This window comes from Capricornis sumatraensis, chromosome 2, assembly GCF_032405125.1.
Source record: "Capricornis sumatraensis isolate serow.1 chromosome 2, serow.2, whole genome shotgun sequence".
NCBI lineage: Eukaryota > Metazoa > Chordata > Mammalia > Artiodactyla > Bovidae > Capricornis > Capricornis sumatraensis.
In genome coordinates, this window is record NC_091070.1 from 133,052,815 (window position 1) to 133,123,194 (window position 70,380).

A 70,380-nucleotide genomic window follows, 5' to 3' on the forward strand; every position below is an offset into this window, starting at 1 on the left:
TCCTGCACATACCTGACCCCAAAGATAAGAAGGTCAGAGGACCAGGCTGCCCCCAGCTCTGCCCTCCTCCAGCCTTGTGATCTCTGAAGTTACTGCATCTCTCTCTGGGTCAGCATCCAGGCTGGTAGACTAACTATCACATGATCTTTCTCATGGGGTCCATATGAGAACAAAATATCATAGCCTATCAAGTGACATCAAGACACGAGTCTGCTCTGTGGGCTGGTCACACCCACTGCAGGCTATTCTGGAGGTGGCACGGAGGGGCCCCAGTGCACATCTGGAAGGCTAAGGGAGGGCTGGGCTCTCTTAGCCATCTCATCTCCTTGGTCGAACACTTCCCCAGCCACCGTCAAGCTGGATGAGGCCTGTATGACTTCCTTTTTATGAACATCTTGAGATGACAGAGGTGCCCACATCGGTCTGGCACAGAGGAAACATGAAGTTCTTAGCCCCTGAGGATAGAGCAGAACCGGATGCCTCTGTCTTCAGTCCTGGACAGCCAGCAGAAGCCTCAAAACTGCCTTACTTTTTATTTTTCTAAATTAAAAAAAAAATTTTATTGAAGTATAGTTGATTTGGGGCTTCCCTGGTGGCAGTAAAGAATCGGCATGCAATTCAGGAGCTGCAGGTTCGATCCCTGGGTTGGGAAGATCGCCTGGAAGAGGGCATGGCAACCCACTCCAGTTTTCTTTCCTGGAGAATTCCGTGGACAGAGAAGCCTGGTGGGCTACAGTCCATGGGGTCACAAAGAGCTGGACACAACTGAGCAACTAAGTGAACACACACACACACATATATTTTTTTCAGATTCTTTTTCATTATAGGTTATTACAAGATACTGAATATAATTCCTTGTACTATGCAATAGGACTTTGTTATTTAGCTGTTTAAGTATACTAGTGTGTATCTGTTAGTTCCAAACTCCGAATTTTTTTCTCCCCCCTGTCCTTTCCCTTTTGGTAACTGTAGTGTTTCCTATGTCTGTGAGTTTGTTTCTGTCTCAAACCTCCTTACTTTCCTTTCAAGGCTGCCAAAGTGAAGTGGGGCAGGGAGCGGGAGCTAGGGGCAGAGAACCTTCTAACAGTAAGCCTCAGGCTCTTCAACCGTCCCCCCAAACAACATGAGTGGCCTCCTGAAGCCTTTCAGAGGGGCATATGTATTCTACCTGCTCTTAGAGCAGGGAAAAATTTCTTCTCCAGGTTTGCTGTGTTAGTTTGCTGCTGCTGCTGCTAAGTCGCTTCAGTCGTGTCCGACTCTGTGCAACCCCAGAGATGGCAGCCCACCAGGCTCCCCGTGTCCCTAGGATTCTCCAGGCAAGAACATTGGAGTGGGTTGCCGTTTCCTTCTCCAAGTTAGGCCTCCTGTAACAAAGCCGGACTGTGTGGCTGCAACAATAGACGTTTGTTTCCTTACGGTGATGGAGGCTCAAGTCCAAGATCAAGCTGCCAGCAGGTTTGGTTTCTCCCGAGGTCTCTCCTTGGCTTGCAGGGGCCACCTTCTCACTGTCCTCACAGTCACCCCTCTGTTATCTATGTCCTGATCTCCTTTTCTATTAGGACACCAGCCAGATTGGATTGGGGCCTATTCTAACGACCCTGCTTTAACTTCATTACCTCTTTAAAGGTTCTAAATCCACATACAGTCACATTCTAAAGTACCGAGTGGGGCTTCCACAGTGGCTCAGTGGTTAAGAACCCACCCGCGAATGCAGGAGACACGGGTTCCGTCCCCCATCTGGGAAGGTCCCAAATGCTGTGAAGCAATGCAGCTTCTCCTGAGCCTGTGCTCTCGAGCCTGGGAGCTGGAACTACCGAAGCCTGCATGCCCTAGAGCCTGTGCTCCATGACAAGAGAAGCCGCCCCAGTGAGAAGCCCGAGTACCGCGAGAGACTAGCCCCTGCTCACCACAACTAGAGAAAGTCCACATGCAACAATGAAGACCCAGCACAGCCAAAAATAAATAAATAAGACTTTTTTAAAAAGCACTGGGTGGTTACCACTTCAACATATAAATTTCAGGGGAACACTGTTGAACCTCTTGACAGTTAGTTGCCAACCCCCAAACAGGCAAAAATCTGCCTCCAATGGTTTCATTAATTTTCCTCCAGGGTACAGGGGCTGAGATGTGTTTAAAAGAACGATGGTGTTTGTCTGCGTGTGTTTTCACAGATGCCATGGTCATGGACGAGAAGGTCAAGGAAAGCTTTGTGCTGGACACAGCTTCCGCCATCTGCAACTACAACACCCACTATAAAGACCACCCCAAGTACTGGTGCCGAGGCTATTTCCGGGACTACTGCGACATCATCGCCTTCACACCCAACAGCACCGACCGCGTGGCCCTGAGGGACACAGGAAACCAACTCATTGTCACTGTGTCCTGCCTGACCAAGGAGGACACGGGCTGGTACTGGTGTGGCATCCAGCGTGACTTTGCCAGAGATGACATGGACTTTACAGAGCTGGTTGTGGCCGATGACAGAGGAGCCGTCGCCGACAGTTTCTGGTCCGGGCAAGGTAAGGAACCTGTCGTGGGTCTAGCTGGGGGTGACCCACGGAGGTGGGTGGGAGCTGGTGAGGTAAATACTCATTAAGCACCAACTCGGTTCTCTGGGTTAACCTGGTCCCTCTCTCCCTCCAGAGTTGGGTGGCTGCTGATGGTGCTGACGATTAACTGGGACTCTGTGGGAAGAGGAGGGTGCCTGGGCCCCAGGGGTGCTCTTAAGGACCTCTCTCCCCTCACAGCCATCTGATTTGGGTGGCTCACCGGTGTGAGAACTTTGCCTTGCGAATGAGAATCTTTGAATATTCACTTCTTGAGAGGTGACTGAGGCTGTAAAAAGTGGACTAGGCACCTGGCCGGGCTTCCCAGGTGACACTAGTGGTAAAGAACCCGCCTGCCAGTGCAGGAGACATAACAGCCGCAGGCTCGATCCCTGGGTCTGGAAGATCTCCTGGAGAAGGTAATGGCAACCCACTCCAGTATTCTTGCCTGGAGGATCCCATGGACAGAGGAGCCTGGTGGGCTACAGTCCATAGCGTCACAAAGAGTTGGACATGACTGAAGCGACTTAGCAACCACACAGGCACCCGGGCAAGCAACCTCAAAAATTGTGCACTTAAATAATTTTATGATATACAGAGATAAATATGGTCCAAGAGGTCAATGTTTTCTTTTAAGGGGTACACTTTGCTCCTGGAGGCAGCTGAAAGGGCGTGGGTGGAGCAACCTGGAGGGGCAAGTCTGTCTAAGCCAGTATGTTGCTCCTTTGGGCCAGGCAGAAGGGACAGGGGCTCCATTTGCTCCCCAAAGTCCTTCCGTCCAAGGTTGAAAACCTCCCTTTACACCAGAAAACCTCTCTCAGGCACATTGCTCTACCTTTTTTTCCTTCTTTTCTTCCCCCGCTCCTGTGGCTTCTCCTTATTTCCATTTCTAGAAGTGATGTCTTGGGCTCCCTGGTGGCTCAGTGGATAAGAATCTGCCTGCCAATGCAGGAGACACAGGTTCGATCCCTGGTCTGGGAAGATCCCACAAACCGTGGACCTGGCACCGCAGCTACTTAAGCCCATGAGCCCTGAAGCCAGTGCTCTGCAACAAGAGAAGCCACTGCAATGAGAGGCCCACGCACCTCAAATAAGAGCAACCCCCACTCGCCGCAATTGGAGAAAAGTCCTCACAGCAACGAAGACCCAGCCCAGCCAAAAATAAATAAATAAATACAAATTAGAAGGGAAATCTTTTTCCAGCTTCATCAGAGGACAATGCCAGTAGAAAAACATAGCAAAGGGCATAAGGGAGGCTCGGGGAAGCCTCCTCCTGATACTGGAGAGCCTTGCTCACATTTGACCAGCTGGTAATTTCTTCGGCACACATCTTACTGAAAGTGTGACATCCTTCGCATCCACCGTGTTTCTACTTTGAGTGGTTCTGCTTTTACTTAAGTGTTGCAGTCTGTCCTGAGTTTTAGGCTCAGGATGAGAGAAGTCCCACCTAAATGAGCTCCTCAGTTTAAATGAAACACAGACACACCCCATCCCCTGATCTTCTCATATGGGGCAAGGCGGGTGACTGTGGTGGCCCTTTTCTTGCTGGGTTTTGACAGGTGTCAGAAACACAACGTGGCAATTATGTTGCCTACTGATCAGTTCCTTAAGGACAGGACTGGCACTCTGGTGCCTCTGACAGTCCCCTCTCACAGCTGTCAGCCTCTCTAACCAAGGGCCATATTTAGTCAACGTGCAAATCTGGAAAAGGTGCCCTTCCTCCCAGTGCATGGAACTCAATGGCAGGGTATATGGTTTGGCAAACAATGTATGGGCTGGATTTCAGCCCTTCCTTGTTCCATCCGCTTTCTGCCTTGTGTGGGCTTTCCTGATAGCTCAGTTGGTAAAGAATCTGCCCGCAATGCAAGAGACTCCGATTCGATTACTGGGTCAGAAAGATCCTCTGGAGGAGGGATAGGCTACCCACTCCAGTATTCTTGGGCTTCCCTGGTGGCTCAGCTGTAAAAGAATCCACCTGCAATGTGGGAGACTTGGGTTCGATCCCTGGGTTGGGAAGATCTGGAGAAGGGAACAGCTATCCGCTCTAGTATTCTGGCCTGGAGAATTCCATGGACTGTATAGTCCATGGGGTTGCAAAGAGCCGGACACGACTGAGTGACTTTCACTCACTCTGCCCTGTGCAGGTGAACATAACCCAGTATTCCCCCAGGGCACTCACTTCCTGGAGACTGAGAGAAGGGTAGGCAGAGGTGCAGAGGTGCAGAAGGTAAAGGAAGGGCCTGAGGTTGGGCCTTATTTGACTCTCAACAAATCCTTTCTGACACAGACCTATCGGGCAACAAGAACAGAAGCTGCAGGGCTTCCAAGGTTGTCCACAAGGCAGATCACTCCAGGTGAGCAACTTTAGGGGACAAGTGGACTTTGGGTGAGCAGTAACAATGCAACACGGCTGTGGGTTTGCACCCTTTACTTTCCAGCTGCGTATTGTTTCTCCTCTTTTGAACTATCCATCTTCAGTGTGACTGTTTGCTTTCTTTTGAAAGAATACAGTTTAGGACTCTTGATTGCAAGCAGCAAAAATGCCCTCTGGCTACTTTGATTAAAACGGAGATTTCATCATAAGGAGAAAGCAGTGTCAGAGGGAATGCAGGGGCAAAGATGTGGCCGCGCTCAGAAATGGGGAGCATCATCAGGATCTATCTCTGTCTTCAATCTGCTTCTCTTTTGCGTGTTTGCTTCTTCTCTCTCCCTACTGCCCTCTTCTATTCCTTTTTTTTTTTTTTTTTCTGCCCTGGGAGAAGATAGTCCACTTGTAGCTGCTGAGTTTCTTTCCCCCTGTTCCCCCAGCCTAAGACCGCATCCTCACATTCCCATGTTAGTCTCCGAGGAGGGGGCTGGGCCTGGCTTGGTGTCAGACAGCCACCCCAGGTCCAATCATGTATGATCATGTGTGATCTGGAGGAGATGGATGCTCTAAAAGAATCCGGTTTCCAGGGGCTGCTGGAACTTGGTGGGAGCAGGGGCTGGGAGAGGGGATGGGTCCCAGGAAAGGGGATCCTGAGCAGAGAACCTAAACGTGGTTTCTTCCAAGAGATATGGATACTGTCTGTGATTCCTTCCAGGATGTTCATTCTCATCATTTGCATACTGATCATGGGCTTAGCGCTCATCTCCATATTCAGTCGTTTGTCCCGTAGGAGGAGAAACCAAAGGAACAGAACGGGTAGGTCCAAGTTTGGGGCAGGGGTGGTGGAAATTGAGGAAAATGAACGGGGTCAAGGAACAGTTCTCAAATGGGTGAATGTGACCCTCCTCCTATTGCCTGGGCCCCCAGATTCCCATGCAGCCTGCCCACGGGCTGAGGGCAATTCTGTTTCATGGTCACAAAGGCACCCTGAGAGGTGGCAGAGAGCACTGTGGAGGCATGTGCAGATCAGGGAGGAGGGGGACTGAGATACTGGGGAACTTCTGGGGCACCCGGGCAAGCAGGCGCAGAGAGGTCTCCTTGAAAAGAAGGGCTGGGAGTGGTTGGCAGTGGAAAAGGACAAGCCCAAGAGGAGTGGCCCTTAGGCTTTGTGCCTCCTTCTTCCCTTGGGCGATTGCAGGTAAAGGCCTAACGAGAAACCAGAAAACCAGCCAAGCTTCTGCGAGCCCCACGCCGCTGGTAAGTTCCCTCCTTGACTCTTCTATCTTGGGTTCCATACCCACTGCTCCCTGAGCTGCAGGGCTCCCTGTTCCTCAACATAGGAACTGTGTTCAGAACAGGGTGTGTAGATACGCCCATCTTTCCCGTGGGGCCGCTTCAGAGAAGCCAGAATCCCCAAGGCCACCAGGTGGGGAATCGGCTAACCTCTCAAGTGGACCCAGGGTGGAGACAGCATCAGACCCAAGCGCCACTAGTTGGCTAATAGGTTTTTGTTTGTTTTTATGCTCAGAAGCCACAGAAATACCTTGGGCAATGGAGAAACTGTGGGCATAACTATAAAACAGACTCCAACCTCCTCTGGGCATGGAAATGTAGGAAACACCATTTTAGAGAATGAGAGAACACAAGCAAACCAGAAGCATCTGTTAACAAAACACAAGGGTCTACAGCCAGACAAATCCGAAACCCAAAGCTTGGTGCTAATTTGGCTGTGGGGCCAGAGCAGGAGCTCTAAGAATTCAAAGCAGTGGCTCCCATGGCATTCCTGGCTTTTTGCCACCTAAGAGCTGTGGAGGTGTGGGATATAGACAAAGCAACATCTTGCTTGGTTTTGCCAAAGATCACACCTTTTGGGGGGCTTCCCAGGGGTCTTAGTAAAGAATCCGCCTGCAATGCAGGAGACCTGGGTTTTAATCCCTGGGTTGGGAAGATCCCCTGGAGAAGGAAATGGCTACCCACTCCAGTATTCTTCCTGGAGAATCCCATGGGTGGAGGAGCCTGATGGGGCTACAGTCCAGTTCAGTTCAGTTGCTCTGTCGTGTCTGACTCTTTGTGACCCCGTGGACCGCAGCACACCAGGCCTCCCTGTCCATCACCAACTCCCAGAATTTACTCAAACTCATGTCCATTGAGTCGGTGATGCCATCCAACCATCTCATCCTCTGTCATCTGCTTCTCCTCCCACCTTCAATCTTTCCCAGCATCAAGATCTTTTCCAATGAGTCAGTTATTCACATCAGGTGGCCAATGTATTGGAGTTGGGCTACAGTCCATGGGGTCAAAAAGAGTTGGGCATAATCGAGTGACTAAACACACACACACTCCCTTTGGGACACAATTGGAGTCTAGGTTTTTGCAAAAACCATTTTCACCTCTTTAAGGCATGACCTAGGGCAACTTATTACTTGTCTGTTTACTTCTGTATAAGTTGAGGACCCCATACTCCCCAGGAGTTTTTATTCATAAACTCATTCATTCATTCAATAAACAATGACCACACCAGATTCTGGAATACACAGCTGAGTCAAAGAAATAGCATCTGTCTTCACGGAGCTTATGATGTAGAGTGGGAGATAGGCAAACCATCTCAGACACACGCTCACACACAGACACACACACACACACACACGTGAAATTGTCAACTATAAGTACTCTAAAGGAGAGATGCATGGTGCTATGAAAGTTGAGGCAACGGAACCCAACTCAAATTCTTATCTAGCAGGGCATTGTACAATCTGGTTTAGCCATGGCAAGCTTCCTCACACTCAGGCAATGGGAATGTGCAGCCTGGGTCAGGGTCTCTTCTGGGCTCTGAAGGAGTCAGCTGCATTCGTGTCACCAGAGCTTGGTGAGAGTTGAACGCAGGCCCCATGCACCAAGCTTTGCTGCCAACTAGCTGATGACCTTTAAATTATGACATCTGATTTTTGCTCTGAAAACAAACTTTGGTGTTGGGCCCCTGTGAAGCCCCTATGATCGAGTTTCCCACTTTTGCTGCAGAAACACCCAGCAGAGGTAGGCAATAAATCTCAATTCAATTCTCCTTTTCTATTTCCAACAAAGCAGACCACTCTTTGATGTCCCTTCCGCATGTCCTGACTCCAAAGGCTCACACTGAACAGATGGGGCTGAAGATTTCTTTTATTATTAAGTTCATAAATAAAATGATGTTACAGTGGAATCACCATGACAACTGGCCCACAACCTGGGGACTGATTCTGATCTCAGGTGTTCTGAAGGCCCCTCTCACCTCGCCAGCTATCATTTGCAGATAGGTAAGAACAGACGCAGTCAGGGGTCTGTGCTTGGCCACTCCTGAGCAACACCACAGTCAGATAACATCTCAAGATCTTAGTTCTAACGCAACTAAGTCAAAAGTGAAGAAGAGGGCCAGATCTCGATCAGGGGGCCAGAAGATCACTTCTGCTGTATTCCTTAGCCAATAAATTTCTGACCCAGTGTTGAATGAACTCCAAGGTATGACTAACTTCTCTCAGCATATCACTGGGAAAGTATTTCTAGAAAAGTTTGTTTTAAAGTATAATATTCCAGTTTACTTCTGAATTAGTATTCCATGCTGTTCTACCCAAAGAAAGGGAGAGAGGCTACATCACAGGTTCTCAGAGTCTCTTGGCTCAAAGACTGGGAAACTGCCACCGGTTTGGGAAACTGTATGGGGAACCAGACTGAATGGACACTGCTTCTGATCAGTAAGAAACCAAAGTGTGATAAGAGAAATATCCATTCACATCAGGAAACAAATTGAGACAAGGGCATCAGTAGTTGTGGGTGTAAGTGAGGTGATTCTGTCACGAACGCCAGGATTACCTACACTCCTAGCTTCCACCTGCACATCTACGCCTCTCTCCCCCTAGGGTGTGTCTGCTGCTTTTCAGACCCTGGAATCTCCCCACTGCTTCTGCTGCCCTCATAAAATCCCTGCTCTTCCAGTCCCTCCTGAGAGGGTTTTGGCCAGTCTCCATGCTCAGGACACACAGTGGCGTCCCATCTGGGCAGGCCTGGGACAGGGTTCTATATACACCTGCACGTTTAGGTCCAGGCTCTCACAGAGTCTTTTAAGAACACAGTTCCTTCAGCCCTAAGCCTTCTCTGCATAGGTAGGGAACCCAAAGCTATTCAACAAGCAGGCTGATGGGAAGAGCAGGGAGGGGGACGCCATTCCTGCCACCCTCTGTATGCCCACTCAGCCAGTCCCTTCCCTCCCCAGTCCCAGATAAAACAACATCAAAAGTCCGAATCCTTCTCCTGTGGCCATGTGTTAAATTTGCACAAAGAAGCCACTAGCCCACCGGTTTTGCAAACAGCAATCCATCCTTGGGACTTCCCTGGTGGCTCAGACGGTAAAGCGTCTGCCTGCAATGCGGGAGACCTGGGTTCGATCCCTTGGTCTGGAAGATTCCCTGGAGAAGGAAATGGCAACCCACTCCAGTACTCTTGCCTAGAAAATCCCATGGACGGAGGAGCCTGGTGCAGGCTACTGTCCATGGGGTCGCAAAGAGTCAGACATGACTGAGTGACTTCACTTTCACTTTAATCCATCCTTGGCTGGGTGGGTTAGGACATCCTACTACACAAGGCAAGAGAGCAGACATCAATTTTCCATGACAGATGAAGACATCCATAGACATCTTGGAAGATGCACACTTACCTATCTGGAAAACTATTTCCTTTGGGAATCCTGCAGGTTGGTTCTGGTTCCATGGTTGAGTTCACAGCCTGTTTTCTCCCCATACCAAAGACTTGTTGAATCTGTGGTCAATTATTTACTCATTTTGTCTTTCAGCAAGGCTAGTTGTGTGCTACTTTTCATGATAGGGAGACAAAAAAAATCAAGACTTTGTAAATGCAGGGTTGTGCTGATAAAATTAGGAAGTTTCAATAAAACAGGGAAGAGGAATTAATCTGACGTTTCATGTATTGGGTGGCCATAGGACGCTGGTTATACATCTTCTTGCAAGCTGTTCATAAGGTACTGGCCCTGAACTGGAAAGTTGATGTGGCTTCTAACTTCAGGGTTGGTAGAATTGTCTGAAGTCTGCTCAGTTTCAGGTGAAACTGAGTCCTCCCCTACCAACACAGCCAGCACGGGGGAGAAGGGCATTCCTGGCGCTCTGCTGCCCTCGTGCGACCGACCGCACTGTGGCACTGCTATCTCTTCCCAAGACTATTTCCTTAAACTGGCTCTCCACAGAGGGAGCCCTTCCTTTATCAACTCTCACTTCCTCTATCTTCCCCTCAAAATCCAGCTGTCAGGAGCAGCTGCTCCATCTGAGAGCGAACATACTCCCTAGAATAGATCATCTAACTTGACCTTTCTAGTTTCTCTGCCACTGAATGGGGTCTGGGACAGCTTGCGGTGGAGGCCAGAAGCAAGGAATTTGAAGTCAGAGGGTTTAAATTTTGTTCTGTTGCTCACTAGCTGGGAGACACTGGGTAAATTATTTCATCTCTTTGAACCTTAATTTTCTTACCTTGATTCTCAAAAATATTACTTAATGTATTTTTAAGAGAGATTTGTAGAAAAAGCTTTCCTCCCCGTGGACTGAGCTCCGTTGGTGGGCACTCCTTAGTGAGGGACGCCCCCGCAGAGTGGAGTGATTTGTCTAATGAGTCTGGGAGTAGGAACCAGAAGTGACTGCTCTGCCCTTCCCCTTCCTTTTTTAATCCCTTGGGTGCAGATTTCAAGAGCACACGGTATCTTTCGCAACTCCTGAGGGCAGTTGAGCTGCCGTTTGGGTTGTGGGGAGGGGCAGGGCTTACTTGCCTTAGTGCACGGAGTTCAGGGTTCTGCAGCTATGGGTTTATGCTTATATTTTCCTATGTTTGTAATAAAGATGCTGCTTTGATCTCTGTCTGCCGAGTCCTCTTATTTCTCTCTTGGTCTAGAATTCAGGTGGGGAATGCGAACACTAGGTATCAGGCTCTCTGAAAATCTTCAACAAGGTAAATGAAGGACTTCAAAAGTTACAAAAAAAGGTTTTTAAAGGAAAACATACTTCTTCCCACCTCTGCCCCTCAGTCCCTCAGTTATCAGGTTCCCCTCCCCAGAAAATAGCAATTACTAAAACCATTAATGATGTTTCTTACAGAGAGAGACTAAACATATGTAAATACAGGTATGGATTCAGTATTCGTGTGTGACTGTGAGCTCAGGCAAGTTGTTTGACCTCCTTGTGCCTCCACTTCTGTACCCAAAATGAGAATAATAACTGCTGCAACCTCCTGGTGTTTTGTGGGGATTCCATGAACACATGCCAAGCACTCGGAATAGTGTTTAGAGTATAGCAAGCCTCACTTAGTTTTAGTCTATTTGATGAATGCTGCAATTCAAATGACATAGGTGACTTCCACATGTTTAAATACAATACATTCTTCGAAACAGAACAGTAGTATATATGTGTTTTAGTTCTCCACAATCTTGTCCAGTTTGTTAGCAAACTTTTTGAATTTTGCGGATCTTACTGACAGAACTTATTATCTAATTATAGTTCTAATTATGATTTATCTTAAAGAGTAAAGTTGAGTGTATGTTTGAAGCCATTTATATTTCCTTTTCTGCTAATAGCCTAACCTTATCCATTCTTTTACTTTTCTATTGAGTTGTTGATTTTTTTCCTCATTGATTTATAGGAACTCATATATGTTGAGAAGATCAGCCCTTTGCCTATGAGATGCTCTGCAAGTATTTTTCCAGCTTGCCATTTGTCTTTTGAACGGTACTTTGTAAGTTAAGTTAATCAGTCCTTTCTGTTTTATTGACCATGCGTCATGTATTCAAAGGCACACTTCACTTTGTTGTTTTCCAAAGTTCTCCCATATTTACTTCAAGCACTTTTATGATTTTTTTAGTTAAATTTTTGACATATCTGGAATTTTGAAAAAAGGAGTAAGATATAGATCTGATCTTATTTTCATCTTCATGACTACCTAATTTTCTCAACACCATTTATGAATAAACTAATTTTCCCCAAATGATTTGATATACCAACTTCATCATACTCTAAATTTCCTCTTGTGGAATTTTTGGTCTATTTCTGGTCTTTCTATGTTATCCCTTTATTTTTTCATTCATAAACCATTAACATGTTTTAATTAGCCATTCTTAATAAAATAGTACTTTCAGTTAGCTGTTCAGGTCAGCCTTCCCGTCTTTTATTTGCTTACTTTTATGAATGATCTTTCTTATTTATGGCTTCCAAAGGAAATTTAGAATAAACTTATCTAGTAAAAAGTAATCTTACTGATATTTTTACTAGGACCATCTATGGGGTTATCCATTGGAATTTGGCAGGGGAGAGGGCTAACATTTCGATCAGTTTTTTTTAGTTCCCCTATACTGTTGTTATGCCTATCTCTTATGCTATAGCAAGGAGATGGACATTCTCATTTGAATAGTGCTTTATCCAACAGGGACCTTGTTTTGTGTAGTGCTCTGGGATGTACAGAGTACTTAATGATATCTCATTTATTTTTACACTAGGAGATGTGTTATTAGTTCTGTTTTCAAGGTGAGGAAATTGAAGCTTCAAAAGTTTAGCATACTTGCCCCAATGAATGAAGGACGTTAATTAGTGGTAGAATTTGGGACTTGTACCCCAGTCGATCCTGAGTTAGTTCCAGATACCACCACTTTCATTAGGCGTATTCTGGCTGTGGATGAGCTCTGCACCTCTAGAGGTGATGGGGAAAGACACATCAATGATGGAGAAGGAGTCAGCATTGCTGAGTCTGCTTTTATTTGTAATCCAACCCGGATTGTTCATTTGGTTGACTCTTCCCAAGTAGATCAATGATGCCAAGGGAACACTCTTGGTGCTGTGAGCTCTATATCACACTTTTTAGAAGGTGACAGGGGAGGTACTCTCAGCTCTCAACAGTCTAACAGGCTGTTGGTCCAAGTGGGAGGGCCATAGGTCTTTTCTCAGGCCAGGAAAAGATTGACTCTTGGTGTTCAAACTGGGGACTAGCATTGTCCGAGCACACCCAGACAGCTCCAGCTGTGGTTTCATCTGGTCGTAGTCCAGAATTTGTTAAAATGGAAAATGATGGATGAAGATGGAGGTGAGATAAAAGGAACTGGACTCAAGCCTCACTGGAGAGGCAAGGTGAGTTTGTCACTTTAACCTGAGCATAGACAGCAGGATCCGAGTATACAGCATTCTGTACACTCTCGGTCAGGTGAGCGCCGTTTTCTTTGGGGGCTTTGAAAATCATGCTGGCATAGGTAAGTACCTCCTCTGAGGATGAAAGCTGCAGAGGAGGAAGGAAGAGGAGGAATGAGTCATTTCAATTTGGAGGAAGGTGTCTCTTAGAAGCAAGTGACATTTAAAAGCAACTTGAAAGCTTGGGTCAGAGAAGACCCACAGAGATCAGAAGAACCCTTCGAAGAATCAGTTGCCCAGTGTCCAGTGGCATCAGGCCTCCATATTCAGGAAACAGAGTGGCTGTCTTACCTTGGCTGGATGATCTGAAGAAGGATCCAGGGTCTGGGGACTGGAATGGCCTGCTGCAAGTGCCAGGAAGAAGAGGAACAAGTCTCACCCATGGGGCCTGGAGGAATTAGAAGCTTCTTTCTTTAATCTTGGGTGAAGGGACAGGGTAGCGGGGAGGTGCTGGAGGTGGGAAGGGTGGAGGATGAGGAGGGCCAGGAGAGAAGTGAAGGGGTCCAAGTTCTTAATCTGTGGATAGCGTGGGCTCTGTCTGATTTACTCCCCTCAAAGCTACCTCTATTCTCGATGGCAGAGAAAGAAGGGCTGTCACAGCTCTTGGAGACTTACATTTTCTGAAGCTCTTTATGATGAGGAAGACAAAGGCCATCAGCAGCAGTGTCAGTATAACTCCAGCAAAAAAGGCTAAGACCAAATGTTCTTTGCTGTTGTGGTGAAGAAAGGGGGCAGATGACCCATGGGACTTTTTGAAGGCCTTAAGACAAGAGGGTGACCCTTTCCACCTATGGGTAAACCCCTGAAATAGCTTTCACACTGGTTAGCCAACTTTCAATCTCTCCCCCAAGTTTTCAACTTTTGGCTTTCAGGTTCCGGATCCACTTGAGGTGTCAGTAAAAGGTGCGGGCTCTGTTCCCCCTTAAAAATGTTCATAGGACTGCACATAGCAAATTTTATAAGATTAGGGGCTTCATGAGTCTCTCGAGGCATGGGGGACCCCAGATAAAGAGCCACACTCTGAAGGTAAAATACTGATTTACTACTACTGCTGTTTCTGGTCCCTTCTCCCCAAACCTCCCTCCCCAGGTCCATAAGGCAAAGTGGTCAACACAGAATCAAATGCCATGTGGTATGAGATGAAATGGGAGGCAATTCTTGCTTACCTGGGGTGGCCAGAGGGGCAGGGTGCAGAGGTCACTGCCGAGGCTGTGGTGGGGTGGGTGCCTGGTCCCTCTGCGAAAGAATACAAAGGGGATTAGTGCATCGGCAACATCTTCTCCAGCCCAAGGGTCCCCGTGTGCTCCCCCTTATCCAAGCAACCAGTGGAGTCTAACCATGGGGGCTACAGCTCTGTGAGAGGAGGGAATATTGTTTCTTAAGCCTGTGTTTTTTAACATGAAAACTACATCAGGAGCTTAAACAATTATCAGCTACACAAGTGAAAGGAGAGCCTAGTGTTTCTGCAGTCCCATTTGTCCCTGTAATGACATTTCAGGGCTCTCTCTCAAAGATTTTAATGAGACCTAGAGACATATGCTCCCTGGGACTTAAGCAGAGAATCTCAAGGCCAGGGGTTAAAGACCAAAGAGATACCTAGAACAGGCATCTCCCGAAGTCCTGGGGAATATAACCTTAGAAATTGCTGCCCTTTTTTGGTTCGTTTGCTTTTTAGGGCAGCTATTAACAGTGACTAGCCAAAGGCAGCTTTGGTGAAGGGACTTCCCTGGAAGCTCAATGCTAAAGAATCTGCCTGCCAAAGCAGGAGACACTGCTTCAATCCCTGGGTCAGGAAGATCCCCATGGAGGAAGAAATGGCAACCCACTCTAGTATTCTTGCCTGGAGAATCCCATGGACAGAGGAGCCTGATGGGCTACAGTACATGGGGTTGCAAAGAGTCAGACATGACTGAATGACTGAGCATGGTCACACTCAAGGGAAGTGAGCCAGGCTCTCAAACTACCAAGATGGTCTAATGCTGACTGAGCAGAGACTCCCTTTACTCATATTTGGAGGATCAGATAGTTCTCCCTGGTTCCCATTTCCACTCTTCTTAGCATTAGATCCTGCATCCGATTCTTCCAGCTTCAGAAATACCATCCCCTGACAGCCCTTCAGCACAGTGTCCAGTGATTCCAGTCCATCTGAACTCAGCATCAAGGTAAGTAATGGGTTCTATTGCAGACTTACTATCGTTTGGTTCAGGTTTGGACGTTTGGCTTCCCATGTTGCCTTCCCCTGAGAATTAAAAAAAAAAAAAGGTAGGTCTTAGAAAGCTTGGAAAAGAGAGGCAGCAGAGGGGCCAATTCTGAGATTGTGATCTTAATATAGGAGCTGTAATGAAGGAGAGAGGCAGATGGTGGGAGGGTGTTCTTGTGAGGTCAGTGGTCCCAAACTTTACAGTGTGAGGACCGCAGTTCAGCAGGCAGGCCTCAGCTCTGTGATCTCATCAGGGCATCAAGAATTGACTGAATGTTCCAGAACAGACTCATACCAAGCAGCTCATAGGAGACTAATGTACGAACTAGAATAACATAAGAAACATGTTTGTATAGCTGGTGCATTTCATCAAACTGTATGAGAAAGCCAATTAAAACCATAATTTTTATTGATAAACATCAAATTGAGGTATGAAAGAAGCAGAGTCGATGATTTTAATATTGAGTGTCACGTAGGTCCGATGCATCGGCTTCAGCCTTCCCTAGCGGAGCTGGGCAAACTAACTTGCTCTTGGAGGTCCTGCATCAGACACTTCTATTTTGTTCATATATTATCTTTTCAAGCGTGACAACGTCTTTACATAAGCTATGGTTCTTTCATGTTAAACTTTCTGTATTTCCCCTCTTATTTATTTATACAGAAAAGTATAGAGTACCTAAAAGCAGAAAAGTAAAATCACTCAAACTTCCACTATCCATTGTTAATATTTTAGCATATTTCCTTTTTGTTGTACTTCCATGCATCTTTTAAAAGCTAGTTGAGATACTTCATAGTTCCTTTTCTTTTCTTACTAAGTGTTTCATCATAAACATTTTCCTATTTCACTGAAAATTTCTATAAGCCTCTGAGTGGTGATAGGTTCTTCTGTTGTAACTATGTACTATAGCTTGGTTTTCTAGTTTCCTGCATGTTGATAAAAATTATCTCCACTTTGAACAAAATAAAATAACAAACAATTTTAGGAGGCCACAATTTTACTACATACTTAGACAAACCCATGGGAAGAATTTTTAATTCTGCTATAACTACTGTATTTTAAGGTTATTTATTTAGACAATAAATGACATTAATTATTTGTACTTAATTATTTAGCTGTCAAAAGTGAATTAATTTCCAAGTCCTTGGACATAAGGAAAGACTGGAAGAAGGACACCTCATTGCCATGTACCAGTTACAACAGCAAAATTATCAAATGCCTTACAATCAAACAAACTTTTAGAGATCATGTAATCTAGGATAACAAGAAAGATGCCACGGGGAAATTTGGTGAGAATTCTGAGCCATAGGGATAGAAAGTCCATCATCCATAGCAGAATCCATAGGGGTAACAATTTTTCTAGCACTTTTTGCTCCTTTTTCTAATTTAAAAGTCAATAATCAAGAAGGAGGGGATATATATGTATATATTGCCAATTTACCATGTTGTACAGCAGAAACCATCACAACATTGTAAAGCAATTATATTCCAATAAAAAATAAAAGGCAACATAATTAAACATAATGATAATAAACAAAAAGTCAACAGTGTTCTTTGTAGAGTACTGTAAAATATTTATGTAGTATTTTTTAAATATTGAAATATGTGTTTGCACTAATCATAGTATGAATTTATCCTATGAATATGTACTAGACCAAATCACTGGGGAGGTGGGGGAGGGGAGGATCATAGGTTTCCATAAAATCTTAACCTTCCCATGAGTGGTTCTAAATTTACAACCACCCCAAAGAAATGTTAGCACAGTCACCTAACACAAAAGTTGGGTCTCCCCATCCTCAAAGACAAAACATTCACACGTTGCCACAGGGAAATAGTTAATGAATCCACGCTAGTTACAAATTCATTCTGAGAAAAACAGGAAGCATATACCCTTTGAAAACAACACTCCAAACATTTGACAGAAACATAAATTAAAATAGAAACAGTACTCTATATACATACTTTTTCACATTTTGTCCAGCATTGGAGAATCTTACTGATTGCCGTAATATCCACCAACTAAAAGCAGCCATTCACATACAACATTTCCCCGACCAGATAAGGTTAAAAAAAGTAACTGAAACCACTAAAATTTAGATTAACATTTTGTTTTGGTGATTATTTCATCTATATTAAAAGATGGGGTAAATGTGTTTACCTTTTAAGACAAAGTCCAGTTATAAGATGTCATTGTTTAAGACGGAGCTTTTCACTTGCTGCTTCTGTTACCATTCCTGTTTTTCAGAATGACGAAACAGTGATTACTGCCACTGACACCATTAAGCTGTGTGTCGCAAAGTTCTTATCTCAAGGGCCAACTTCCTATTTGTGGCAAACTGTATTTTTTTTCATTCTGCAAGCAGAGAACTTTTATATCTTTTGACACATGAAGTATTCATTGAATATGGAACTACCATGTCAGATGTTGTGGGGATCACAGTGGTGTGACATTATCACTGTCATCAAGCATGTCATAATCTCGTTTATTTCAGCCAAGGAAGTAAGGTTGATAGAGAAAAATGAAAAGCAAATGGTGTTAAGTGCAGACTAGACAGACTTTTAAGTGTTTTGAGACCATGGAAGTCGCCAGCTTCCCCAGTGGCTTAGTGACAAAGAATCTGCCAGCTAATACAGGAGACATAGGTTCGATCCTTGGGTTGGGAAAATCCCACATGCTACGTGGCAACTAAGCTTGTGCATCACAACTACTGAGCCTGCACTCTAGAGCCTGGGAACTGCCACTGCTGAGCCCAAGTGCTACAACTGCTGAAGCTCACACACACAAGAGCCTCAGGCTCTAACAAGAGAAGCCACCACATGAGAAGTACACACACCACAAGGAAGTGTAGCCCCTGCTCAACACAACTAGAAATAGCCTGTGTGCATCAGTGACAATCCAGTACCGGCCAAAATAAATAAATAAGTTATATATATATATATATATATATATATATATATATATATATGGCATGGAGTTTGCTTCAAAAGGAAGGTGGATCATTTACTTGTAAACATTTACCCATAAAATAATAAGTATACACATTAAATAGACACAATGGGCCATGTGCTATGGGTATTTTAGAGAGAAGGCAGGAAAGCTCATGAGGCCTACTGTCTAACTGAGAAGAGTAACAATAGAAAAGGAAATAACAATTGATTACGGGTTGTGTTCAGGGACATGAAGGAAAGAAACAGAGTGCCCTGCTGGGGAGTCAATGATGGGAGGATGTCTTTAGATAAAATGGATGACCCAGGAATTCCTGTCCAAGGAGTGATATTTACCCTGAGAACCAGAGGATGGGAATGAGCTGGTTGGGCAGAGAGCCTGGGGAAGACAGTTCCAGGAGAGGGCAGAGTAACTCGCAGGTCTCGGAGAAGGGAAGAGCTGGCAGGACAGGCGGGATCAGGCAAGGCTGCAAGCAGGGAGACCTGGAATATGCCTGGGGGAGAAGAAATGGACTGTGTGAGGAAGTTCCCAACCCAAGGGCTGCTTGCTGGGCTTTGAGCGATGGATTTCTGGGACATCAGCAAGGTTCAAGAGAGAGGCCTTGATAAAGGGTGAGACAGAAAATAGTTGTGTAGATAGATTTGAGATATACTGTGGAGGTCTTTAAATCCAAGCAAAAAGTATATTTTAAGTATTAATAAAGAACAACTAAAGATTTTGGAATTCTTGTGTGAATTCCAAACATGACCTGTAAGGAAGATTGCATCACATCAAATAAAATAAACTGTGGATAAAGAAAGACAAGGAAATAAGTTGTGTCAGATATACAGGATGGAGTGGGACTCAAGAGAAAAGGCTCAGGTCACACAATAAGGAGGGGAAGTGGGTGTCAAGAAAAGCATCATAGAGGAGATGATGTTTGAGTTGCTTCTTGAAAGATGAATCACGTTTTCTAGGCAGACAGAAGAAGGAAGCGTATTCCAGGCAGACGGACCATGTGAGCAGACATGCTTTGTCATGTTTGTGATGTTCAGCGAAATGCAAGTATTTCATCATTGCTGATGCTAGAGATTAAGAGTGGGTGGAATCTTTTTCTAGTGGGGGAATGGAAAAAGAAAGACTGTAGAGGAAGCGCAAGGCCCCATGATAGAGGACCTTAAGCAGATTTTCCCTGGAGACAATGGAGAGACTGCTGAAGGATGAAACACGATCACATTCTGGTTTGGGCAAGAGTGTAGGAGGGACTTGTGCAGGCCAGACAGGGGGCAGGGAGTCCTTTAGTATGGCCGGGTTCCAGGTGAGAAACAAGGATGATCTAATCAGACACTGGCCTTGGGGAAGAGGAGGCAGGGCAGAAAGGTGATGAATCTAATCTTTTTCTGGTTGTGAGAGAAAGGTAAGGGCGAGAGAGCTCAAGATAACTCCCAGGTTTCTGTCTTGAGTCACCAATTAATGGTGAGAATATAGAAGGTGAGTGTAGGATTGGGCATATAGAATGAGCTTACTTTTGAACACATTGAGCCTAGGGTGCCTGTGGATTGTACTACCGAGCGACGTCAAGGGGGTAGTTGGATGCACAGGTCAGGGGCTCATGAAAGATCCAGAGCTGTGTGGTAGAGAGTACTAGTTCTCACCCTGAACCAGATATCCTCTCCTGGGACAGACCCTCTTACGGTTTAGTAATGCCATATGATAAGCTCTGGCCACCGGACCAATGAACGTGATGTAGTTCCCTTTCAGTTGAAGCATTTACCCCTTCCCCTTCAGGGTGATCACAGAGATTTTGTGATGAGAAGGTTGAAAGCTCTAAAGTGGATCACTGAGTCACTATAAGGAGGATAGTTTCTCCGGTGGGTCACCTGGACCTAGAGTGGATTCTGTGTAAGCAAGAAATAAACTTTTCCACACTACACTGTTGAGATTTCGGGGCAGTTTCTTACCTCAGTTGACTTAACTTATCCTGGCTAATACAACTTGGGTACAGATTAGGAAGCCATCAGCATACACGTGACTGTAGAAGCCACAGGGATGGATAAGATTATCCAGGAACAGCTTGTAGAATGAGAATAAAACATTCCTAGAACTCTGAGGAACACCACCACTTAAGAGGGAGTCAGAAAAAGTGGAGGAGCTTCCTTAGCGACTTGCTGGTAAAGAATCTACCTGCCAATGCAGGAGACACAGGTTCAATCCCTGATCTGGGAGGATCCCAACACGCTGTGGAACAACTAAACCCCTATGCCACTATTATTAAGTCTGTGCACTAGAGCCCACATGCTGCAGCTACTGGAACCCACACACACGCAAGCGCCCCTGCCCCACAACAGAAGCCACTGAAATGAGAAACCCGAGCACAACTAGAGAGTAGCCCCCACTCTCCGAAACTAGAGAAAAGCCAGCGCAGCAACAAAGACCCAGCACAGCCAAAAATTTAAAAATAAAATAACAAAAAAAATTTTTTAAGAAAACAAAAAAAAAATCCTGGAGTCAGTTACAGAAATTGAGAGGACACAGTGACAGCAGTAATAGCAAATGTAGGGACCAGAGAGGAAAAGAAGGAAAAACTGTGAGCACCGAAGAATTGATGCTTTTGAACTGTGCTGTTGGAGAAGACTCTTGAGAGTCCCTTGAACTGCAAGGAGATCCAACCAGTCCATCTAAAGGAAATCAGTACTGAATATTCACTGGAAGGGCTGATGCTGAAACTCCAATACTTTGGCCACCTAATGCTAAGAACTGACTCATTTAAAAAGACCTTGATGCTGGGAATGATGAAGGCAGGAGGAAAAGGGGATGACAGATGATGAGATGGTTGTATAGCATCATTGACTCTATTGACCTGAGTTTCAGTAAGCTCCTGGAGTTGGTGATGGACAGGGAGGCCTGGCGTGCTGCAGTCCATGGGGTTGCAGAGTCGGACACGACAGACTGAACTCAACTGAACGGTGCCAGATGCTGCAGAGAGAGAGGCTGATTAAGATGAGGACTGGAAAGAGTTGATCGGATTTAGAAATGAAGAGATCCCAATCTCTTTGCTAAAGCAGCTTGGGGTATGATAGTGGTGGAGAGTAAGACTTCAGTAAGTTAAAGAGTGAATGGAAATCCCTAGATGTACAGCAGATTAGATCTTTAAAGAGATCCTCTTGTTAAAGAACACCAACAAAGGCTAGATAAAACATTTGAAACACCATAGTTTAAGGTGGTGCTAGTGATAAACAGGGCTCCCCTGGTAGCTCAGCTAGTAAAGAATCTGCCTGCCAGTACAGGAGACATAAGAGACATGGGTTCAATCCCTGGGTCAGGAAGATGCTCTGGAGGAGGGTATGGCAACCTGCCCAAGTATTTTTGCCTGGAGAATCTCATAGACATAGGAGCCTGGCAGACTACAGTCCAGAGGGTTGCACAGGGTTGGACACTATTGAAGTGACTTAAAGCACACAATTTAAAAATGCACGACTGATAAGTAAAATAGACAGCCAGTGGGAATTTACTGTGTGACACAGGGAGCTCAGTCTAGTGCTCTGTGACAATCTAGAGGGGTGGGGAGGGGTGGGAGATGGCACCAAGGTTCAAGAGGGAGGGAGCATATGCATACATGTGGCTGATTCATGTTGATGTGTGGCAGAGACCAGTACAATATTACAAGCAGTTATCCTCCAATTATATATATATATATATATATATATATATATATATATATATATATATATATATATTTATATATTAAATGCATGGCTGAACTAGATGTTGGAAATCCTCAAAAATCAGAGAGTTGAGACCTGGAGCTGCTGTTTATTCTAGGAAGAGCCACCAATTTTTGGTGACCTGAAGATTGGGTCTACAGGCCTTGTATGAGGTCAGGAAACCTAAAGCTTGCATCAAGGTGGGAAACTGGATCAGATCCCCTGAAAGGGAACCCAAAAAGTGAGTGAATTAGAAAAAAGCAAACCAGATGGAAGTGGTAGGGATCCTTAATATATCAGTTTTCTATTGCAGTATAACAAATATCACAAATATAGAGGCTTAGAACAGTACACATTCAGTGTCTGTGGGTTACAGGCTGTTGCGGTTCAGTCGCTCAGTCATGTCTGACTCTTTGTGACCTGACGGATGGCAGCACACTAGGCTTCCCTGTCCTTCACCACCTCCCTGAGTTTGCTCAAACTCATGTCCATTGAGTCAGTGATGTCATCCAACCATCTTATCCTCTATTGTCCCCTTCTCCTCCTGCCTTCAATCTTTTCCAGCATCAGGGTCTTTTCCAATGAGTTGGATTTTTGCATCGGGTGGCCAAAAAAATTGGAGCTTCAGTTTTAGCATCAGCCCTTCCAGTGCACATTCAGGATTGACTTTCTTTAGGATTGACTGGTTTGAGCTCCTTGCAGTCCAAGGGACTCTTGTTCATCTTGTTCCTCTACCTCCTGCATTTCCTGGAAACTGGAATTTACATCTTAAGTCTTGATAGGCTCAGGGGAAATACTTCTGGATAGGTTATACCACAAGTGATATTGGCTACTTCATATTTCAGCAATTCAGGAAACTCACCTGGTTATTCCACAAGAGTGATACTAAGAATAACCGGTGAACTAGGTCACTGGTCACTTGATTGGAAAGATCTTGATTCGTATTATCATTGATTATAAATTACTCTTACGGTCATTATAAAACTTACAACAAAAGAATCTAACGTTTCCCTTTTTTCATTGATATGTAATCTTTTGCTAACACAAACATATTTCAAATCAATTTGACCTTTTCATATCAAATATTTAAATAATAATTGGTTTTCCAATGTCTCATTTGAAGTTGCACAACCAGTTACCACACATTCAATTTTTATGTACTAAACCACAACCATCACAAAGAAATAAAAAAAAATTAATTGGAGGATAAATGCTTTACAATATTGTGTTGGTTTTTGCCGTACAACATGAATCAGCCATAAGTATACATATACCCCCATCTCTGGAACTACCCTCCCGACCCCTCCCCACCTATGCTATGCTCTATGTTATCACAGAGCACTGGGCTGAGCTCTCTGTGTTATACAGGAACTTCCCATTATACACATGGTAGTGTACATATGGTGGTGGTGGTGTAGTTGCTAAGTTGTGTCTGACTCTTGTGATCCCATGGGACTGTAGCCTGCCAGGCTCTTTGGTCCATGGGATTCTCTAAGCAAGAATACTGGAGTGGGTTGCCATTTCTTTCTCCAGGGGATCTTCCCGACACAGGAATCGAACCTCGATCGCCTGCATTGCAAGCAGATTCTTTACTGACTGAGCTATGCACAGTGTATATATAAACTGATATTCTGAAGGTAGAGATTTGGTACTGTACTTTGGAGTCTCACCTCTAAAATCCCTGCTCAGCTTATTACTTCCATCTCACTCCTGACTGGCTTCACTTTGGGTTGTGACACCCGTCCTTGCACATAGGTAGACAAACTCCTCTAGCACATTCTTGTCCAAAAGGAACAGCATGTGCTCTATAGCTGGCTGCTATCGTGATGTCCAGGTGGCAGAACAGTGTTGCTTACCCACAGCATGTTGCAGTGCTGCGTGAATACAGGAGGTCACTGCCTGGTTCTGGAAACTATGGGGCACACTGTCAGTCTCCGCTCAGATCCAGTGGCCTTATGAGTCCCAGGTGAAGCTCTTTTGTCTGAAGTGACTAGCTTGAGGGCTGACAGCCTCATGCCTGGCTGCCTCTGCAGGTGCCGAGCAGGAACCACTGTGTGGCTTATCCATGTTGCTGCTGATCTGTTGATTCAGCAGTATTAGCAGGGCTGTGATTTCCCAACTTCTCTCCTTGGGTCATCCTTAAGCTTCTCTAACCTTTGAACCAGGAATATTAGGAAGGGCCTCGGGTTTTGCAGGACCATCATACCATGAAGATCAGAGGTAATAAAAACGGACAAGGGTTTCAGTCTGTGCTTGTAGTTTCCACTTGTTCCTACCCTCTCCCGCTTCACATCTATCTTCTTCTTAAATGCCCGCTCCATGCATGTCAAGCTCCTTCGTTAGAAACAAAGATTAAGAGCTTACAGAGACTGCTTAACCAGCTCCCACAAGAGCATAAAATCAAATTTCTTACATATAAACATATATCCTAGTAGCTGTGCTTCTGATAGTTATACACAAGTGAAACGATGAGGCTATTTAGACTACCTAAAATGGGACTCTCAAAACACCTTGTACTAAAATCTGTATTGTATCATATATTCCCCCTTTCCAGTAGATTAATACCTTGTGGTAGGAACTTTTTATCTCTGTGTGACCACTGTAGGATAGTGCTTAGCAATTTTTCGTTTAATGAATAATTTGGAACACCTACTGACCCTAGTAAACTCTCCTTTAAGCAACATCTTAATAATGTTGTCAATCTGATTTCTATAGAAGATGAATATATTAGCCATCAATACTGACCTAAATGACTGTATTATCCATTTGTTCACAAGTAAATCCTTATAAAAGTATGAGAATTAACTGCAGACAAACCTATGGAAAGGCAGAATTTTCTATCTGTTGGATTCTTGAGAGTAATTATATGACACATGGAGTCCATAGTATTTTCTGCAGAATTACTACTAAAGCAAAAATAAAGTCAATGATACATGATTTCCTTTAGCCATTTTAAGAATACTTAAAAGCTTTAGATTCCCCATAACCTAGCAGCAAGAAATAGCTTACCATTAATAATTATATAAATAAGATTCAGTTCAGTGACATCTTTAATTTTTACCAATGAATGTTGAAATGATATTTCAGAAAATTATGCATCCTGAAAACCTTTGTTTCAACTGTCACTTTATTGTTAAGATGGCTGAATTAATTACAAATTTAAACTACAACTTTGGTAATTTTTAGCCAGGTACCAAATTTTATTCAAAGAAACTGCTTATTTAAAAGTGATCACAGGACAACTCAAAATGTACAGCAAGATGAATTAGAGAAAGATCTTACTGGCCAATAGATTGTTTCAATTCTCTCACTGTATCAGACTCAAAACTTTTCATTTATAGGAAAGGTAAACTGTAACCTCAGTAGATACCAATACAGAAAGATTTTATCACACCGACTGGTTTCCATTTAGTCGGTCAACTGTTTCTAGCTGTCTCAATAGGGACGGATGTGTCTACATAACTGGCTGAGCTTGCGCCTTCTTTGCGAGCAGCTTTAGATCTGCGATGCACTTGGCGATTGTTTCCTTCTCCTGTGATAAGGAAAGAGAGAGCTGGTTAGATCTTGTCTAATAACACTGCCATTCTAAAAGATACCTCCTATAAAACACTAAGGTTACTATAGAATCTCAAGATGGATTACTGGCTTAGAAATCATCCTCTGTCCTCCCCTTCACCTTCTGCCTTCAATCTTTCCCAGTATCAGGGTCCTTTCTAATGAGTCAGCTCTTTGCATCAGGTGGCCAAAATACTGGAACTTCAGCTTCAGTCCTTATAAGGGAATAATCAGGACTGATTTCCTTTAGGATTGACTGGTTTGGTCTTTGCAGTCCAAGGGACTCTCGAAAGTTAGATTCTCCAACATCACAATTCAAAAGCATTAATTTTTGGCGCTCACCTTTCTTTACAGTCCAACTCTCACATCCATACATGACTACTGGAAAAACCATAGCCTTGACTAGATGGACCTTTGTTGACAAAATAATGTCTCTGTCTTTTAATATGCTGTCTAAGTTGGTCATAGCTTTTCTTCCAAGGAGTAAGAGTCTTTTAATTTCATGGCTACAGTCACCATCTGAGGTGATTTTGGAGCCCCCCAAAATAAAGTCTGTCACTGTTTCCACTGCTTCCCTATTTGCCATGAAGTGATGGGACTGGATGCCACGATCTTCATTTTATCAATGTTGAGAGTTTTAAGCCAACTTTTTCACTCTCTTCTTTCACTTTCATCAAGAGACTCTACTTCCTCTTCGTTTTCTGCCATAAGGGTGGTGTCATCTGCATATCTGAAGTTATTGATATTTCTCCCAGCAATCTTGATTCCAGCTTTACAAAGGGGATAATCAATTATTTAATAAAGCAAAACCAGAGAATAGTTAAAGTCCCCTGGCTCATTGCTTTTATGAATGAAACCTGTCTAGAGGTTGAAGCTAGATAATCCTGTAATCATGTGCCACTGGTTATATTTTACAGCTAATACTTGCTTGGAAAGGGCCAACCTAACAAACATTAGTAATAAACATTGTTAAGAAAGAATAGTTTTTGTCTCTTTTGTACTTTCCAAATTTCTTAAATAAGTATATCACTTTCATATAAAAGAGTAAAATGTTAAAAACCAATTCATTAAATATCAATAGACCCTATTTTTCTCCAGTCCTGCATGGTTATGCTGAAAGTGACCAGAAATGCCTAAGTATACTCTTTATTTGGGAACGAAGAAATCAAGTGATAAAGAAGTAAATAAAAATAAATAAATACATAGAAAACATTTCTGTTCAAGATCACTGAATTTAGCACCTGAGGAGAGGAAATGGAATAGACATCACAGAATTAGAAAATGGAAGAGGCTCAGAAATAGACTTGTTCAGTTTTTGTTTTACAGAGAAGAATGTTGGTCAGATATGCAGATGACACCACCCTTATGGCAGAAAGTGAAGAGGAACTGAAAAAAGTCTTGATGAAAGTCAAACAGGAGAGTGAAAAAGTTGGCTTAAAGCTCAACATTCAGAAAATGAAGATCATGGCATCCAGTCCCATCACTCCATGGGAAATACATGGGGAAACAGTGGAAACAGTGTCAGATTTTATTTTCTGGGGCTCCAAAACCACTGCAGATGGTGACTGCAGCCATGAAATTAAAAGATGCTTTACTCCTTGGAAGGAAAATTATGACCAACCTAGACAGCATATTCAAAAGCCGAGATATTACCTTGCCAACAAAGGTCTGTCTAGTCAAGGCTATAGTTTTTCCAGTAGTCATGTATGGATGTGAGAGTTGGACTGTGAAGAAAGCTGAGCGCTGAAGAATTGATGCTGTTGAACTGTGGTGTTGGAGAAGACTCTTGGGAGTCCCTTGGACTGCAAGGAGATCCAACCAGTCCATTCTGAAGGCGATCAGTCCTGGGTGTTCATTGGAAGGACTGATGCTGAAGCTGAAACTCCAATACTCTGGCCACCTCATGTGAAGAGCTGACTCATTGGAAAAGAGCCTGATGCTGGGAGGGATTGGGGGAAGGAGGAGATGGAGACAACAGAGGATGAGATGGCTGGATGGCATCACCGACTCGATGGACATGACTCTGAGTGAACTCCGGGAGTTCAGCGAGGCCTGGCGTGCTATGATTCATGGGGTCGCAAAGAGTCGGACACGACTGAGCGACTGAACTGAACTGGTGTTGGTTAATGTTTCCCAGGTGATGGAACCTGAACATAAGTGGGCTATAACGAGTGTTCTCAATGACCTTTCCACTATGAATGAGAGTTCTTTTGGTAACCAGACTCTGAGGAAGGAGGAAACCTACCATGGCAGTTGTGCAGCACTTTCTCGGTTACCACTAACCAGGAAAATGAACCGGGGCTATCCCATTATTGCTAGGCTAAAGACTCCCTGCCAGCTATCCCTATACTATCAGAGCTATCAATACAACTCCAGAAGCTTTGAAACATCATGTACCTGCTGTGCAGAGATGCTCTGCACCACATGCTTCTCCACCCAGTTTATCATGTGCTCTTGTTCCTTCTGACGCATCATATTCTGCACGGAGATGTGATAGTCCAGGCGATTCTTTACCTCCCTGTATACTCTATGCAGCCGTTCCCGGTAAGTAACCTCCAAGGCCATAGCAATGTTATTCTGAAGGAAAATTAAGAAGTGATGAAAATTGTTTGCACAAAGGATTACTTCCATTCTGAGGATTCTGCCTCTTAGAACAGCTACCACTTAACTGTATTTTACGCAAAGTTCATTTGTTTAATATGAACAGGTAATACATGCATCTGGTTAAAAAAAAACTAACAGCATATAGTAAAAATATATTTAAAAATATATACAGTAAAAAATTAAGCCCTCTCCAGCCCCCTCATAGGCTATCATCTTCCTATATTTCTTGTATTTTCTCCCAGAAATACTTAATAAACAAACATATGTATATGTACACACATAAATGTCACTTTTACTGATTATGACATATAGACTCATCTCAGTTTTAAAACTTATATTGGATTCTACTATTTTTGTGTCTCACAACACATAATTTATTTAACCAAGCTCTATTAACAGATCAGGTTGCTTCTAATTCTTTCAGCTATATTATGCAGTTTACATCTTTGCAGTTATGTCTGAATATCTGCTAGGTCAAATAATAGCTAACATCTGTTGAGTATCTACTATCTTCTAAACACTGTGTCAATTCAATTAAATCTTAAAATCACACCACAGGATAGTTACTACATTCATTCCACAGTGAGGAAAACTGAGGCAGAAACCAAGGAATCTGTCTAAGGTTACAGGCTCACTGAATTATGAAGCCAAGGCCTGAATATGAGGGGTCAGGCTACAAAAGCCATGCTCTTAAAGATCCATTTTAAATTGTGATTAACACTGTCAAATTCTACAGAAAAGTTGTACTGCTCCATTCTTTCATCAGCAACACAAAGAGCCTGATCAACAGTGTTTATAAAACCTTTACTTTCTGCTATTCTGATAAGCAGAAAAAAATGATCAATTTTAATTGTCATTATATAAGGAGAAAATTTATATACTTAGAAGTCATTTATATTTACTTATACTGTTATAAATTGTTCATGTCCTATGCCTAGTTTTCTCCTGGAATGTTGGTCTATCCTAAGGTAACTACCCTTTTGTATCACGTGGAATGCAAGTGTCCTTTTATCTCTAACTTTGGTTTATGGTAATTTCTACATGCAAAATTTAAATTTTTTACAATGAGATTAACTTAACAATTTTTCCTCCTATAGTTTTCTGGATTTTTGAAAATTGAGGTATAACTGACATACAATATTGTATTAATTTCAGGTATACAAACACAATGATTTGGTATTTGTATATATTGTGAAATGATCACCAGAATGAGTTTAGTTAACACCCATCACTACCCAAGTTTCTGGATTTTGTTGTCTTATTGGAAACATCTTGTCTTTCCAAACATATTGTATTGTTTTTCAAATTGTCTTTTTCTTAAGGTTTCATTTCTAGTTTTTATACCTCTTATTTCTTTTTCTTCTCTAATATCAGCTACTGCCTCCAGAATAATAATCAACAAAGTGACAGGGAGATTGTCATTTTCTAGTTTGTAATGAGAATCCTTATACATCTCCCTGTTAAGTATAACGGTTTGAGATACTAAGCTCAAGTAGGCCCTATCTTCTTTCTCCTCAAATCTCAAATACTACCTTGACTGCCTTCCTGTTCAGCAAATGACCTAACTTACTATTTCACTGAGAAAAAGGAAACAACTTCACAAACTTGTACCACTCTATCAGCTAATCTACCTGAACCATACTCACAAACTTTGCCTTCCTTTAACTATGGAACTGTTGATGCTCTTGAAGCCAACCCTTCCACCTGCGTACGCCAAGCCCCCTAGCCCTACCGAAGGACACTGCTCTAGCAAATTCCTCCCTATGCATACCCCTTTCTTGCATCAAATTTTCTCTCTACTAATTTCTATCAGATCCTAACATGTAATTATACTTTCTATCTTCTAAAAAATCTCTTTTGATTACTAAATCCTCTCCTCTGAGCTACTAATTTCTTTGCCCAACAATTTCTAACTCCTTCACAATTCTGACAGTGATTTATACCCAGACTCCAATCCTCCTCTTCTATTTTTTTCCTTTAATTTACTCCAACTACTTCACTAAAACAGCCCTCACCAAGGTCTCCAACCTTCATACTGCTAAATCTGATGCCAAATTTTTAGGCCCATTATTACTTGACTATTAAGTAGGGCAACTACAAATTAATCCTTGTTTCCACCAGTTATTTTCCTTCTTGTTCCAGTCTTACAGCTGTTAAGTGCTACTTGCAAGCTCATGATTTCTAAACTCTCCCCAGTGATTCCAGACTCTTGTATCTAATAACTCTTATTTGGCTAACTCACAGGCATTTCAAACCAACACATGCAAGACTGAAGGCTATTTACAACAAGGCCATCAGAGTGACTCTTCAAAACACCAGTGAGTTCATATCACTCCTCTGCCTAAAAGATTCAATGACTTTCTCTCATTCTGAGTACAAGTCAAAGTTCTCACAGAAGCCTATGAGACTTCATATGATCCAGCCCGTGGCCCCTCTCTGCCTTGCTTCCTCTTACCTTCCTCCTCACCCATTCTGCTGCAGCTGCGCTGGCCTTTTCACTTTCCCTTATCTATGCCGAGCAAGCTTCCAGGGTTAGGGCCCTTGTGATTGTGCTTCCCTCTGTCTGCAATACTATTTCCTCAGACATCAGGTTCGAATATCACATCAGAAGCTTTTCTAAACTGCCGAACGAAACATTTAACTCCCTCCTTCTAAAATTTCTTTTCCTTTAACATAAATTCATCATTCTACAGGTACTTCACACAAATTGACATTCATATCTGCTTAATTTTTTTTTCCTTTCCTTTTCTCAACCCTTGGCTAGAAAGTAGGCACCAAGAAAGCAGACTTGGTTTTGTTCTCTGCTGTTATCCTAGCACCCTGCCTTGACCAGTGTCCACACTTAAAATATATCTATTACGTATTTCATACTTAGACTCATTGGAAAAGACTCTGATGCTGGAAGGGATTGGGGGCAGGAGGAGAAGGGGACGACAGAGGATGAGATGGCTGGATGGCATCACTGACTCGATGGACCTGAGTCTGAGTGAACTCCAGGAGTTGGTGATGGACAGGGAGGCCTGGCGTGCTGCGATTCATGGGGTCGCAAACAGCTGGACACGACTGAGCGACTGAACAGAAGTATTTCATAAATAAATAAAAATTTTAACCACTATCATTTGATTCTTACAAAAAGCTACATCTTCAAAAGCCAGGCTTTGTGTGACATATTAGTTACGATGCAGGAACAATTCTCTGGCTGTAACCTATGTATGAAGAGATTTCTGGGGATTTCAAAAATAATGTGCTAAGTATCTTTAGGGATCCTGTTATGTCATAACACTTTCTTATAACATGCATGCTTGAAATGCATAGCATGTATTTCACCTACTGTATTTTACAGTGAATGTCATTTTTAAATCGGCTTTCTGTGTGGATTTAAAAATGTGTTCTTTTATACTTTTTATTCTCTCTAGTTTTAGAGTAATAATTCTAATTATTTATCCACGTGAGGGGTCTTAGATGTCTAAATAGCTGTAACAGCCAATCCCCACCCAAATAGTCTTTTTTCCAAGTAAAATATGCTCAAACTATACAACCTTCATATGATTGTAAATTTTTGTTTTAAATATACACAAATGAGTAATTTCACTCGTCTGAGAAAGTTCTGAAACCTACCCTTTGAACATCAAAAAGGTAATGGCGCTTTTGAACCAGTGCCTGCTGTGACTTCTCCATATCAATAGCATCCTGGATTTGTTTGATGGACGCCTGTTTCACCTCTTCCAGTTGGGCAATTTTTTGCTGCAATTATGACATTTACAACAAAGATTAGCGAAAGTATCAAGGGTAATAAAAAGATTCATTTTATACTTCTTCACTTGTGAAAATACCCTTACATACAGAGAACTGCACCAATCCTTAACAAAAGTTGCTCACAGTAGCTATGCAGTATCTTGCTAAATGAACAAAACCACGGAAAAGCTAGAGAAAGTCTGGTAGTTTTTAAAAATTTATCTCAAATTAGTAATTAACTAACATTTATAATTGAAATCATTATAATCAGATTCATTTTTTTATCCTTTGTTCCTATCACTTGATGGCTTTGATGTTTCTAGTACTGTCTAAAATGGGAAGTAAGATTTATGATTCTTACCTCATTGAGTTTATCAGCAAATTCCCCAACAGAGGCACCATATTTTTTAACTACATAGACAAGGAACCCTATTGTTGATATGGCAGAGAAGGTCTCTGGAGTTATCACGTATATTTCTTTGGAGAGTAAATATAAGATAAGCCCAGTTCCAAGCACATAGGGTCCTAAAAGGAAAAAAGAGTTATTTTATGATAGATATGCTATGTCTAAAAGGGTAAGACTGAGAGATATTTCTGCATTTAATTAGTTGAAGGTAAAGGTTTTTTTTCCTATTTTATTCTTTTTTAAAACTTTTTATTTTGTATTGGGGTATAGGAAGAGGCACAAGCTGGAATATCAATCAACTCAGACATGCAGATGACACCACCCTTATGGCAGAAAGTGAAGAGGAACTAAAAAGCCTCTTGATGAAAGTCAAAGAAGAGAGCGAAAAAGTTGGCTTAAAGCTCAACATTCAGACAACTAAGATCACAGCATCTGGTCCCATCACTTCATGGGAAATAGATGGGGAAACAGTAGAAACAGTGTCAGACTTTATTTTTGGGGGCTCCAAAATCACTGCAGATGGTGATTGCAGCCATTGCAGCCATGAAATTAAAAGACGCTTACTCCTTGGAAGGAAAGTTATGACCAACCTAGATAGCATATTCAAAAGCAGAGACATTACTTTGCCAACAAAGGTCCATCTAGTCAAGGCTATGGTTTTTCCAGTAGTCATGTATGGATGTGAGAGTTGGACTGTGAAGAAAGCTGAGCGCCGAAGAATTGACGCTTTTGAACTGTGGTGCTGGAGAAGACTCTTGAGAGTCCCTTGGACTGCAAGGAGATCCAACCAGTCCATTCTAAAGGAGGTCAGTCCTGGGTGTTCTTTGGAAGGCCTGATGCTAAAGCTGAAGCTCCAATACTTTGGCCACCTCATAAGAAGTTTGACTCACTGGAAAAGATTCTGATGCTGGGAGGAATTGGGGGCAGGAGGAGAAGGGAACGACAGAGGATGAGATGGCTGGATGGCATCACGGACTCGACGGACGTGAGTCTGAGTGAACTCCGGGAGTTGGTGATGGACAGGGAGGCCTGGCGTGCTGTGATTCATGGGGTCGCAAAGAGTTGGACACGACTGAGCGACTGAACTGAACTGATAGTCAGTTAACAACAGCGTAATAGTTTCAAGTGAACAGAGAAGGGAATCGGCCACATTAATACATGTACCCAGTTAAGCAAAGTTAATAATGATTTTAAACAATCATATTCAAAGATCAAAGCCTAGATGAGAACCAGTAAGGTACAACTGAAAGGATGATAATCTGGACTTAATGCTGGACAATGCAGATGATCTCTGAGCTCAGTTTCCTGAACTGTAAAATGGGAATAGTATCTTCTTGACAGAATTGATGTAACTAAAAAACAATGCATATAGGGTCTAGTACAACTGCTTAACAAACAGGAAGTAGTTTATAAAAATGTCAAGTTACTTTGAGAATAATTTGTGTACCAAAATAGACTATTAACTAAGTGGGGGGGACACTGGTCAGAATAAAATTTATCCACTCTTGCCTATTTACTCAATGTGAATCTGACACTGGAAATAAGCAAAGAAAACAAAACAGACACAACTATAAAGCAGCATGTGAGTAAAAGAACTAAGTAACAGGACTTTCACTTCTTGTAGCACCTTATTATAATGCTTCTAATATGGCCATCTTTTTCTTTAACCAGGTCATGAATTCTGAAAGGATACAATCCATCATGCACCTTTCTTTAGGATTTTCCTCTGTGACTCACAAGATGCTATGTAGGACTTAAGACAGGTCTTTAGGGGAAGCAGTTTGCAGTGTTTCTATGCAATACAAGTACCAAAGGATGTTAGGACATACTATGAGAATAAAAGGGTTACAATCTCAAATGTGTTTTACCCAGTTTCCCATACAAAGTTTAAACAATTCACTTAAAAAAAAATCTGCCTTTAGTGTATACATTTTAAATGTGAATTTATTTAAAAAAAGGCCTATCACATGCAATATTTTTATCACCTATGGGGATCTGATGTTTCTCACAATTTTTATTATGGAAAAGCTATTTTAGGTCATTTCCTGGAGAGATTAAAAAAAAATCTTTGATATCCAGTGTTTCATGGTCATAGCTATATTTGGATACAGCAAGAGAAGCAGCGTGTGTAATAAAAAGTACACTAAACTTAACTGGAGGACCCATGTTTAAGTACTACTCAGTCACTAAAGAGAATAAACCTCAGCAAGTTGTCTTCTAGTTCTTCTGGGTAATAAAAATGTCTTCATAGAACTGTTATACACATTAAATAAAGTGAAAGCATATTGCATTACAAAAAGATTTCACGACAGGTTAGGCCTTTTTAAAAGGAAAAAAACTGGTAAGTCCGGCCCAGTTCTTTTTTCATAATCACACACACAATTACACATACAATACATGGTCTCTATTGCCTTACCTGGCTTTATTTTTATCCATAGTTCTTTCCATCAGTACCTGAAAGTGTATTTTATGGTTACTCTTTTTTTTGGGGGGGGGGGGCAGGGGGCGGGCATTCCACATGGCTTGAGGGATCTTTGTTCTCTAACCAGGGATCGAACCTGGGCCCCTGCTGTGAAAGCACGAGTTCTAACCACTGGATTGCCAAAAAATTCCTTAATTACTCTCATTTCTTTATTGTCTATCCTACAAAACAAAGTATGTTCCATGATGGCAGGCACTTTAGTTCACTACTGTATGCCTAGAACAGTGCCTAGGATAGGGCAGGCATTCAATAAATTTGGTGTATCAACAAATAGAGACAATGCTATAAAATCAAGTTAAAATCCCCAACAAAATTACTCCAAAGTAATTTGGACAAAATTGTCCAAAGACAAGTTAAAGCAATCAAATCAATTGTTACACTGAATCACTTCCGCACTTTACTTTTGAAAACAGCTGACTTGATTTTTCTGGTGTAAGAAGCCACTAAAATTCTAGATTAACATAAACAAGAGCATCCAAACATATTATCAAACACTGGGCAAATGCTCACCTGTTACACCCGTTTTAGGATAAAGGAACTGGAAGAATTCCTCAGGGATCAGCCCAAAACGAACTTTCCCTCCATGTTCAGGAAGAGGTGGTACAGGGGCAAGACTTGGCCTCCCTGTGTGAAAGATCCTCGTTGCCTGCAATACCCTATGGGTAAGAATTATACAAATTTAAAGCCTATTCTTTAAAGAGAACACAACATATGAACAACTGTAGAAAGAATGGATAGCGATGAGGATTAAGGTAGTTTCCCACTGTCCTAATGGAGAGAGAACAAACCAAGAACAGGAAGGCCGGGGTCCAATAATTAGCTGTGACAAGGAGAAACAACTTACTTAAAGCTTTATGTAATCTTCTACCCAATACTAGAATTCCTCTGTTAAATCTCATAGATCATCTGTCTAGCACCTTACACATCTATTACCAGCACTAAAATATGTAAGAACACAGACTCTGCAGCCAGACTATCTGGGTTCAAATTCTAATTTATGCTTTTGTCATCTGTGATTTCTCTAAGTAAAGTAAAATAAAGAATGTGACCTTAGAAGGTGGTTGTGAGGATTAACTGAGTTAAAAATGTGAAGTATATTGAATGGTGCTCAGCATATGTTAAAGTTTTATGTATGGTTAGTTATTACATAGCTACCATGTTGTGAGCTCCCTGATGGCAAGAACTTTGACCATTCTGAATATACTCTGTGACGGGGTGCTAAACAACCACTAAGGAAGTGAAACATACTTTTGCAGTGTTGGATATCTCTATGTTCATCCTCTGAACTGCTACGTACATCCTTAAAACTTCTATTGATTAGTTCTAATTTTATTCATTTATTATGTAAGATAACACCCATGTATCTGGGTTAAATAAACATCTCAGTTCCTTCACAAACCTGATTGCCCATTACAAGCAGCAATCTGGTTTTAATATGCAACATCTGCCACCAGATGTTGGCAATTTGATCTCTGGTTCCTCTGCCTTTTCTAAAACCAGCTTGACATCTGGAGTTCACGGTTCACGTATTGCTGAAGCCTGTCTTGGAGAATTTTGAGTATTACTTTACTAGCATGTGAGATGAGTGCAATTGTGCGGTAGTTTTCAGCATTCTTAGGCATTGCCTTTCTTTGGGACTGGAATGAAAACTGACCTTTTCCAGTCCTGTGGCCACTGCTGAGTTTTCCAAATTTGCTGGCATATTGAGTGCAGCACTTTCACAGCGTCATCTTTCAGGATTTGAAATAGCTCAACTGGAATTCCATCACCTCCACTAGCTTTGTTTGTAGTGATGCTTCCTAAGGCCCACTTGACTTCACATTAGCTGGACACAAAGCCTCTCCCTAACTGGCTGCCTTAGCTACTCAAGCCCTCAGCTACTCTTGTCTAAGAAAGTTAACAATCAAAACCTGGTCTCTTGGCTTCTCCTCAAATACCCCTTCAACCCACCCCCCCCCCCGCTGCTTTTAAAGTTTTTAAAATACAAATGTGACTTTAAAACTCTCCAACAGGCTCTCCTTCTGGCCATAGTAAACAAAGTACTTAATACAGTATACGTGATTCAGCACCTGTCAAGTTTTATAGCCTCCTCTTCCTTCATTCTCCTACTCTCCAGCCATATGCAAGTACTTACAGCTTTCCCAGATGTTCAACCTGGTTTTAGAAAAGGCAGAGTAACAAAGATCAAATTGCCAACATCCACTGGAACATCGAAAAAGCAAGAGAGTTCCAGAAAAAACATCTATTTCTGCTTTATTGACTATGGTAAAGCCTTTGACTGAGTGTATCACCAAAAACTGTGGAAAATTTTGAAGGAGATGGGAATACCAGATCACCTGACCTGCCTCCTCAGAAATCTGTATGCAGGTCGGGAAGCAACAGTTAGAACTGGACATGGAACAACAAACTGGTTCCAAATAGGAAAAGGAGTACGTCAAGGCTGTATATTTGACTTATATGCAGAGTACATCATGAGAAACGCTGGGCTGGAGGAAGCACAAGCTGGAATCAAGATTGCTGGGAGAAATAGCAATAACCTTAGATATGCAGATGACACCACCCTGATGGCAGAAAGTGAAGAAGGACTAACGAATGTCTTGATGAAAGTGAAAAAGTTGACTTAAAGCTCAACATTCAGAAAACGAAGATCATGGCATCTGGTCCCATCACTTCATGGCAAATAGATGGGGAAACAGGGGCAACAGTGGCTGACTTTATTTTTCTGGACTCCAAAATCACTGCAGATGGTGATTGCGGGCATGAAATTAAAAGACGCTTATTCCTTAGAAGGAAAGTTATGACCAACCTAGACAGCATATTAAAAGCAGAGACATTAATTTGCCAACAAAGGTCCATCTAGTCAAAGCTATAGTTTTTCCAGTGGTCATGTATGGATGTGAGAGTTGGGCTATAAACAAAGCTGAGCGCCAAAGAATTTATGCTTTTGAACTGTGGTGTTGGAGAAGACTCTTGAGTCCCTTGGACTGCAAGGAGATCCAACCAGTCTATCCGAAAGGAAATCAGTCCTGAATATTCATTGGAAGGACTGATGTTGAAGCTGAAACTCTAATATTTTGGCCACCTGATGTGAAGAACTGACTCATTTAAAGACCCTGATGCTGGGAAAGATTGAGGGCAGGAAGAGAAGGGAATGACAGAGAATAAAATGGTTGGATGGCACCATCGACTCGAGACATGAGTTTGAGTAAACTCTGGGAGTTGGTGATGGACAGGGAGGCCTGGCGTGCTGCAGTCCATGGCAAAGAGTTGGACACAACTGAACAACTGAACTGAACTGACAGCTTTCCCTGGTGGCTCAGATGGTAACAAATCTGCCTGCAGTACAGGAGACCTAGGTGTGATCCCTGGGTCAGGAAGGTCCCCTGAAGGAGGGAAGAGCAACCGACTTCAGTATTGTTGCCTGGAGAATCCCACGGACAGAGCCTGGTGTGCTATAGTCCACGGGGTTGCAGAGTCAGACACAACTGAAGAGACTTAATGTGCACAGTTTTCAAAATAAAAAAGACGGCCTCATGCTGCTTCTACTTGGTATGCCTTTCACTTAAGGACTGCCAAGACCAACCAGCCTTTAGAATATCTCAAGTATATCCTTTACAAAGGCTTCTCTAATTGTGGGCCAACATTTATTCATTCAACAAAACATTTACAGACTCTCTACTTATGTTAGGCACCAACAATATAACAATAAGCAAAGTCTCAGCCTTAGACATTCTAGTGGGGATTTGGAGTGTTGAGAATGTATATGCGCACACACAATTTCAGACAGCTGTAAATTCCATGTAAATTAGGGAGGGAAAGGGCTAAGGAGCAATGTGTCGAGCGGGGGAGAGAGGCTTTTTTGGGGGCGATTAGGTGACATCTGAGCTAATGACCAGGAAAACAGAGAACAGCAAGTATAAAAATCTCGAGGAAACAATAAGCTTGGCAGTTTTTGGAAGAATGGTAAGAACGTCAGTATGGCTGAGAATGAGCTAAAAACAGAAGGTAAGAAGATAAATCAAGAGGTAGGATGGGGTCAACTCATGTTGAACCTTCTGGGTTATTGTAAGTTTGGATTTTATTTCAAGTGGAACAGGCAGCTCTGGAGGGTTTTGCAAGGAAAGGGTGGGGAAAGGACATAATCCCTGTGACTCCTGTGAGAATGGCCTGTAATGGGAGAATAATATAGATTCAAGGAGACTAGACAGGAGACAACTGAAATAGCCTAGGTGAAACGTGATGGTGGTTCATACTCCAGTAATAGTGCTAGTGAAAGAATGGTCAGAGTCTGGATATAAGAAGAAAGAAGTGCCTTATGAATGCATTAGATATGAAATGCGAACGAGAAATCAAGGATGTTCCTCACATCTTGTATGTGTATTTATTACCTATGCTACAAAGAGCTGTTTGTCTGTATGGAATCTTTCTTCTTTGAAATGTTGGAAGCAACCAATTAGTCTTACTTCATTTAACTACAGATAAACCAAAACCACCTTTTCAAGACACAGGACTGTTATCAAATTTTGCAAGATTTAGGATGAAGTCCGGAAGTAAAAAGAAATTACAATGAAAACTGACATGTTTTATGACATAATATTAATAACAGGTTCTAACATTAAGCAAATAATAAGCACATGTGATGTACCAAGCACTGTTTTTAGAGTTCCCAGGAACGTCCCTTAATTCTCATAATCCATAACAAACTATTATCTCTATTTTGCGTATGGAGAAATTAAGGTCCCACAGCTTGTTAAGCAGAGGAGCCAAGTTTACTCTCAGCTTCGGAGTCCTCATTGTAAACTGCTCTATAGCTACCTCCTCTGCTGTGTGAAGGTAGGTACTTAACCATATAATTTCTTTAGTTTTGGTTATGGAGGTGCAAGATAAATATTTGCTGAAACAGTGAATAATTTCTCTGATCTGACAGTAAAATTTGGAATCTGGGAGACAGATTAAAAACTACACGTTTCATTTTTTAATTTAACAAAACTTGCCCTTGGGTATGCAATCTAATGGCACCCCACTCCAGTACTCTTGCCTGGAAAATCCCATGGACGGAGGAGCCTGGTAGGCTGCAGTCCACGGGGTCGCATAGAGTCGGACACGACTGAAGCGACTTAGCAGCAGCAGCAGCAACCCCGATACAGGTTGCGGCAGCTCTGTCTAGCTGAAGGTCACAAGGGAGAGGGGCGGGGCTTAGGAGACACCAAAACCAGTTTCTAAACAGTTTAGTTAGCACACATTACTTTTTCTCTTAACCTCTACTATTAGATGATACAATAGTGTTCCAGGCAGTTACAGAATCACACGTGAATTAGACGTTAAGCGTTCCAATATAACCAAAATAAAGGTAATTATTGGCTTAAAGCTAAAAGCAGATTAACCCAGAAGTGAAATGAGGTGATAAAGCAAGGACCAAAGGAAATATTACATCCCTTACACTTACCCTGGACCGAGGAAGGCTGCGTTCTTCAGAGACGGGGCTACAAAAATACGAAGCGTAGGTTAGCAAGGTCACGAAATCTGGTTTGCCCCTTCCTCGGCCCCACAGAGCTCAATCACTAAGGCCATGTGTCCTCCATTCCTACCCCCAGGACCCCACACTCACCTTCTGAGCGGCGCTACTCACTCTCCACTCAGACCCAACTCTCACTGCGCTTTTCTTCACGCCCTTTCCTCCCACCCGCTCCAAGCAACCACAGACGCCTTGTTTTACAATCACTCTGCTATCCAGGACCAGGATGTGTACCTCTCACCTGCTGCGGCGGCGGCAGAAAGTACCACCCGGGACAGCATTGTCAGGTAGCGTTCGCACAGCAATCTTCCCGCTCCAGTGACCCCGACAGAAGAAACTGTCAGGGACAGAAGCAAGATGGACGCTCACAAGTCTCGCGAGAAAAGAACTTCGTGCCCTCTCCGTCAACTTCCGGTCTTTTTACCCCTCGCGATAAAAAGCAGAGAGCCGGTTGCGGGAGGGTGCAGGCGGAAAAGCCGGCTGGGCTCTTAGAAGCAGCTCTCGCGAGATGTAGGGAGGTTGTAACTTGCCTAGAGGGGCGGAGGCCGGAGAGGAACCACGTGGGGACTCCTGGAGCTGAATCTCAGGCGGGCATCCAATTTGGGTCTAGATTGAAGTTGGAACCGTGGAGATGCGGAAGGAAACACCGCCGACCCTAGTGCCCCAGGCAGCCCGGGAGTGGAACCTTCCCCCTAATGCTCCCGCTTGTATGGAGCGGCAGTTGGAGGCTGCACGGTACCGGTCTGGTGAGCCTGGGTCCTAGGCCGGGGAGTTTCCTTATCCCACCCCGGAGTGCCCCTTCCCGGGAATAAACCTTCCAGCCCGCACCTCGATTCCCCCGCTTGCCAGCCTGACCCCTGCTTCGCTTCTCTGAGCTCACCCCAGCCGTGCCCCGCGTTCCCGGGCTCGGGTCCAGATCCATCTAGCGGGCTGCTGGGCGGTTACCAGGGAAACGAGCCTCTCCACTCCTCATGCTGACATCTTGTATCTCCTTTAGATGGGGCGCTCCTGCTCGGGGCTTCTAGCCTGAGTGGCCGCTGCTGGGCTGGCTCTCTCTGGCTTTTCAAGGACCCTTGTGCCGCTCCGAACGAAGGTTTCTGCTCTGCTGGAGTCCAGACGGAGGCCGGAGTGGCTGACCTCACTTGGGTAGGGGACCGAGGTATCCTAGTGGCTTCTGATTCAGGTGAGTCACTTGCTCCTCAGCTGTACAGGTGGAATGGAGGTCGGGCTGGGCTCAATTTTTAATGTCCCATACTCGGTGAAGGGATTCCAGGTAAGATGCTTCAAATCCTAAAAGATGATGTAGTTAAAGTGCTGCACTCAATATGCCAGCAAATTTGGAAAACTCAGCAGTGGCCACAGGACTGGAAAAGGTCAATTTTCATTCCAATCCCAAAGAAGGGCAATGTCAAAGAATGTTCAGATTCACACGATTGCACTCATTTCACATGCTGGCAAGGTAATGCTCAAAATCCTCCAAGCTAGGCTTCAACAGTATGTGAACTGAGAACTTCCAGACGTTCAAGCTGAATTTAGAAAAGACAGAGGAACCAGAGATCAAACTGTCAACATCCACTGGATCATAGAAAAAGCTAGAGAATTTCAGAAAAACATCTACTACTTCATTGACTATGCTAATGCCTTTGACTATGTGGATCACAGTAAACTGTGGAAAATTCTTAAAGAGATGGGAATACCAGACCATTTTACCTGATAAACCTGTATACAGATCAAGAAGCGACAGTTAGAACTGGGTGTGGAAAATTAGAACTAGACAGGTTCCAAATTGGGAAAGGAGTATGTCAAGGCTGTTATTGTTACCCTGCTTATTTAACTTATATGCAGAGTACATCATGGGAAATACCAGGCTGGATGAAGCACAAGCTGGAATCAGGAGAGAGATCAATAACCTCAGATATGCAGATGACACCACCGTTATGGCAGAAAGTGAAGAGTAACTAAAGAGCCTCTTGATGAAGGTGAAAGAGGAGAGTAAAAAAGCTAGCTTAAAACTCAACATTCAGAAAACGAAGATCATAGCATCCGGTCCCATCACTTCATGGCAAATAGATGGGGAAACAATGAAAACAGTGGCAGACTTTATTTTCTTGGGCTCCAAAATCACTGTGGATGGTGCCTGCAGCCATGAAATTAAAAGACGCTTGCTCCTTGGAAGAAAAACTACAATAAACCTAGACAGCGTATTAAAAAGCAGAGATATCACTTTGCCCACAAAGGTCCAATACAGACAAAACAACTTTTTTTTCTAGTCATGTATGGATGTGAGGGTTGGACCATAAAGCAGGCTGAGTGCCAAAGAGTTAATGCTTTGGAACTGCAGTGCTGGAGAAGACTTTTGAGAGATCAAACCAGTCAATCCAAAAGGAAATCAACCCTGAATATTCTTTGGAAGGGCTAATGCTGAAGCTGAAGCTCCAGTACATTGGCCAACTGATGCAAAGAGCCAACTCATTGGAAAAGACCCAGATGCTGGGAAAAACTGAAGGCAGGAGGAAAAGGGGACGACAGAGGATTAGATGGTTGGATGGCATCACTGACTCATCAATGGACATGAGTTTGAGCAAACTCAAGGAGTGAAGGAGAGGGAAGCCTGGTGTGCTGTAGCCCATGGGGTCACAGGGAATTCGATGTGACTTAGAGGCTGAACAATAGCAACAACATACTCCGTGCTTGGGGGAGCTTGAAGGTTTTGGTCCCAAAGGAGAATAACTGTGTGGGTAGGATATACCCGTCCCAAGATTCTAAATTGGTGGAAATTTCTAGCAAAATTCATAACAAAATTAAGACATGAATGAAACTGTTTTTCTCTGTATCCACCCAAGATCAAGGATGATATTGATCTTAAAGATGATGCTGAAACCAATCTATTCTCTTTCCATCTCTTCCCAGTTTCTTACATGTCTTCATTCTGCTTTCTTTGTTTTGAATGTCAGACTTAGTGGAAAAACCAGTGGAGGGTTTCATGTTTAAAAAAAAAAGAATAGAGGTGTCGGCAGGCGTTGCATGGAAGGATAAAGGTGGGACAATTAATGTCCAAATAACTGGGACTATTTAATAATACTAAACTGTGTGCTGTTCATATCATTGTGGAGGTGTCATCCTTGTCTCTCAAGAACTTAGCATCCTAGAAGTGAAGTGCTGTCTTGGTGTAACCCCAGCTTGTTTCCTTCACTGTCTTCCCCACCCTCAACAGGTGCTGTTGAATTGTGGGAGCTGGATGAGAATGAGACGCTCATTGTCAGCAAGTTCTGCAAGTATGAGCACGATGACATCGTGTCTACAGTTAGTGTCCTGAGCTCTGGCACACATGCTGTCAGTGGTAGCAAAGACTTCTGGTGGGTCCCCGCTCTCATTGCTCCTGTTTCTGGGCCTTCTTTGGGTGTCTTAGGTGTCACATTAGCCTCATTAAGTAATGTTTTGGGCTCATTATAAGAACCCAGTGACTGATTATGGCATACCTGTAAGCTTTCTTGGACTTCCCTGGTGGCTCAGATGGTAAAGCGTCTTGCTTACAATGAGGGAGACCTGGGTTCAATCCCTGGGTCGGGAAGATCCTCTGGAGAAGGAAATGGCAACCCACTCCAGTACTCTTGCCTGGAAAATCCCGTGGACAGAGGAGCATGGTGGGCTATAGTCCATGGGGTTGCAAAGAGTCGGACAGGACTGAGCGACTTCACTTTCACTTTCATAAGGTTTCTTATAAGGTTTTCTTAGAGATTTTGCAGTCCATTGTAAAAGTAGACTGTACTGGTAGTCCCGTAGACGACAAAGATGTAGGAATACATATTTGAATACGTGTTTTTATGTATATAGTATAGGTCAAATGAAGTCTCTGTTTCCTTTGCTTCTTAGCATCAAGGTTTGGGACCTTGCTCAGCAGATGGTTCTGAATTCGTACCGAGGTGAGTGCATCTTCTTTCCTTTTTAGTCCCTGTCTTAGCTATTCTGTTTTTATTCTCTCCTTTGTGCTCTTTGAGCTTTCCTTGGATGTCAGTGACACCAATTCTTTGCTCTCCTGCCTGGTAGTTTTCTTCCAAAACTATGGTCAAGTCCCAGTGTTGACTCTAGCTCTTGATCTCCCTATATCTTTTTAATTGACAGGCTCATCACCTTCTTGATCACCTGAGGCTCAAACTCTCAGTGCTCTTCCACTCCTCCTTTTTCCTTCTATCAGTTGGTCCCCAAGTTCTTTGGAATTTTTTTCCATTTGGTCACTGACCTTCCTTTTCATTTCTTATGCCCCCATTTACATTCAGTCTTTCTCCCGTGGCACTCATGTCATCTCCTGACCCGTCATCTTTGGCCTTTCACTGGTGTCTTGTAGCTTGCAGGTTAATATCTCAGGTTCATGTCATGGCATTCAAGCCTCTTTACTGTCATTCCTCCTTCAAGCATATCGTGCTGTCTACACCCAGTCACAGTACATCTGAGGCATTCTTCAAGTATAAACTCTGATACTCATGAATCTTGAACTTTTTGAGTATTCCTCTCCATAAATTCTCATTTTTGGAGGATGAGAGCCATCATTTTCTATTAACTTTCCTCTTTTTGCTCACTTTCATTAACAGCAGTAGCAGTTAACTTTGTTTGGGGAGCCATTCTTCATGAAGATACCAGATCTTAATGAAGATAATGTATAGGGCATTAATGTATGTGTGACTGGAAGACGTAGATATAGGTGATAACTGGTTCCCTCACTGCCTATCTCTGCCAATTCTAACTGCAAAGTGTATGATTCAGATACATGCAAAGCAAAACCACAAACTCGCACGTCTCCTGGAGTTTCAGATAGTTAGATAATCATGTAAAAATGCCAGCGTTCCAAAGTCTACTATATTATATTAGCCTTTTCTTTCAGAGACATATGATATGCTTTTCTGGCCAATGCTAAATAAACACTTGCCCCTTTCAGCCTTTTTCATTAGTTCTTTCTTTTTTCTTAATTTAAATTAAAAAAAATTGAAGTATTGTTGATTTACTGTGTTGTGACAGTTCTTTGTGTTTATTTGTATTCCCCCCACTGATTTCAGAGTCCCTAAAGGCAGAGGCCCCATGTAGTTTTTCATCTTTCGTCCTCCCTGATGGTGCTTGCCCCAAAGCTTTCTTTCAAGTGAGCAGTACATTCCTGTTCTTAATGCTGGCTTTCCGTGGATTCTATGGAAGGTGGCTTGAACCCACACTTCTATCTCAAGACAGAGCCACATCTATCTTAGAGTATGGTTAAATCACTTTGGAGAAGGTGGTTTCCACAGCCAGTAATTAACATTTAGAATGACCTTTAACACTCTTAGCATGCAGCCCTAAAAGAATTTTGAAAAACTGTACCCTTTCACATATTTTTAAATTAGTACCTAAATACTTGTGTTCGTGGTGTGGCCAAGAAAGGTCAGCCTCCTTCACAGAATTTTACCCAGATGCTCTTTCTTTTCTTCTTTGGCTCTTACAAAAACCCTCTTTTGTTTTATTATTTAGGTTTTTATGCTCTGAACATCACACCACGATACAGTTTGGGGAGGAGGAGAGGTGTGTGGTTTTTTTACACATGGGAGAAGGATGACTGAGAGTAGAGGTCTGCAGTGCTGGCAGACCACAGGCAGCTTCTTAGTTTGGTATGGGGAGAAAACATTGGAGAAATGCCCTTAAAACTCTGAGTGTCCAGGACTCCCTTGAAAGTCTTCGTACGCTACCTGGAGGCACGTGTGCTTGTGCTGTCTAGGCTGTCTTTACTGTAAATCCCTCTACCGATCGGACTCAGCCTTTATCATTCATGTCTTTCAGTTCTGTTCCGTTCAGTCGCTCAGTCGTGTCCGACCCTGTGACCTCATGGACTTAGTAACGCCAGGCTCCCCTGTCTATCATGAACTCCTGGAACTTACTCAAACTCATGTCTACTGTAGCCGTTCATTTTCCTGCAAGTCTACTGAGGTTTTATAATGCTATCAACATTTCCTCTTAGGTATCCAGACTCTCACGGAATTTGTTCATTTGCTTCATAAGACTAGCCAGGGCTAGTTCTCACAGCCTCCCTCCTACCCCGTCATAGTATCTGGGCTTCTTGATAAGATTGCTTTTATCTCCTCTGTCATACTTCTTGTTCTCTCTCCTCTACAGCTCACTCGGGGCAGGTCACCTGTGTTGCTGCCTCTCCCCACAAGGATTCTGTGTTTCTTTCATGCGGTGAGGTAAGATATAGCTGCTTTTCCCCTTCCCATCCCTGACCACACCCGAACCCTTTAGACCTAAGTCTAGCATGGACAGCTTCTGGCCAGCAGCTGTTTTTGGATTGTGAAGCCCTTTTTCTATTCCTTCTTCTAGGACAATAGAATTTTACTGTGGGATACCCGCTGTCCAAAGCCAGCATCACAGATGGGTGAGTCTGAGAGCTGGTGGTGGGATGATGGTACTAGGAACCCACCTGGAAGAGACTTCCCTTGGCCAGAGTCAAAGGCAAAGTTACCAGATGTCCAGTCACTGACATGAATGATCTAATTGCTTTCTTTCCCGCTGAGGTTCATGTTGTGCAGTGGGTCCCAAGAGGAAGGGCTAGTTCCTGAGGGTGGGCGTAATTGATATTTCCTGGATGGGCGAATAAAGGGGCCAGAGTTGTCAACTTCATGCTTTACGTTGAAACTTGCTTGTGACTCAGGTCTGGAAAGAGCAGGAGGCTGATAGGTTGTGAGGGTCGAGAGTGAGGATGGGACTGCCTTAGCAGAACTTGGGAAACTGAATAAAGGTGCTCCTGGGATTTAGAGTGACTTCACCACCAAAGCTTCTTCTCAAAGCTGAGGTCAGAGTTTTGTTCTAGACCCTTCTCTCCTTCACAGGCTGCAGTGCCTCTGGCTACCTTCCTACCTCCCTGACTTGGCATCCTCAGCGGAGTGAAGTCTTCGTCTTTGGTAAGGCAGCATGTCCAACTGTGTGTTGACTCTGGGGAGGGGAGAATAAGCAAGAAAGCCTCTCCATGGTGCACGGGGCTCTGGCTGCTCAGTCTGTCAGCACACTTGAGTACTCAGTGAAGTACGCTAATGGGGGTGTGCAGAGGTAGGGTGATCCAAAAGGCGTTTTAGTTCAGCTTTAGAGAACATGGTAATTTTTATTCTAGAAGATTTGATTCCTGATTGTTTGCTGTGGCTCTTACGTTCACGGCTAGAAGTCAATGGGCCGCAAAGCAAGAGGACTGTTACCTAGGGAATCCTGCTGTGTAGTAGGGAATGGTTATGCTAACATGGTGATCTGGCGGTGTAGACTGTGATGTAGTTTGTAGTGAACACAGCAGTTATCTCATCCAGTAGTTTTAATTTTCACAACCCTCAAATGACTGACTATTGCTACTTTACCAAAGAGGAAATGGATGCTCAGAACAGTTAACTTTTTCAAGATTGAAGAACCAGCATTCAACTACAGATCTGGCTAGTCCAAAGTCCATTCTCTTAACCCCCCTTGACATACTGCGTCTTCTTCCTTCAGGTGATGAGAATGGGACTGTCTCCCTTGTGGACACCAAGAGTGCAAGCTGTGCCCTCAGCTCTGTTGTGCACTCCCAGTGTGTCACTGGGCTGGTGTTCTCCCCACACAGGTACTGCTCTTTGTCATCAAGGGCCTGGTAGATATGAAAGGGAAGAGTGAGGGAGAATACTTGTGTTGGCATAGCATTAGCTGATTGGGTAGTTCCTTAAAACAGACACTGTTTTAGCTGAAGACCTTAATAAGTAAAAGATCTCTTAAGACTGTAGTCCGTTTTTTGTGTTGTATGGTCTCTGACTGCAAATGGCTAAAACATGGTCTTGTTCCTGCTCAACACCCCAAATGACTTATGCTATGGGCTTCTAGGGCTGTGTGGTTGGAAAGCCTGTGTTTCTGGGTTATTACTGAAGCTACAGGGAGGCACCAGATGGGATGGTTAGTTGCAGGGATGGCTCTCTGCCCTAGTTTTGCTCCATTTTCCTCATCTTCCCTTGAAACTTGTACTGTAGACTTGGTAGTCAGGCTTTAAACCAAAGTGGGGATCAAGCTACCTTCTCTGGTCACTTTAGAAATGGGGTTTGGGGACTGCCTAATCAAATTTTGTCCTGATACCTATGAACTGATCTTTTGCAAACTTCTCCTTCTCTCCTAGTGCTCCCTTCCTGGCCTCTGTCAGTGAGGACTGCTCACTTGCTGTGCTGGACTCAGGCCTTTCTGAGGTGTAAGTGTGACAATGGACCCTATGATCAGGAGTCATGGAGGGACCAGCAGATGGCTGGGTCTTTTTATCCTTCGGAAAAGCACGTTGTCTCTTTCAGGGAGACTTGGTGATGGAAGCAGGCTAGCTGTTGACTATCTCCCTGTTCCAGGGACTGAATCCCAAGCTCTGTGCCTGGTAGAGGAATGTGGTGTTGGGTGGGATTCCTGAGCCTGGCATTCCAGCGATCTCTCAGAAAGGGACACTGTGTGCTTTTTGCACAAAGTACCACGTGTAGGAATGCAGCCTGCTATAGGATAAAAGGCCCCAGACACAAGATCTGAGGGTACTGCCTTCTTTGCCATGACATGCTGTCTGACCCTGACTCACATCATACCCTTGCTCTAGCTGTCATTTCTTCTATGAAAATAGGGCACTGGATTGGATGATGGAGTCTTCTTTGCCTGGCTACACTGATGGCCTGATGACTAGGTCATATATATGGTGAAGTGGGTGCTTTCCATTTCTCCTTTTTTCTTCTGTCTCTTACCAAGCCCACACTTTTCTTTGTTCTCTTGTAGGTTTAGAAGCCGAGCCCACAGAGACTTTGTGAGAGATGCTACTTGGTCCCCGCTCAATCACTCCCTTCTTACCACAGTGGGCTGGGACCATCAGGTCATCCACCATATCCTGCCCACAGAACCTCTCACAGAGCCTGGACCTAAGAGTGCTGCCGAGTAGATTGGATTTCAGACAAGAAGTGAATCCCCCATGAGTATCCACGCCCTTTGCCCCTGCCCTCTCAGTTTATGAGACAACAGGGGAGCCTTATGCAGTATGTTGGTACACCACATCTGTGCAGTTCAAAGACGCTGTGTCTCAGCCTGGGGGAGGCTGGATCCTGGGGTCCTGTAGTCAGGGAAGAAAAATTCCCTTGAACATGGATGTGTGTGTGTCTGAGTGTGTGTTTAGATACGTAGTCTTTGTAGGTGGGGGAAGGGAGAAAAATATCCATCCCGTGTCTTTCCCAGAGCCCAATCCTCCCCACGCCCTAAAAATTAGCAAGGGATTTTTATGCTTCCCGCTGTAGCTGTGCATTAGGAATTGGCCATGTCTGAGGTACGGGATGTGGGCATTCCTGGATTCTCGGAAACTGCTCATAGAGATAGGAGCAACTTTATTTTTTTATAGAGCTTAATTCAGCTTTATCATGAGCAGTACTTCCGTTTACATCCAGTCCAGCCCACCTTAAGGAAGAGCCAAGACACTCACCACAGTTTTATGCATCTCCTTGTTATTAAACCGAGCCAGAAGTCCAGTTTCTGGCCGAATGAGAAGTTTGGCTGGTACCTATGTAATGCCCCCTCACTGCCGCCACCCCCGTGGAGTTGTGTTGATGAGGATGCATGTATTTCTGTCGTAGATGCCATAGAAGAGGTTCAGGACGGAGAGCTTAAAAGCGTTTCCGTTAAAAACTGACATAGAGCTACATAGGAATGTCTGCCACCTTCCCACCTGAAAACAGCCTGGGCCTGACCTTTTTTGCCTCTGATTCCCTATCTCTGGACATAGGAAACCTGAATGCTATTTTGGGGGACTCTGAAGAGTTTAAATACAGCATCAGAGAGAGAAGTACCGGTCAGTGAAATAAAAAGTTGATTCATCGTTGGCTTGTCTTTTGAAGCATGTATGTTATGTGCAGTTAGGCATGTCACTTACATGAGTCATCAAGGTATCTATCTTAGAGCCCGTTACTTTTTCATGTGCTTCCCCAGCCCCCCAGAGTAGCTAGTTGAAACTTAAGGTAAATATTTGTTTGCTGAATTGGTGGCTGCTGCCACTTAGAAGTTATGGATCAATTACTGATTGTATCGAAACTAAATTAAATCAATTATCTACTTTTGTGCTTTGCAAGTTTTGTTTAGCTAAAATCTCATGAAACTGGGGTAGTTTCATGGGCAAAGTATTTGTAAGTAAAGCTGCTGTGTTTCACCCTTGCTGAGCATGAGCTCTGGTCTCACAATTACCCTCAAGTAAAAACATGGGACTTTGTTATTAGATGGTCTACCTATTGGGTTTGGGGAGAGGTGAGAATGAAGCCTTCACTGTTCTTCCATGTGACTTTAGAGAGGTAATAGGGTGTGTTGATAGAAACTCTTTAAGTTCTTCCTGGAGATAAAAGCTTAAAATTTGTTATCTCTTAGAGAGAGTGAGGTAGGTAGGAATTAAATTTGCATAGGCCTGTTCCTCATGGACTTTGAATAGTGGAGAGAAAACTCAGTGAAAGAGATAATCCAGGGAAATGAATGTATTGTGTCAAGGTGGTTAAAATGACACCAAAGGAGAAAACCTAGAGTTTGAAGAACCACTTTACTTAGTGTAAAAAATATTAGGATTCAGATAAACCTGTGCTGATGAGAATAATTCCATCGATGGTCATCACCAAGACATTTGCAAATGTAATCAAAGTCATGTTAGAAATGAGCGTCCAGTTTTGGTTGACTGTGTCTACTATGGTGAGGAAAAAGATTGTTCAAGATAGAAGGTGACCTCAGAATAATCAGAAATGTACTATCACATGTGGGGTTATTCACTAGTCTTTTACTTGAGAATAGTTTCAGTAGCAGGAGCACAGGTTTGCTGATAACAGGTGGAAATGGGCTCAATTTGTTTTGTTTAAAACCATACAAGTATCTATTTTGTGTTTAATTTCACTGGTTCACATGTCTGAACACCTGCAGTAAATCTGTCTCCGTTTTCACTGTCCTCACTCAAGTCCACTAACCTGGTTGACCGTATACCACTGCTGATTTCTAGTGCTCAGAGCAATAGACACAGGTTGGCTCAAGTACTGTTTCAGGTAGCTCCAGACATCAGGTTCATTCTCCAGGATCTGTGCTGCCCCACAAGACAGTAGGAGGCTTGTCTTTAATTATTAGCTCTGTAGGCATTACCTGCTGGTTCACAGTCTCACTGAGGCAGCAGAATCACCCAGGCTCTGACTGGGCGTCTAGTCATATGTACTCTGGGCAGTGTGGTAGGGCACAAGATGGGGAGAGCGAGAGTGGGAAGATGTATATAGTTATTTCCCACTCACTCAGTTACAGAGGGCTTCAAAACTTCCTTGCCACATCTAGACCTAAAAATGGGCTCTGAGTTTTTAAAAGGCAGATTTGTGGCATTTGGACAGCATAAGCAATATTAGTATTTCCGTGGTTGCTTGACTTGTATCTACAAACAAAGAATAGGAAAAGAAAAAGAAAAGCTCACTCCAAACTGTTATGTAAGCATTTCTTTCAGTAAGATATACACCGAATATTTGTATGCAGTCTAGGGAAGCTTTAGGGCATCTCAGGAGAGCCAACAGTGTGAAAAGCTGAAAGAATTCGCATCAAGTTGCTGTTTATACATCTGGGTCATACTGAACTTTAGAATCACTTGTGCCGGGAACTGATTTTGTTCCCCAAAAGGGTAAGGAAGCTCTAATCTGATTTTTGAGGTGAGTCAAGTTTCTGACGAGCATCAGCAGTCTATATAGCTTGATTTCGGAAGAGTAAGCAGACCCGTTTTGAACCCCAACGTTTCCTGACTGAGTTCTCGCTCACAAATGGATAGCTGTGGAGTTTTTCATCTTCATTATGTGGTTATAGGACGTGTACTATCCAGAGAGTGAAGGAGGTGCAGAGGTAAGGACAGGAAATGTTAACTCATTCTCAGTTACAGAGGCATTTAAGGTACAATTGCTGATCCTAAAATCTGTGTCGCCTGGAGTAGTAAGGTTTACTGTAGTCCTCGACGTATTCTGAAAACTGCTTGTCTTGTAAATGCTGTTCTGCTGCTTCAGTGTATAATAGATCATCAGAATTCAAAAGGTCAGTAATAAAGGGCTTCACCTCCAAACGTCATCCTTTTTAACTTTCTGGTGTGAGCTCAGCTGGCACTGCTGGGTGAGAGTTCCTTCAGTGAATGTAGATGTTTCATTATCACTGTGATGTTGGGTATCAGATGCTGGTATACTTCACTTTGGGATGAACCACGTTATATGCATTAAGAGCTTCAGTTTTAAGCTAAAATTTTCCATTCCAATAGTAACCCTTATCTTAGGTGAAAGGAATGAAGCTTGTTTGAATTAGAAAACGTGCTTGACATGTACAAGCTAAATCCGCTTCAAGCTCTGCAGATTTTTAACAAGCAACTTGTGTCTCACAGAAGCCCTCTGATTAGGTCAGAAACTACCTGATGTTCAGTCCCCTGACCATTATCCAATGTCAGTTTGCCTGGCAGAGTTTGCATTAATACCACCCTTGACTTCAGCACCTAGAGATGCAGTCTCTTGTGCCCAATGCCAACCCTGGGCCCCTGTTGCAGACTCCACTTGGCAAGGTCAATGTGTGCCTTTTTGTTTTCTCGCAGTTGTTTTTTAAACAACATTAAAATACAAAATTTTAAGTGTATAATTCATTGGCATTAAGTACATTTATGTTGTGCAACCACCATCCCTCATCCCAAATTGAAACTTTGTATCCATTAAACAGCTCTTCTCCCAGACCTTGGCAACCCCCCTTCTACTTTCTTGTCCATGAATTTGACTGTTGTAGGTGCTTCATATGAGTGGAATTATACAGTGTTTCCTATGTGTCTTATCATTTGATTTGCTAAGGTGTTGCCTTGCTCCTCAAAATGTGGTCCATGGTTGGCATTATCTGAAACTTGTTAGAAGGACCAAACATTCACACCACCGAAATCAGAGTTTATATTTTCACAACGTCCCCAGTGACTCCTGCATGTTAAAGTGGGAAAAGGACCAACTTTGATTATGACCCCCTGAGAATTTTAGGTACCAGGAACCAGGCAGGGACGTCACCAGCGGTACATGAGAGAAGAGTTTGGTGTGTCAAACTTTGGGGTTTCGTGATGTGTGGTAGTGAGCCAGATAGGCATGGTCAGCCCAGCCTGCAGCAGCTAAGTCTAGAGAGAAAGAGACAGGATGGAATTAATGTTTTAGTGTTAGCCAAAAAAAAAAAAAAATGAAGACTGCTGGAAAACAGAGATTGTAGCCAGTCATGAAGAAGTAAATCTTCCCTGATGAAGTGACATTTGGGTGAGTCCTGAAGGTTGAATGTGGAGTCGCTGTTGCTTGGGGCTGGGGAAGAATTCCAGACATGTGAGTCTTGCTGTGGAAGGAGCTTGGAGTTCCCTAGAGAAGGAGGTATTGCAACTAGGGTTAAATGGAGGTGGAGGGTACAGGATAAAAGATGAGGCTAGTTGCCACTGGATGGTGGGTGCTGTGAGCCATGCTGAGGATCTCAAAGCAGTAACATGTTGGAAGTGCTTTTGAAATGGATTGCATTGCTGTGCTTTGTGGAGGGGAGACTATGGAAGCTTAAGGGTGACGAGGTTTTTATGTATTTTTTTTCTTTGATCTCAGCCACTAGGGTGTAGGCAGCTGAACTAGACTTGGCCATTTGGCTATTCCCATCTGGAACTTAAATCTGGAGGCAGAGCTGCAAAGATTTAAAGAATGGTTATCTGGCAATGACGAGGATAGCTCAGTAGCAGCAGCACCAAAGCCAGCAGGAGAATTCCTAACCAGACTTCCCATGGCAGGACTCTGGTGATGTTGTGTTTGTTTTTTTTTTAACTTGAAGGATAATTGCTTTACAGAATTTTTTTGTTTTCTGCCAAATTGTTGTTGTTTTTAATAAATATTGTTTCTTGGATCCTGACTATGTTTTAAGATAGATTCTTGATATTGAGCTGTATGAACTGTTTATAAATTTTGGAAATTAACTCCATTTGCAAATATTTTCTCCCCTTCAGTAGGTTTTTTTTTGTTGACTTCCTTTGCTGTGCAAAAGCTTTTGATTAGGTCCTATTTATTTTTGCTTTTATTTCTTTTGCCTTAAGAGACAGATCTAAAAAAATGTTGCCGTTTATGTCAAAGAGTCTTTTGTCTGTTTCTCTTCTAGGAGTTCTGTGGTCTCAGATCTCACATTTAGGTCTTTAATCCATTTTGAAGTTATGTTTGTGATCGTGTTTGAGAAAGTTCTAATTTCATTCTTTTACATGTAGCTGTCTAGTTTTGTCAGTGCCATTTATTAAAGTGACTATCTTTTCTCCATTGTATATTCTTGACTCCTTTGTTGTAGGTTGACAAAATATGTGGATTTATTTCTGGGCTGTCTATCCTGTTGCATTGATCTGTGTGTCTGTTTTTGTGCCAGAACTATACTACTTTGATTAATGTAGCTTTGTAGTATGGTCTGACGTCATGGAGTATGATACCTCCAGCCTAGTTATTTTTTCTCAAGATTGCTTTGGCAACTTGGGTAATTTGTGGTTACTTGTTCTTAGTTCTGTGAAAAATGTCATTGGTATTTTGATAGGTGTTGCATTACTTCTTTAGATTCCCTTTGGTAATATGGACATCTTAACGTGTTAATTCTTCTAGTCCAAGAACATGGAATATCTTTCCATTTCTTTGTGTTGTTTTTAGATTCCTTCATCAGTGTTTTATAGTTTTTAGAATGTATGTCTTTCACGTCCCTGCTAAGTTTATTCCTAGTTATTAATACTTAATTATTTTTGATGTGATTGCAAATGGAATTGTTTCTCCTTAATTTTTCTTTACTTCCGTAATTTTCATTATTACAAACAAAGAACCCAATTAAAAGTGGGCAGAAGACTTGAAAAGACATTTTTACATAAAGATATTTAGATGGCCAACAGGCACATGAAAAACAGCTCAACATCACTAATTATCAGAGAAATGCAAATCGAAACCACAATGAGATGCCATCTCACTCCTGTCAGAATGGGTTATCACCAAAAAGTCTACAAATAACAAATGTTGGTGAGGATATGGAAGAAAGGAAATCTTGGTACAGTGTTGGTGGGATTGTGAATTGATGTAGCCATTATGGAAGATAGCATGCAAGTTTCTCAAAAACCTAAAAATAGAACTACAATAGGATCCAGGAATTCCACTCCTGGGTATGTATCCAAAGAAAACAAAAGCACTAATTTGAAAAGAATCTTGCACCTTAATGATCAGAGTAGCATTATTTACAATAGCCAAGGTATGGAAGCAGTCTAAATGTCCATCAATAAGTGAATCCGTCCATGGAATTTCCCAGGCAAGAATACTGGAATGAGTTGCTGTTTCCTTCTCCACAGAATCTTCCTGATCCAGGGATCGAACCCGCGTCTCCTGCAACGCATGCAGATTCTTTATAGTCTGAGCCATCAGAAAAGCCCGAATAGATAAAGAAGCTGTCATATGTTTACATACAATGGAATTTTACTCAGTCATAAGATGAAATTCTGCCATTTACAACAATGTGATGGACTTAGAGAGAATAGTGCTTGGTGAAATGTTAGATGGATAAAAACAAATACTCTTTTGTTATCACTTACAGGTGTAATCTAAAAAATAAATGAATACCAAAACAGACAGACTTGCAGATACAAAGAACAAACTAGTGGCTACATGGAGAGGAGGAAGAGGGAGGGGCAAGATAGGGTATGGGATTAACAGACACAAAATACTATGTATAAAATCAATAATCAACAGGGACATATGTTAGCACAGGGACATAGAGCCATTCTTTTGTAATAACTTTAAATGGACTCTAACCTGTAAAAATATTGAACCACTGAAACTAATATTATAAATCAGCTATATCTTAATAAAAAGAAAAAAAGACTGGTTGTACAACATGCCCATTGATTCCAACAGGCTTCCCTCTGAATTTGTTTGCAATGATTTAGCCAGAGTTGCTGTCTGTTGTTTACAACTCCACCACCCTGACAACTACTGTCTTGGTCAGTGGGGAACAACTGACCCTCACAAAGAACAGCTCGTGCATGTTCTGTGAGGTTGGAAGTGAAGTAGCTGTTGTCAAGGGTTATGGAATTGTTCTGCGAGCTCACCACTGTCATCAGGAATAACAGCCTCTCTTTGTTGGTTTCTGTGAAGGGTATTTGTTTTTCTTGTTCTGATTGTGCTCTGCTGATTCCACCTCCCCTTCCCCAAGAGTCCTTCTGGTCCCCTTCCATTCTGTGTGCTGTCAGAGAGGCTGGGTAGCTGCTTATTACCGTGGACTTTACTAATAGTGTAGCAGGTGCGTTTGGCTGTCTAACATCTATTTCCCTCCTTCAATCTTTACTAACAGAACTTTGATCTTATCCAGACACAGGTGGCCCTGTCCTATAGAGAAGGAACACATTAGAGAAGAATTTGGGTCTTGGATGATGCTGCTGAACAACTGAATTAAGCAGTGCTGATTAATCCACCTCTTCTGGGTTTCTGTTAATGTGAGTTAATAAGCTTTCATTTTGTTTGAATGCATCTAGTAAAGGTTTTGTTGCACCTAACAAATGTAAATAGTTAACGATGCATTACAGTTTTGACTGTGCGTGCATGCTCAGTCACTTCACTTGTGTCTGACTCTTTACGACTCTGTGGACTGTAGCCCACCAGGCCTCTCTGTCCATGGGATTTTCCAGGCAAGAATACTGGAGTGGGTTGCCTTTTCCTTCTCCAAGGGATCTTCCTGACCTAAGGATCGAACCCATGTCTCCTGTGTCTCTTGCATTGCAGGCAAGTTCTTTACTACTGAGTTCTGGGGTGTCCTTTAAACACTCTATTTAAAGTAAAACTTTTAATAGTCTGAATACTCTGAAAGATAGTTATAATTTTAATGTTATAGAAAAAACAGTCTCATAAATAATAAGCAACATGATCAAAGTTTATATAGTATATTCAGGTGGTATCCTAAGGAAAACAGATGTACATTCAAATTAAGGTAATTTGAGGAGGGTTTATTTACAAAGAGACTAATTACAGAGTTTGGGGAGTGGTGTAGGGGAGCCACAGGCTTCCCAAGTAGCACAGTGGTAAAGAACCTGCCTGCCAATGTAGGAGACACAGGAGACATGGGTTCGATTCCTGAGTTGAAAAGATCCCCTGGAGCAGGGAGTGGCAACCCACTCCAATATTCTTATCTGGGAAATTACATGAACAGAGGAGCCTGGCTGGCTACAGTCCATGGGGTCGCAAAGAGTCGGTCACGACTAAGGCTGAACTTGCACACACACACATAGGGGAACCGCAGAGCTAATATAGGAAGCCAGGGCTAGAACAGTGGAGCTTTTCCAGGAAGAGGTTATCTGACGCTGGAAGAAGAGAGAGTCAGATAGAGCAGTCTTCCTTGAGCGGAGCAGTGACCCTCAATGGAGGGATATAGTCACCTTGATGTGACTTTACAGGGAAAGATCAGGGGAGTAAACACCCTGACCTCACTCTCCTCCTCGCTTTACCCTCTAGTCAAGTAGAGCCTGCTGAGCTAATTGGATGTAGTCCAAACAGACTGACTTCCAGGGTCGGAGAGCAAAGTGGAGAAGGATGGGGAGGTAGAGGGATGATTGGGAAATATCTTACGTTCCACTCTGTTTTCCCCTAGTGTCCTTTCTTGTCTGAGATGCAGGTAAAATTTCATGTCCTCAACACAAAAGATGCCCAAATTTCCCTCAACTATTTATCATCATGGGACAGTGTTCATTTGTCCATACTTTCACCTTAAACCTAAAGCCATCATTAGTGTCCTCAGATAAAGTAGCAGGAGGGAAATGGGGAGATAAAAACAAGTAATGTAAAATATACCTGTTACAACCCCTGCTTCTGTAACAATGCCAGTTGCCTCTTTCTAAGCCAGAGTGTGCTCCCTGGCTCCTTGACTCTGCCTTTTCTTAGTTCATTCATTCCGAAGGCAGACCACTTCGTTGTTGGTTCTGGGGCTACAAAGTTAAATTGACCATGTATCCTCACTAAAAGAGCTCACTTTGCAACAGATGAAACTGTTGTTTAAATATAAGGTAATAAGGGATGCTGCTGCTGCTAAGTCGCTTCAGTCGCGTCCAACTCTGTGAGACCCCATAGACGGCAGCCCACCAGGCTCCCCTATCCCTGGGATTCTCCAGGCAAAAACACTGGAGTGGGTTGCCATTTCCTTCTCCAATACAGGAAAGTGAAAATTGAAAGTGAAGTTGCTCAGTCGTGTCCGACTCTTCGAGACCCCATGGACTGCAGCCTACCAGGCTCCTCTGCCCATGGGATTTTCCAGGCAAGAGTACTGCAGTGGGGTGCCATCGCCTTCTCCAAATAAGGGGTGAATAGATACCTAATCTCTGGTTTGTAATGGAATTAAAAGGATAAGAACAGGAACAGCAATGAAAGCAATTGTGCTTTAACCAGGATGTTTCATCCTTGGGATTATTAATTATCGATATTAGATAATTCTTTGCTGTGGGGGTCTGTCTTGTGCATTATAGGATGACTAGCTGCATCCCTGGCTTTACCCACCTGATCCTAGTAGCACTCCTGCCTCCACTGTGACAACCAAAAATTGTCTCCAGACATTGCCATATGTCCTGTGGGGGGCAAATTATTGCCCAGTTGAGAACACTGGCTTAAAAGGCAAAGAAAGAGGCTACTGCGTGGATGTGTAGAAACATGGATGTGCCCTAAATAATGGTCATTTTGTTTGTTTTTTCTTTGTTGTTATTAATAAACCTGCAGTGAAAATACTTTCTTTGTTTACTTGGGGGCAGATATATGTATATGGCAAATTTCTAGAAATGAAGTTGCTGGGCTATAGGGTGTGTTTCGAATTATGGTGTTCTCAAAATGACTTCTAAGGAGATTGAATAGGTTTTACTTTTACTACTTTATTAAAATATTCCGTTTTGAATTGCCTCAATTTTTACACTTAAATAATATCTATGAAATCATGGAACTTTGGGATAGTAAACATTGTCTTGTAGACATTAAAATAAATACATAAATATTAAACTAAAAAAATCCTAATGCACAACCAAAACTCTTTTATATTAAATTTTGGGAAACAATGCTCTAGTTCATCTCCTTCATTTTAGAGACGTGGTAAAGCTCTTTCAAGTTTACACTGACCTGTAGTCAACACTCTTTGTGTTCTTATATTATTCAACCAGTTGCTTTTGTTTAAGTCATATTTCTCTAATTCTTCCACATGAGAATCATGAAAAATGCTGCCAAATGCTTTGTTAAACCCAAAGCCCTTCGCATCTGTAACCTTGCCCTCACCTAGTGGAGTGCTGTAGAATATGGGAGGGGCTGTTTGCTGTGGAATTTCTTCAGCAGGTCAACTAAAAGACATTGTACGTGTCTTTTCTCATTTCATGAGAACAGGCTAAGCATTGGGAAGGAGTATTCTCTAAGTACCTGGTGGGTGTGTAAAAATACAAAGCAGTGGTTGTCTTTTGACAGCAAGAACTCGAGGAGGATGGGGAGTGACTGGAGCGACACGGCACACTGGTTTTCAACATAGCCCAGCGTTTCACTGTTCATCGTGTCCTACACACAGAGCTTTAGTTGCCCACTCTTTGGCACAGTCACCCCTGAATGAAGCAAGGGTCACTCCTGGGCATCCATTGTTATGTCTTGCCATTCTTCTCAGCATCATCAGTCACTTTTGAGGATATGGGACAGGCAGGTCTGGGATCCAGTCTTGCCCACTACAGCAGAACAGGAGCCCAGAATGCCGGCCCAGGTGCAGATGAGGGAGCTGCAGGTGGCAGGCGGATTTGGCTCCATGGTGGGCAGGATTAACAGCCAGCCCCCCTGGCAGGAGTCTGGGTGGAAGAGCACAAACCTTGTGGGAAATCTCAGTGAAATAGAATCTGGGCGGCAGGAGGTAGGTTGAGAGGAGGCTCAGAAGCAGAAAGAGGCAAGCATTCACATCAAGGAGGTCTTAAAGGCCAGCAGTAAGGCCACAGGAGCCTGGCAAGAGTGAGTCAGGACCCAGGCCCTAGAAACCAACTGTGGTGCCTACAGTTTATAAACCAGGAAGAAAAATCCAAGGAGAGACCTAGAAATAAGATTTAGGGCACAAGGGCTAGGAATTAGGAAACAGTAGCTTGGTCACTAGAGTTAGGAACTGCATCAGGGGTAATCCAACCAATCGGAAAGGCTGCTGCTGTACCTGATCCAGTATTGCATTCAGGAGGCTTAACTATCTCCTGATTCAGGTTAATATGAGACCAACGTATGGAGTTCAGCATTGAACATGCAAAAAGCGGGACCTGACAATACTGCAGAGTAGGAACCTGATCACAAGGTTGTTTTGAAGCAAAACTTGTATGTCTCCCATTGCACTTTCCCAAGAGATACAAGAGAGAAAACACATGCTCTGGGAGATGTGATCCATGTAGTTACTAGACTGGAAGCTTCTTGATCAGAAACTGTCTTGATCGGCATGTACCTAGGGTGTCTATCAGGACCTGGCCTCTTCTCAACAAACACTGATTGAATATGTAAAGGCAGGCAAAGAGGGATGAAAAAATGGAGACACAGCTTCTGTTGGGTGGAGTATTCCCTCAGGCTTTCCCAAGTTTCAGTGAAATACCCTCACCCTAAACATTCCATAGCACTTACTGTTTTTATTCCATGATACCAAGCAACCTTTACACATGGACATCACCAAATGATCAACAGCGAAATCAAGTTGATTATATTATTTTTAACCGAAGGTGGATAAGCTGTATATAGTCAGCAAAAGCAAGACCTGGAGCTGAATGTAGCTCAGATCATCAGCTTCTCATAGCAAAATTCAAGCTTAAACTAAAGAAAGCAGGGAAAACTGCTGGGCCAGCCAGGTACAACTTAAATCAAATCCCCTATTAATATGCAATAGAGGTAATAAATAGATTCAATGGATTATATCTGGTAGACAGAGTCACTGAACTATGAGTGGAAGTCCATAATATTGTACAGGAGGTGGAAAACAAAGCCATCATAAAGAAAAAAGCAAGAAGGAAAAGTGGTTATCTCAGGAGGCCTTACAAATAGGTTAAAAAAGAAGAGAAGCAAAAGGTGAGAGAGAAAGAACCCTGTATGGAAAACCTGATTGGTTCAAGATTGAGAAAGGGGTACAACAGGGCTGTCTGCTGTCACCGTGTTTGTTTAATCTATACACTGAGGACATCATGAGAAATGCCAAGCTGGATGAGTTACAAGCTGGAATCAAGATAGGCAGGACAAACCTCAACAACCTCAAATGTGTGGATAATGCCACTCTAATGGCAGAAAGCAAAGAGGAACTAAAGAGCCTCTTGATGAGGGTAAAGGAGGAGAGTGAAAGAGCCGGCTTAAAACTAAATATTAAGAAAAACTAAGATCATAACATCTGGCCCCATTCAGTTCAGTTTAGTTGCTCAGTCGTGTCCGACTCTTTGTGACCCCATGGACCACAGTACACCAGGCCTCCCTGTCCATCACCAACTCCCAGAGTTTACCTAAACTCATGTCCATTGAGTCAGTGATGCCATCCAACCATCTCATCCTCTGTTGTCCCCTTTTCCTCCTGCCTTCAATCTTTCCCAGCAGCAGGGTCTTTTCCAAAGAGTCCACTCTTCGTATGAGGTGGCCAAAGTATTGGAGTTTCAGCTTCAACATCAGTCCTTCCAATGAACACCCAGGACTGAACTCGTTTAGAATAGACTGGTTGGATCTGCTTGCAGTCCAAGGGACTCTCAAGAGTCTTCTCCAACACCACAGTTCAAAAGCATCAATTCTTCAGTGCTCAGCTTTCTTTATAGTCCAACTCTCACATCCATACATGACTCCTGGAAAAACCACAGCATTGGCTAGAAGGATCTTTGTTAGAAAAGTAATGTCTTTGCTTTTTAATATGCTATCTAGGTTAGTCATAACTTTCCTTCCAAGGAGTATGCGTCTTTTAATTTCATGGCTGCAGTCACCATCTGCAGTGATTTTGGAGCCCCCCAAAATAAAGTCAGCCACTATTTCCCCATCTATTTGCCATGAAGTGATGGGACCAGATGCTGTGATCTTAGTTTTCTGAATGTTGAATTTTAAGCCAACTTTTTCACTCTCCTCTTTCACTTTCATCAAGAGGCTCTTTAGTTCTTCACTTTCTGCAATAAGGGTGGTGTCATCTGCATGTCTGAGGTTATTGATATTCTCCCGGCAATCTTGATTCCAGCTTGTGCTTCTTCCAGCCCAGCGTTTCTCATGATGTACTCTGCATATAAGTTAAATAAGCAGGGTGACAATATACAGCCTTGACATACTCCTTTTCCTATTTGGAACCAGCCTGTTGTTCCATGTTCAGATCTAACTGTTGCTTCCTGACCTGCATGCAGATTTCTGAGGAGGCAGGTCAGGTGATCTGGTATTCCCATCTCTTAAAGAATTTTCCACAGTTTATTGTGATCCACATAGTCAAAGGCTTTGCCATAGTCAATAAAGCAGAAATAGATGTATTTCTGGCCCGATTACTTCATGGCAAATGGGGTGGGGGGGAGCTGAAAGCAGTGACAGATCAAACCAGTCAATCCTAAAGGAAATCAGTCCTGAATATTCATTGGAAGGACTGATGCTGAAGCTTCAGCTTCAATACTTTGGCCACCTGATGAGAAGAACTGACTCATTAGAAAAGACCCTGATGCTGGAAAATATTGAAGGCAGGAGAAGGGGATGACAGAGGCTGAGATGGTTGGATGGCATCACCAACATGATGGACATGACTTTGTGCATGCTCCATGAGTTAGTGAAGGACAGGGAAGCCTGGTGTTCTGCAGTCCATGGAGTTGCAAAGAGTTGGACATGACTGAGCAACTAACGTGACTTGAGTGACAGATTACCTCTTCATGGACTCTAAAATCCCTGCAGAAGGTGACTGCAGCTATGAAATCAGAAGACGTTTGCTTCTTGGCAGGAAAGGAAAGCTATGACAAACCTAGACAGTGTTTTGAAAACTCTGCCAACAAAGGTCCATATAGTCAAGGCAGTGATCTTCCCAGTGGTCATGTACCGTTTTGAGAGCTGGACCATAAAGAGCTGGAGCACCAAAAAATTGAGGCCTTTGCACTGTGGTGCTGGAGAAGACTTCTGAGAGTTCCTTGGACATGAACATGAATTTGGGCAAGCTTCAGGAGATGGTGAGGGACAGGGAGGACTGGCATGCTGCAGTCCATGGGATTGCAAAGAGTCAGACATGACTGGGCAATTGAACAACAACCAAGCAACCTGCTGATACAAATTAAACTTTCCTGTTCTTCATTCTGGAAAGGAAGTGAATTCAACCACTAGCCATTGTTACTTTGCAGTGTTTTATTTATTGACGTCTAGTTAATCCCTCAGTGGCATGTGGATTAGGTGAGCAGTAGTCTGAGTCTCTGAGAGGATAAACATAGTGGATACACTGAGAACATCCAATTTTTGGTCCTTGTGATTGATTTCAGACACTGAAATATGGGACCTACTCATGGTTAGAAACTTTTTAGCAGAAAAGTAAACTGGTGGATAATGAAATCATTGGTTTATATACCTATTTTATTTATCCTTAATATTTTTGGTATATTTTTTAAAAATTGGCTCTTAGGTGTCCAGAATTGCATTTAATTTACTTGTTAGGTTCATGACCCCTCTCATGACAGTGTCATCATCGGCTCATATACTGGCTCAGACATTGTTGACTCATACAAAAATTCAGATTTTTGTCTTCTCTCGAGAAATTGAAGAATCCTCCAAAACATTGGTTCTGTTTCACTGCAAGGCAAAAGTTAGTGGCTGTTCATGGTAATCTCTGATGTCTTCCAACGGAGAGGCTTCATGTTAGCTGAAGTGTATTACTAGACTTGGACTATTTTTCTTCGAATCCACTGGAGAGTGAACTATTGTGTCCACTTCACTGATTTATATTACCTGCCTGTCAGCATTTGAGTTTGAGAACCCTGCTCTGGGGGCAAACTCTTATGCTATCTCTAATAACTGCTACCATTCACTGCTACTGCTGCTGCTAAGTCACTTCAGTCGTGTCCAACTCTGTGCGACCCCATAGACGGCAGCCCACCAGGCTCCCCCATCCCTGGGATTCTCCAGGCAAGAATACTGGAGTGGGTTGCCATTTCCTTCTCCAATGCATGAAAATGAAAAGTGAAAGTGAAGTTGCTCAGTCGTGTCTGACTCTTCGTGACCCCATGGACTGCAGCCCACCAGGCTCCCTGGTCCGTGGGATTTGGGTCCTCATATATGCAAAGCACTGAACTCACAGTTTTTCATACAGTTTTTATCTCTTTAAATCATATAAAACCCTATGAGGTGAGTTCAAGTGTTACCTCCATTTTACAAGTGTGGGAGCTAAAGCTCAAAGAGCTGACTAACTGCTCAAGATGCTAGAACTTATGCTTCTTGACAGTGGGATTCAAACTTTGGCCTGGCAGAGTCCATAGCTGAGACTTTTTAACATTACACTATGCAACCCTCCAAATCACTAATCTCATAACAGTAGGATTCCTGCTGCCCTTCAGTGTTTCTTCCTTGTACTCAGTCCATGTGGGGCTGAATTACAGGAAGAGGGGCTGAGCACTGCCCTGCCCTCACCAGGGCTGGTGTGGACACCCCGTCTATGCCAGTGTCAGAGGGAGTTGTTCCTTTGTTGGATCTGAGAACTATGGCTCTGCTGGGCGGGACAACAGGAGATGCTGGGGTCACTGTGACACTGGGCAGCTGCCTATTAATCACTGGTTTTGTGTGTGTGTGGCTGGGCTGTATCAGCACTGTCCCAAAGTTGTACCTGGGGAATCTCATATAAAGGGGCTCAAGCCCTAGGCCTGCAGCTGTCAGACCACAGAGATGGGGAAGCTGCTGCTGTGGGTTGGTGAGTGTGGTGGGTCCCAGCCCCTCAATGTCTCTCAGTTCAGGAGGTGCCAGGCTTCATAAGCTTGTCTCACTGTTACCCAAAGGAGCATCCTGGGACTTGGGGCCCTGGATTAGGTAGAGGTGGGCAGGGCACAGTGAAAGGAGAAGTGATCAGAGCAGTGGTTTTCAACCTTTCTCACCTGTGACCAGTTAATCAGAATCTCTGAGGGAGGAACCAGGATATCACTACTTTTAAATTAGCATCCAGGGTTGAGAACTTCCCTGATGGCCCGGACAGTAAAAAATCTGCCTGTAGTGCAGGAGACTCGGGGTCAATCCCTGAATGAGAAAGATCCCCTGGAGAAGGGAATGGCTACCCACTCCAGTATTCTTACCTGAAGCATTCCATGGGCAGAGGAGCCTGGTGGGGTACAGTCCATGAGGTCACAAAGATTCGGACATGACTTGAGTGACTAACACTTCCAGGGTTGAGAAGCACTGGCCTGGAACCTTTGCTGGGACTCTCAGTGCCATGGTTGTCCCTATGCAAAGCCTGTGTGTCTGCATGTAGAGTGTATTGGAGTGGGAAGGAGCCTAGCTAGATCTGGCTTCACCCACTCTGTGTAGAGAAGAGGAAGGAGGGAAGGGTGTGTGTGTCTGCATTTGTGGGAGCTGGAGGGTGAGCTGGGTGTGTCACTCTGGGTGTGCCCGTGAATCTGCGTGTGTTTCTTCCTTCGTCTCCTGCAGGGCTGCTCCTTGTGCTGAAACACCATGATGGTGAGGAAACTGGTCCTCTCCAGAGCCGGGGAGAGTGTCCACTGAGAACTGCTCCAAGTCCAGTGTCCCCTGTGCCTGCCTTGGCTCTGCGTTGGGGATCATTGACCCAGTGCGGCTCAGCAGCAAATTCTCAGTCACTGTTGGGTCTTCTCTGCCAGGATCCAGACTCTCGGGTCCATTCTGACCAGGGTTTCATGAGGCTTTCTTTCCCTGGGGGACCCCAGCAGTGGGGGATGGACCTGCCCTCAGAGTAGCTTTGAGGGGATGTGTTTGGTGGGAGTTACAGTGGACTGGCCTCTAGAGAAGTCTCCATGCTGCTGTGGATGCTGAGCTCCATCCTCACTTGGTTTCTATCAATAATGCCTGCTGTCCCCTGCCAGGTGCTGCCCACAAGCTGGTGTGTTATTTCACCAACTGGGCATCCAGTCGGCCCAGCCCTGCCTCGATCCTGCCCCGGGATCTGGACCCCTTTCTCTGCACCCACCTGGTATTTGCCTTTGCCTCGATGAACAACAATCAGATTGTTCCTAAGGATCCCCTGGATGAGAAAATCCTCTACCCAGAGTTCAACAAGCTCAAGGAGAGGTGTGTTCACTGTGTGTGGGGGCTGTATTTTACAGGTGAAGAGGAGTAAGTCTTTTCTTCTGTTAGTCGTCCCCTGTCCTCTGATCCTTGGGTCCCTCCTCCTGTCAAGGGCTCTCTATAGTGTCCCTGCTCTGGGAGTTCCCCGTTGATCAGCAGTTTGAGCTCGTCCTTGCCTCCCTGCCCTCGTGGCTGCTCTGCCCCTGCCTAGAATATGCTCCTCTCTCTTCTCTGCCTTACACCCCTTGAACTCACCCTTCAAGCCCAGTGCTCAGGATTCTATTTTCAAATGCTTCGGAGAGAGCTGCATATCACAAAAGCTTCACAAATGCTAGTGTTTCATTGCCCTTTGTCACCTGCAAATGAACCCCAAGGGAAGGGCTGGTGTCTTTGGTCTTTGTACACCAGTGGCGGGGTCAGCGCCCAGCAGAGAGCTGGTGCTCAGTGTTCTCTCCCCAGGCCTCCTGGGCTGTCCTCTGCAGGGAGTGGTCTGTCGCTGTGTGCATGGTTGTAGAAGGGCAGAGAAAATCCATGTCACTAGAGCACAGCCTCCAGAGAGGAGAGCAGGGAGCTTGTCCGTCTGTTCACTGCTGTGTTCAAGCACCTAAAGCAGTCAGAAAGTGAAAAGTGAACGTGAACTCGCTCAGTTGTGTCTGACTCTTTGCGACCCCATGGAGTGAGGCCTGTCAGGTTCCTCTGTCCATGGGATTTTCCCAGCAAGAATACTGGAATGGGTTGCCATTTCCTTCATCAGGGGATCATCCCAACCCAGGGATCGAACCTTGGTCTCCTGCACTGCAGGCAGACTCTTTATCATTTGAGCTACCAGAGAAGCCCAAAGCAGTCAGAGGCACATATTAATTGTTCAGTGAACGTTTGTTGACCAAGAAAGTGAGTGAAGAGAAAATTTAGGCTGCTTTTTTTTTTTCCTTTTTGTGGGACTGTCATGTGATTTTGGAGTTTGGGGGGCTTGGACAACCTGGGGTCCTGGGTGTGATGACCTTTATGGGGGTTGGTTGCTGTCTCTTTTATCCTTCTTCCCCTTCCTTGGCTCTGCTCCTTTCTCCCTTAGGTTACTCCACCCACTGCCCCCTTTCCCTCCCCCTCCTCCCATCCCCACTACTTCCCACTGTTCCCCAAATGACTGAAGAGAACCCAGCTCACCGACTCTGTCCCTCATCACAGGAACAGGGGGCTGAAAACGCTGCTGTCCATCGGGGGGTGGAACTTCGGCACCTCGAGGTGAGTCTGAGCTGTTAGGTCTCATCTCTGGGATGAGGTTGAGGTGATGGGTCAGGGGAGCAGGCCAGCTTTACACTCACTATCTCATGATTGTTAGGGGAAAGGATTAAAGTGGCTGTTTGCATTCCAAATTTGTAGGGAAAAAAGTACGAGCGAGAGCTTAGGGAACTTACCGTATTTCACCCAGGTGTCCCTGTGAGGTGACCAGCTGGGGTGATGATCAGGTAATGGAACCAGGCCTGCCTAAGTCTGAATCTGGTTAATATTGCATGTAGGACTAGCTCCAAATTACTGAAAGTTCTGCTTTACTATACTAAAGATTTTCCAATAGGGTCTTCATCATGGAAGAGAAAAATACTACAAAAAATAGAAAATAGTCAAACAGCCAGTGAATAGAAGAGCAGAGACTCTTGAACCCCTGGTCAGAGCCTAGCCCTCTTTGCCACCTTATGGGCCCCTTAGCTCAGAGATCTTTCTGGAAATACTTGCCCTTGGCTTATTTTCCCTCCCCTTATCTGTTTAGGCAGAGGGTCAGCACTTGGCCAGGAGTAACCAGGTTTTCAAAGGCAGAGCTGTTCTGAACCACTGTTTCCACCCCGGGCTGAGTGTTGTTTCCATCTGGCAGGGGCAGGGGTGGTTTGCTAATCCTCCCTGGAGCCTGAAGTCCAGGACTTGGTAGAGCTTTAAGAGGGTTTGAGCGTTTCAAAGCTCTGCCTTCCTTTCCGTAGTCACATGTGAACCAAAGAACCTTGCAGGGGAGTGGTTGCGGGGAGCATGGTTATGCCGAAAGCACTCCTGGCCTCATCCCTGTTCCGCCTGCAGGTTCTCCAAGATGCTGTCCACGTTTTCCAACCGGGAAAGGTTTGTCAATTCAGTGATCGCCCTCCTGAGGACACATGGCTTCGACGGTCTGGACCTCTTCTTCTTGTACCCTGGACTCAGAGGCAGCCCCACGCGTGACCGCTGGACCTTTGTCTTCTTACTTGAGGTAAGGTTGGCTTGGCAGATTCTGAATCCAGAAGTGATTCTATTTTGACCATGTCTGGGCCCCAGGCACAGGAGGAGCCTAAGACCAGGGTTGGAAAGGAGAGTGGTGTGGACAGAGGGCTGCTGAGCAAGGGCCCTGTGGAGGCCTTTCCCCCTGTCACCACCGGCCTGGCCCCAGCCTTCCAGCCTGAGTGACACTTTCTCCATGCATCCACTGGACTCCCTCAGGCAGGCTGCTGAACTCTGCTCCTGGGCCTGCAGCCAGCCCTCTGCTCAGTGACTTACCGCACTGGCTCACGTCCCCGTTTCTCAGGAGCCTGTGGGCAGGGCCTGTGTCTGACTCTCCTGGCTCCAGGGGCTCTGTTATTGCAGAAGATTGTTTCCCGGATGACTCCTGCTTTCCCTGACTCCACTCTGCTTTGTCCATTTCTCTCATCTGCCTCTCTCTTCCCAGGAGCTCCTGCAGGCCTTCAAGAATGAGGCCCAGCTCACCACGCGCCCAAGGCTGCTGCTGTCTGCTGCCGTCTCTGGGGACCCCCACGTCATCCAGAAAGCATATGATGCACGCCTTCTGCGCAGGTGAGTGGGTCCTTCTTTGGTGTTGGGGGAGGAACACTGGAGGGAAGAAGGCATCTTGGGCTCAGAACCCAGAGGTGCCCAGCACTGTCCTGGAGCTTCGATTTCCTGCCTTGCTGTGAGAACACCTATGGGAGGTGGGCCTAGCAGGAACGTAGGTGGGGACAAGGATTATTCCTTGTAGCCCAGGCTTTCCTGAGGAGATCAGAGGGAAGTGATGGCGCATCAGGCTACACCACAGCATCCTCTTGGGTAGAGATCTGCATTACCCATAGCTGGGCCTCAAGGAGTGGATCCAGGGGCCTGGCCTCTGTTTTCCTGGAGTCCCCTGTGGATGTGCACCAAGTGCCAGATGGCTGGCATCAGAGACATTTGTGAATTACCAACTACTGCCTCTGAAATAAAAACAGGAATGCCAAGTCAGGGCCTGTTTTCAGAGCAGAGATCTTCATGCCCAAATCACAAAATCAGTCAAGGAATGCTCATGCATGCTAAATTGCTTCAGTCGTGTTCATCTCTTTGCAACCCTATAGACTATATAGCCTGCCAGGCTCCTCTGTCCATAGGATTCTCCAGACAATAATACTGGAGTGGGTTGCCATACCCTCCTCCAGGGGATCTTCCTGACCCAGGGATCGAACCCATGTCTTTTATGTCTCCTGCACTGGCAGGCAGCTTCTTTACCACTGACGCCACCTGGGAAGCCCCAAGAAAGCATATAACTTTCAGGAAATGCCAGTTCTTTACTAATTTTCTCAAAGCTCAAGAATCAGGTATTTACAGATATGAAAGCTGAGTTAGATGCAGAACACAAGAGGTGAATGGGGGTGTTTCTGAATGTGATTTTATTTAGGAGCCTGGTTTCAATGGATAGTGGTTAGGCAGGAAAGGTGGACCCCAGTGGAGGGAGTTGCCTAGTGTTGGTCTTAGAGCCATGCAGGATTGAGGGAGTTCATCTTCACCAGGCTGGGTCCCCTTAGACAAATGAGGTAACTGTCTGAGTTTTAACTTCTTTATTTTATGTGTTTACTAATGGCTGTACTGGGTCTTTGTTGCTGTGTGCAGGCTTTTCTCTAGTTGTGGCGATTGGGG

General features: G+C 43.7%; 4 protein-coding genes across 8 annotated transcripts in view; 2 read left to right on the plus strand and 2 right to left on the minus strand.

The window, feature by feature from the left end:
- Positions 1–12,820: 12,820 nt before the first annotated feature.
- C2H1orf162 (chromosome 2 C1orf162 homolog) lies at positions 12,821–17,547 on the minus strand. Its single transcript, XM_068966570.1, has 6 exons — positions 17,472–17,547; positions 15,307–15,354; positions 14,282–14,351; positions 13,731–13,825; positions 13,407–13,459; positions 12,821–13,203 (listed from the first exon to the last, which is right to left on the minus strand). The coding sequence occupies exons 2-6, from the start codon at positions 15,341–15,343 to the stop codon at positions 13,036–13,038; spliced, it is 423 nt and encodes a 140-aa protein (XP_068822671.1). The 5' UTR covers positions 15,344–15,354; positions 17,472–17,547; the 3' UTR covers positions 12,821–13,035.
- A 7,532-nt stretch (positions 17,548–25,079) lies between these two features.
- Positions 25,080–40,597, minus strand: ATP5PB (ATP synthase peripheral stalk-membrane subunit b). The gene is made up of 7 exons (XM_068965518.1): positions 40,482–40,597; positions 40,172–40,208; positions 35,236–35,381; positions 32,199–32,362; positions 31,721–31,846; positions 27,896–28,075; positions 25,080–25,475 (listed from the first exon to the last, which is right to left on the minus strand). The coding sequence occupies exons 1-7, from the start codon at positions 40,519–40,521 to the stop codon at positions 25,398–25,400; spliced, it is 771 nt and encodes a 256-aa protein (XP_068821619.1). The 5' UTR covers positions 40,522–40,597; the 3' UTR covers positions 25,080–25,397.
- A 202-nt stretch (positions 40,598–40,799) lies between these two features.
- WDR77 (WD repeat domain 77) lies at positions 40,800–50,237 on the plus strand. Of its 5 annotated transcripts, none has more exons than XM_068965382.1 (10): positions 40,800–40,986; positions 41,238–41,423; positions 43,455–43,596; positions 44,114–44,163; positions 46,373–46,443; positions 46,577–46,631; positions 47,086–47,157; positions 47,729–47,864; positions 48,378–48,446; positions 49,004–50,237. In XM_068965382.1, exons 1-10 carry the CDS (start codon positions 40,872–40,874, stop codon positions 49,161–49,163), a joined length of 1,056 nt encoding a protein of 351 aa, XP_068821483.1. In that variant the 5' UTR covers positions 40,800–40,871; the 3' UTR covers positions 49,164–50,237. The 5 variants fall into 5 exon arrangements, with proteins under 5 accessions (XP_068821483.1, XP_068821484.1, XP_068821485.1 ...); XM_068965383.1 differs by having other exon boundaries at positions 47,729–47,837; XM_068965384.1 differs by having other exon boundaries at positions 47,729–47,837; positions 49,010–50,237.
- A 14,881-nt stretch (positions 50,238–65,118) lies between these two features.
- Positions 65,119–70,380, plus strand: part of OVGP1 (oviductal glycoprotein 1) — a 12,633-nt gene continuing 7,371 nt past the window's right edge. Inside the window, exons 1-6 of the mRNA XM_068964344.1 lie at positions 65,119–65,143; positions 65,872–65,901; positions 66,282–66,486; positions 67,669–67,725; positions 68,548–68,713; positions 69,167–69,291. Of these exons, the coding sequence (XP_068820445.1) occupies positions 65,119–65,143; positions 65,872–65,901; positions 66,282–66,486; positions 67,669–67,725; positions 68,548–68,713; positions 69,167–69,291 (608 nt within the window). The remainder of the gene's footprint in view (positions 65,144–65,871; positions 65,902–66,281; positions 66,487–67,668; positions 67,726–68,547; positions 68,714–69,166; positions 69,292–70,380) is intronic.

Excerpts from the sequence above, each read along its gene's own strand:
- C2H1orf162 (XM_068966570.1), bottom strand. The coding sequence starts at position 15,343 with ATGGGAAGCCAAACGTCCAAACCTGAACCAAACGATA. Across the intron at positions 13,826-14,281 it reads TGCCCCTCTGGCCACCCCAG|CAAAGAACATTTGGTCTTAG; the intron begins GTAAGCAAGAAT and ends TCACCACAACAG. Across the intron at positions 13,204-13,406 it reads CTTCAGATCATCCAGCCAAG|CTTTCATCCTCAGAGGAGGT; the intron begins GTAAGACAGCCA and ends CCTCCTCTGCAG.
- ATP5PB (XM_068965518.1), bottom strand. The coding sequence starts at position 40,521 with ATGCTGTCCCGGGTGGTACTTTCTGCCGCCGCCGCAGCAG. Across the intron at positions 35,382-40,171 it reads GCAGCCTTCCTCGGTCCAGG|GGTATTGCAGGCAACGAGGA; the intron begins GTAAGTGTAAGG and ends TCTTACCCATAG. Across the intron at positions 28,076-31,720 it reads ACCTTTTTGATGTTCAAAGG|AATAACATTGCTATGGCCTT; the intron begins GTAGGTTTCAGA and ends ATTTTCCTTCAG.
- WDR77 (XM_068965382.1), top strand. The coding sequence starts at position 40,872 with ATGCGGAAGGAAACACCGCCGACCCTAGTGCCCCAGGCAGCCCGGGAG. Across the intron at positions 46,632-47,085 it reads AAAGCCAGCATCACAGATGG|GCTGCAGTGCCTCTGGCTAC; the intron begins GTGAGTCTGAGA and ends TCTCCTTCACAG. Across the intron at positions 47,865-48,377 it reads TCTTTGTCATCAAGGGCCTG|TGCTCCCTTCCTGGCCTCTG; the intron begins GTAGATATGAAA and ends CTTCTCTCCTAG.